At 43.8% G+C, this 72,089-nt stretch overlaps 1 protein-coding gene across 2 annotated transcripts; it reads left to right on the forward strand.

Moving 5' to 3' along the window:
- The first annotated feature begins 3,946 nt into the window (after nt 1–3,946).
- On the forward strand, nt 3,947–56,238 carry LOC120019694 (A-kinase anchor protein 7-like). Of its 2 annotated transcripts, XM_038963090.1 has the most exons (9): nt 3,947–4,201; nt 4,432–4,614; nt 5,593–5,733; nt 6,188–6,336; nt 9,089–9,225; nt 11,086–11,246; nt 11,852–11,964; nt 14,102–14,249; nt 54,475–56,238. In XM_038963090.1, exons 2-9 carry the CDS (start codon nt 4,452–4,454, stop codon nt 54,684–54,686), a joined length of 1,224 nt encoding a protein of 407 aa, XP_038819018.1. In that variant the 5' UTR covers nt 3,947–4,201; nt 4,432–4,451; the 3' UTR covers nt 54,687–56,238. The 2 variants fall into 2 exon arrangements, with proteins under 2 accessions (XP_038819018.1, XP_038819017.1); XM_038963089.1 differs by lacking the exon at nt 3,947–4,201 and having other exon boundaries at nt 4,215–4,614.
- The last annotated feature ends 15,851 nt before the right edge of the window (nt 56,239–72,089 follow it).

Below are 72,089 nucleotides of genomic sequence, written 5' to 3' on the forward strand. Positions count from 1 at the left end.
AAAAAGGCCGATTTACCGATTGTTATGAAAACTTGAAAATCAGCCCTAATTAATCGGTCGACCTCTAGTTGTAACTCATAATAGGACTGTGTTACAGAGGTCTAAAGGGTCACTCACAACACTCCTGTGATAGGGTCATGTCAAAAAGCCAACATCTGAAACATCAAACCATGATGAAACTAACATCTTATTTTCAGCCAACCAAATAACACATAAAATAGACTGAAGAATCACATTTTAAAAAGCAAATTATTTTGGTCAAAAGGTTTTGAAAGGTCAATTTCAAATAGGATTAAAGCACAAATGCAAAGAAAAATAGCCAAATATGCAGTTCTTGATACATTGCCTGTTCACCCACGACTACGTGGCCAAACACGACTCCAACACCATAATTAAGTTTGCTGACGACACAACAGTGGTAGGCCTGATCACCGACAACGATGAGACGGCCTATGGGAGGAGGTCAGAGAACTGGCAGTGTGGTGCCAGGACAACAACCTCTTCCTCAATGTGAGCACGACAAAGGAGCTGATCGTGGACTACAGGAAAAGGCGGGCCAAACAGGCCCCCATTAACATCGACGGGGCTGTAGCGGAGCGGGTCGAGAGTTTCAAGTTCCTTGGTGTCCACATCACCAACGAACTATCATGGTCCAAACATACCATGACAGTCGTGAAGAGGGCACGACAAAACCTTTTCCCCCTCTGGAGACTGAAAAGATTTGGCATGGGCCCCCAGATCCTCAAAAGGTTCTACAGCTGCACCATCAAGAGCATCCTGACCGTTTGCATCACCGCCTGGTATGGCAACTGCTTGGCATCTGACCATAAGGCGCTACAGAGGGTAGTGCGAACGGCCCAGTACATCACTGGGGCCAAGCTTCCTGCCATCTAGGACCTATATAATAAGCGGTGTCAGAGGAAAGCCCATTAAATTGTTAGAGATTCCAGCGACTGTTTTCTCTGCTACCGCACGGCAAGTGGTACCGGAGCGCCAAGTCTAGGACCAACAGGCTCCTCAACAGCTTCTAACCCCAAGCCATTAGACTGCTGAACAATTCAAAAAAATCGCCACCGCACAATTTACATTGACCCCCCCCCCCCCCCCCTCTTCTACACTGCTGCTACTTACTAGCTGTTTGTTTGTTACCTATGCATAGTCACTTCGCCCCCACCTACATGTACAGATTACCTCAACTAGCCTGTACCCCTGCATACTGACTCGGTAATGGTGCCCGGTATCGAGTCAGTGTATTACTTTTTATTTTAGCCTACTTGGTAAATATTTTCTTCTCGAGGTGCACTGTTGGTTAAGGGCTTGTAAGTAAGCATTTCACGGTAAAGTCTACACTTGTTGTATTTGGCGCATGTGGCAAATAAAGTTTGAATTGATTGAACTATCCATATTCCGTCTTTCTTCAACACATCAAAGTAAAAGTAACATCCAACTCACCAGCAGAAGATAAACATGATCCCAGATGACAGCCAGGTCCACCGATACATCCCAAGAAATACGGGTGCAAAACAAAGACAAAAGGGAGAATTATACCCATCTTGTATCAATTTAATAGTTGTACATGCTGTCAGAGGTATGAAATGTAAGACCACACCCATGTAGAATGTAAAACCAGAAGTAAAAGAGAAATCATGTACCTCAATAGTGTTGTTCCTGTTTAAACCACCGATGATCAATTACAGATTACCGACAGATAAATCCTAGTTCCAGTTGATTAGCATGATATGTGCAGTGATACTACCAGGGAATCAAACTGTCCTCTCTTAACCACTCAGTGTTGTTTTTTCTTGTCAAATCCCGGAACATGGTGGCTATGCAGATTTACCCAAAGGGATTAGTTAAAAGAATTCACAATTCACCATCTGGCCCGTACTGTAGATATTAAATGCATTAAAAAACAACTGCATTAAAATATATCCTGGCTGCTCACTTGTTGTTGGCAAAGAGGTTGCTCTAGGTTAACATCACCTGTGGTAGAAGAGCTAGGTCCAGGTTTGCCTTCAATGAAGCAAATTCCAATGGGATGAAAATAGAGTATCCGCTAGTTCTCCTTACTGCTGACCAATGAGGATGGCTAGTGTTAAAGTCAACAGTGGATTAAGAAGGAGAAAGAAGAAGTACTTGTAGCAGTGACTGTCACACTGTGTGCAAGTAAATCCTCTCGATGCTACCTTGGGGCTGAGCCTTGAACGCAGGCAGCCTGGTTCAAAATCCTCTACTTTTTTAAAGCAGCAGCTCCACTGTCATTGTTTGACTGATTATTGAGACAACAGCAACTGCTCTCTTCATAACCTTTTCATGTAATACCCTCTATGATGCAGGATGACTGCCATGTACAGGTGCATGACAGTGGAGCTGATGGAATGACAAAAAATTCATGAATTTTAATCCTCCACATTATAATCTGTTTCATGACGGCATGCATATGCCTTTAATGACTGACATTCAGTACATACCGCAATCAATTACACATCTTTGAGATTAAATTGTACATTTCAAGAATACTTCAGTGTAAAAATATGTCTTGATTTTTATAAAACACATATGGCTACAATTTACATGTTAAACATCTTAATTGTGGTTCTATGAATGGTTGCTGTTGTGTAACACTGCACCCCATGTCACATCTCCTGGAGGAAGGAACTTTAAGCAAATATAGGCATTTCAGATTCTTACTCACCTCAGAGACTGTACTACAAGTGACATGGGCACAAGGGGTAAGATGGGGAGAGACATTCCATGCGTTCACCTGTCTGCTTCTGTTTAGTTCAAGAACAAGTCGCCAAACAGGTCCTGCTATTACACCTGTTCCCTTTCTGTGATGGCAGATATCTCCCCCACAACCTGAAACCAAATCCAGTGGTTTACAGTTACAACACAAACAAAGGCGTGACAGGCAGATGGAAGCACAAATGTGAACCTTTTCCTTTCAAGGCACTGTTTGTTCTGCAAACAATACAGGTGTGACCTGAGGAGAGGATGGTGAACAAGGAAGGAGTGTGGTGTAATTCTTCTCATGGATTGTATGGAGATTTAACAGAAATTGATGTTTTTAATGTCATTTCAATACTGCATAAGCTTCAGCAGGTGAACTGGACTCAATGTTATATGATGACAAACTACTAGCTTGTTGAGAGATATGTCCTTCAGGATCACCTCAATGTATGTGACTTCTGTGTCATTTTACAAGAGGCAATACATGGCTGAAATTACAAAGCTGATAACTGTCACAACCACAAATACAAGAAGGTGTGTATTGATTTGATCAGTCTTTTCCCCTCAGTTATTATATACATGAAGAGACGAGATAAACAGTACTCAGATAGTTAAAAGAGCTCTGATCTATTTTGTGTATGTTGTTCACCACGCCACCTACACAGCATGTGTGCGTTACAAACCATGTCCTGGGATCCTCTGTGGCCTAGTCTAACTGAGGCAATAGCGCATTAACTGATACCATATCACCACCTGTTGCTGGCTATTTGGTTTTAGAAAGTAGCAGTTCTCAGGCACAGACAAGTGACGGACAACTCTCAGCATTTAGTGAGAGAAATGAGTGCTCTGAATTTAGCTGTTGAAAGAAATGTATTATTTCGTAAATACGTTACCTGTACAATATTGTAATATGACCTCACCCTATTATCACTAGCTAACGTTACTGTATCAGTTAGCAGAAAGTGAAACATTGTTTCAGTAACAGTGTCAAATACACCGTGTGTTACTAATCAATATCACTACATCTGTATTATGATATTTTTTATATTCTGAAGAGTAAACAGCTGATTTAAGTGGTTTACAAACAAACACAAAAGGTAACATTACCATGATGTTCCAAAACTGTAGCGCTGAGCACGAGAATGTCATATGACAACGGTAACTTTAGTTTTTGTCATTAGCGTATGTAATTTGATCCTTTTGAGTGTCCGTAGTCCTGTGTTTACATGTGTAGCGAACCATGTTAGCTAGCTACGATAGCCGTAAGCAACACATTACTCGTTTCGAATGAGTGAGTGACACGTTTGTCCAAGCACATGCTCCTTTAAGTCAGCCGGTCTGCTGTCGTAGGCATGCTATCGAGGTTATAGCTAGTTAGCGAGCTAACTTGAATTTGACTTATTTCAACAGATGGCAGGCGCTAGCTAAAGATAGCTAGCACGTAAGACTGAATCCCATGGCCTGATCACATGTGAGTAAGCTGTCTTGCGCACAAATGCTATAAATATGTAGCTAGCTAACTGGTGAATCTCGTTTAGGTTTTCATGCTAGGACTTCAGTTATTTAAATCATTCAGAGGGATTTGTCTGCTTCAAAGAGTGCTTGTAGCTAAAAACATCAATGTGCGAACTGCACAAGGTGCCTCGCTGAATTTGATCAAAGCTCGTCAAAACAGTTGCTACGTTTCTGTGTTACCTCAAGGTCAGGTAAACTTAATTGAAATGCAGCCGGTCACTTGGATTGATTATGCTGTTGAGCTTGAGACAAACAGCATTGAACATGGCAACGACCACCTGCTGTCACCTGCACATGATGCATCAACCGATCCAGTTGCTGCTGAGGAGAGTCACTTGCATTGCAATGTGAAGGAGCTCATTGACCCCGGTGAGAAATATTTAGCCTACCCTCTGTGGTGCTTGTTTTCATTACATGTATCATCACTGAAATCGAAAACTCACAAATGATGATTAGAGAATTGTAAGAAAGTACTCTTCTTGACAGTGCATCCCACAGTAATTTATTGGATGACATGTTGCGCAAACAGATAGAACCCCCTTTGTTTTCATCCAAGTACAGTATGTTGTTGTTATTATGTACTGTCTTAGTGGTGGCCAGTGTCATGGCCTAATATCAGAATTATAGTATCGTCACTCTCACAGTGCATCACAAGATGTCTGACCTTCTAGCATACTGTTTACATGCTTGTTGTTGTCAAAAGGCAATTCCATGGTAACAAAATTACAGAGACTCCAAACAAAAACCACTGATTTTGAAGTTTAACAAACCATTGAACTCTATGCACAATGACCACAGAACTCTATGCACAATCACTATTACACAGTAAATAAAACATGTTTTACTGGAAACTTTTTGGTAACAGAATTATGGTAAAATCTCCCTCAGTTTTATTCTGGAACCAGAACTTTGTATCTGCAGTGTTATTCCTGTAAATGTGTTTTTATAAAATTTTCTGTGGAACTTGTTAAAAATTGTGTCCTTGTGCATAAAGTTATATATTTTATCACTTTGAAATCAATAGTTTTTGTTTGGTTTACATTTTTTAAGTGAAAGGTCTGTGTCTCAGTGTAATTCTGTTTCCGTGGAATTGCCCCGACGCAGAACAGTGGATGGGGTGGAGTCACACACACACAATCTGTCTAGTCGGACCATAAATTGTACAACGATCAGTTTTTGCAGTTGCTCAACTACTTCCAAGGAATAGTTTATATTCACTAGCTACAAAGATTAATTACATTCATCCAGATACTTGGAGAGCCTTTTTCTTGAAAAGTATGTCGGAGGTATTTGAAGGATCCATCTTAGCCTTCCACATGCTGTCATCATCTCCCCCTTGTTCTTCAGAACATGAAATAGTGAAGAGGATCAAGAAGAGACCCAAAAAGCCACGTGGAAGGAAACAGAAGTCTAAGTCATCTGAATGTTCTGACAATCTTATGTCCGAACTTCCATTTGCAAGTACAGCAATATGGAAGGACCTCGGCTGTAAGTAAACCGTTTATGCCATATTATTTGTTTTGCAGTTGAATCCAGGCTAACTCAAATCAACATATCCAGACTAAAATAACACAGTTAGTTGTAACATACCTTCATTGAGAGGATGTGCTCAGTAGTTCCCATAGTGTGACCAGTTGATGGTTTCTTTCCATTTTAACTGGCTGGGCGAGTAGGAGAGCAGAAATTTGACTAGCGGCACTGACTCTGTAAGTCTATAATGACTGGTTATTTGTAGTTGCCAATTGATGCAAGGATCTTCCTTGTACCGCAGCTGCCCTTGCATTCAAATTTTCTCCAGCTGCCTACTGGCGATGAATAATGCATTGTTGACTTGACTGGCAGTTGGTTTTACAGGAGGGCAGTCAAATCTAACTACAGAATAACGGAATCACACATTTGTCTCTTGTACAACACTAATATCATTGTGTTACATTTCCCCCAGTTACCAAGCCAGAGGCCAAATTGAAAAATAAACGAAAGAGAGGTGCAAGTGGTCGGGTAGAAAGTGAAGAGGATGCAGATACAAAGAAAAAGAAGAAGGAAACACAACGCCCAAACTACTTTGTTTCAATACCCATCACAAATCCCAAGGTACAATTTAGTGATATATTTTTGTTGAAAAATGCATTTTTATTTTCTTTTATTTTGGGGTATTTCTCTATATAGTGTGTCCATATAAACACACTATATTTAGAATACATACTGCATGTGATCACAAAACAACTGCTACATAGAAAACAGTTTAACATCTGTGTTGATCAAAGGCAATAGGGTTTGGCTGAGGTAGGCCGTCATTGTAAATAAGAATTTGTTCTTAACTGACTTGCCTAGTTAAATAAAAATAATAATACTATTGCCTTCTTATCTTTGATAAACACAATGTTATATTGTTTTTGAAAATGTTGTCGTCCCGTCTCGAGACTTACGCATCTTGGTGCGTTTGTTAAAAAGCGTTTATCCTCGTATAACCTCTGTCGACTATTACATATCTTAGATGCTTCATCAGAAACAACAGCTCCTTGGGCTGTATTATCTCTCGATGCAGAAAAAGTTTTAATACTCTAGTATGGTCATATCTCTGGTCTGTCTTGGAACATATGGGAATTGGCTCCAATTTCATTAATATGTTTGAAATACTATATGCCAATCCCCCAGCCATAGTTATAACAGGCAATATCTGCTCTGCTCAATTCAGAATCACTCGAAACAGCAGACAAGGTGATCCAATTTCGCCTTTGCTATTCTTATATCCATGGAACCTCTGGCCAGGTAATTCATCAATCGAAGGAAATAACACCAATTTCCCTAAAAATCTACAGATCTCGTTATATGCTGACAATATTTTACTGTATCTAAACGTTGTTTCTCAGTCGCTCCAAAATACATTGAAGATCATAGATACATTCAGCTTCATCTCAAGCTATAAAATTAATCTAACCGAATCAGCTCTATTGCCTCTCAAGCCCCCGATGGAGTACTTTATCTCTACTTATGGAATCCTAATTGTTTCCCATTTTAAATATTTAAGAGTAGATATATTTCCTTCCTTGGATTAAACCATTGCCAGAAACTTTAACAGAACACTCAAATCAATTTACTCCGACCTCAGTATATGGAATGATATCCCAGTTACTTTAACCGGCAGAATATCTCTGTCAAAATGAATATATTGCCACGGCTGAATTTCTCTAGTTCAATGTGTCCCATGGCTCCTGCTTCTGGCTATTGGATTTAAATTCATAGTGCAGTTTCAAAAGTTTACGGTGCATTCGGAGTATTCAGACCCTTTGACTTTTTCCAAATTCTGTTACGTTACAGCCTTATTCTAAATTGGACTAAATAATTTTTCCTCGAAATTGAGCTCGGGTGCATCCTGTTTCCACTGATCATCCTTGAAATATTTTATACAACTTGATTGGTAAATTCAATTGATTGGACATGATTTGGAAAGGCACACACCTGTCTATATAAGGTCCCACAGTTGACAGTGCATGTCAGAGAAAAAACCAAGCCCTGAGGTTGAAGGAATTGTGCGTAGAGCTCCGAGACAGGATTTTCTTGAGGCACAGATCTGGGGGACGGGTACCAAAAATGTCTGCAGCATTGAAGGTCCCCAAGAACACAGTGGCCTCCATCATTCTTAAAAGGTAGAAGTTTGAAACCACCAAGACTCTTCCTGGAGCTGGCCGCCCGGCCGAACTGCGCAATCGGGGGAGAAGGGCCTTGGTCAGGGAGGTGACCAAGAACCCGATGGTCACTCTGACAGAGCTCAAGAGTTCCTCTGTGGAGATGGGAGAACCTTCCAGAATGACAACCATCTCTGCAGCACTCCACCAATCAGGACTTTATGGTAGAGTGGCCAGATGGAAGCCACTCCTCAGTAAAAGGCACATGACAGCCCGCTTGGAGTTTGCCAAAAGGCACCTAAAGACTCTCAGACCATGAGAAACAAGATTCTCTGGTCTGATGAAACCAAGATTGAACACTTTGGCCTGAATGCCAAGCATCATGTTTGGAGGAAACCTGGCACCATCCCTACGGTGAAGCATGGTGGTGGGAGCATCATGCTGTGGGGATGTTTTTCAGCGGTAGGGACTGGGAGACTAGTCAGGATCGAGGGAAAGATGAACGGAGCAAAGAACCAGAGATCCTTGATGAAAACCTGCTCCAGAGTGCTCAGGACCTCAGACTAAAATGCATTTCGAAGAGCATGAATTTAAATATTCAATGCTTTGCATCTATTATGTTACTTAACGATGATAGCCCCTTGAATCTCTCCATCAATCAGACAAGATTACTGCTGGCAGACAGCACTGCTGCGCAGACAAATGTTGGCTCTAAGATGGCAACCACCCCACTTTTTAACCATTTAGAAGTTATAACATTAGAATTATCGACAGTGAGAATGAATGGTGCTAGGCAAGGAACAATTGAGCCCTGGAAGTAAAGAACAATCTCAGCTAAAGCCCCACACATACAAACCAGTTATATATATTTATTAAGACTTTGGTACTTTCTTTGCTTTCAAGCCCACGGGGAAGGGTTGGTACAGCCAGAAGAGGACTGAACACCCCTCATAGCCTGGTTCCTCTCTAGGTTTCTTCCTAGGTTCTGGCCTTTCTAGGGAGTTTTTCCTAGCCATTGTCCTTCTACACCTGCAGTGCTTGCTGTTTGGGGTTTTAGGCTGGGTTTTTGTACAGCACTTTGTGACATCAGCTGATGTAAGAATGGCTTTATAAATACATTTGATTGGTATGTGGGGGGGGGGGGGGGGGGGGGTCTCTGGTTATTATATGTAAATGCTGGATGGCAGGAGGGTGAATGGCATGTTCTACTTGTGCAGATCAGTGAAGGTGTGGGGGTGGTGCAAGCCCTGGTGATGCAGAGAGACTCCAGACTCACACGGGCTCTGGTGCCTGTGGGCAGTCTTCACATCACGCTGCTGGTGACCCACTTGGCCAGTCAAGAGGAAGTCAACTTGTGAGTGTCTGCAGCTGATCTCAACTATTTCAACCAGATAGCCACCATGTTTGATCGGGATTGTAGTAGAATAATTCTGTCTGTTTCTATGTCCTATGCATTTTATTAACAAAACTGATAAAACGACACCTTTTGGAACAATGCGAACTGTGAGGAGACACACACACACACTCTACACACACGTATGTATGGTGGTATTATACATGTTGTATTGTAGATATGTAGTGGTGTAATGTGTTTCACCATTTTGCCTTCATTTGTTTTGACCCCAGGAAGAGCTAATGGAGATCCGTAATAAATAAAAATGTTGTAGCGACAATATTGATTAATCTATAATTTGTCAATAGGTTAAAATAATAATACAAATCTGAAAACATACAGTAAAACACAATGCAGTTAACAATGTCCTCTTTTTTAACCTCTATAACCACTGAAATATATAGGCCTAGTATCTCCCTCTGATAAACAAATGGCTATAGATCTGACTGTGTACACATCCCAGCAGTGGCGTGCCGTGGGCCTGGGGCCTGGGCCTTCAGTGAGGTACTACACAGTCTCACCCGAATTAATCCACCTCTTATTACCATCATTATGATGCCATGGCTCTAGACACTATACATTTAGACAGAAACGCAGTATAACCAGGCGTTGCGTCACCTTGAAATTGACATTTTTGGGTAAACAGTGTTTACCCAAAAACATGACACAATCAATGAGTCTTTTCAATATTTCCCTTCACCTTTTCATTGTGCAGCTCCGTTGCCCTGCGCGCTTGTTCGTTGAGCTGTAGATCCACTCTGGTGTCCCCAAAAGCACCATTGCTTGTAAGTGCCCAGCCGTACTTTGGTGTCTCGTTGCTGCCTTGGTTAGACAACTCAAGTTTGCAAAGCCAGTGTGGCTCCAAACACCAAATCGATCACTTGCAAATAATAGGCATTCCCAGCAGTACAGTTTGCAGTGCTTCCCGGAGCCTGTGAGCCATTGATAGCGCTCGTAGTTGGAACCCCTTTCCCGCCTGTGACAGGCTTTGTAGCGTCGGCGCCGGGCGACCTCTCCTTACAATGTCTAACTTTTCTTGAAAAGTTCGTCTTGAGAATGGCGTTATAATTATATCCTCGACCAAATCGATATCTTCTCCTCCTTCCGCCATTGTGGGTTGAAAAAACAGCTTAGTAGTACGCAAATTAATTTGTTTATCAAATTCAGTTTCCTAGATCTGCATAGACCTGCCCATAGGACCTGCCTCTCTATTGGTAATCCAATCAAAAGACGTGCACGCACTACGCCTGCTAGCTGGCTCCTGTGTAACACTGGAGCCAGCCAGCAGGCTTACAATAGCCAACTCTAAAGCTGATTGGTTGACACTACATTTTCATTTCCATTCACTATAAGCTACAAGCGCCCGCACTGTTGATTCTGAAGGCCTGAGGGCAGATTTTAGACCCCTGGCAACACATGATGGCTGAATATGATTGGATAAAAGATCTAACATAAAGACCAGCCCTCCAAATCTCAACCTGGGGCTGGAAGCAGTGCAACCAAGAGGAAAGCTATGAAATGAAGAGTATAACTCTTACTCTGGGGAATAATTTAATACATATTTGTGGGAAAATATATTTAAAAAATATATATATTCTGATGATGTTTAGGCCAGCAGAGAAGGCCTTGCTGGCCCTGACGGCCCACCACTGCATCCCAGGCAATTTATCTTTGCATCACTAAAAACTGCAGGGATGAATGATGTATTAGCCTGAATGGCTAGTGTGTGAGCATGGTGTGGTGGGAAGAGCAAGAGGATGGAGAGAGGATGTAGAGGGGATTAATGCCATGGGATTGATCTGGCTGTTGTGCTGACTGCAGGGCGGCGTGTGCAGTGGCCCAAATGAAGGCAGCGCTACTGGACCTGCTGCGGGGGCGGGAGCTCATCCTGCCCTTTCACGGCATCGGACACTTCAGGAATGAGGTGGCGTTCGTAGAGCTGGCTCAGGGAGAACACCTCGACACGCTGGCCCAGATCACAGGTGGGTGCTACTGCTAGTCGACAACTGCTGCCCCACCCACTCTGCCTTTTTTTCCCATCCTCCTCCTCCCCCTGCTTCTCTCCTGTGTGCGTATTCTTTTACGTCATTCACCATGCCTTGCTAGCTATATGTTAGTCGTATATAGATGTGAGCTGGGATGCCAATTCAGGATAAATCTGTTATGTATGAGGATTTCCAAGGGTCAGCCATCAGCACAGTTTTGTTTACCCATTTTTAATAAAAGAATATTAAATGTTTAGCTTTTTTTCTCTCTTTAGCAAAATCGGATATATTGGTATTATTTTTTTCTTTTTAGATATTACTTACTGTTTCCAATGAAACTCTGTTTTTTTTAGATGGAGCAAGCTTTCCTAAATACAGACACTAACGGATTATGTTATCAGCAGCTGTCCTGCCCAGTCCTGTACTTCCACTAACCGCTATACCCCCGCCCTCTCCTCTTCTCTCCTCCTATTGATTATCTCTTTATCTTACACCATCCTGGGCTAAAGTTGCTCTCTCCCTCGCTGTCCTGCATTGCAAATGGATCTGCTGTTGTTTTTCCCGTCAACCTCTCTCTCTGTCTCTGTGGTCATTCGCTCCAGGGATTGTAAGGAAAACATTTGAGGAGAAAGGCCTCTCGTCCGGCGACGGCAAAGCGTTCAAGCCCCACCTTACCTTCATGAAACTGTCCAAAGCTCCTAAGCTACGCAGTCAGGTGAGCCTCATCACTCCTCATCACTCTGGCTGGAATGGCATGCATTGAGAACAACATCGACTCAGACAGACAAACAATACTGCTGTGTGGAGGTCTAGGGCAGCTTCACTCTCCTTTCAGACTTCACTCTCCTTTCTACCTTTGAGGGATACGTTATGTGGGTGCGTAGGTAAACTATGAAATGTGTGGAGGGTAGTGACGCTGAGTCATTCACAGCGAGGTGTACATTTGTATTCTGGCTCGTATAATCTTGATTGACTTAAATCTGGCTGTCTGGAGTCTTAATGTCATTGATTATAATAATGTGTATTATCATGAAATAAGTCTCTGCATGATCATTCTAGACTTGGGAATGAAAATCATTAGTTGTGGAGCGTATGAATTATCATACCCTATTATAATACAGTGATACAAAATGAGGAAAAGTTATTCCTGTGATACTGTTGAGCTTATAAATGGCGTACAATATCTTTAGTCTACGTCACTGTCACGTGGAAGGAAGCAGGCCCGTTAAACAATTGTTAGCAATGATGTTCATTTTGAGAGAATGTATATTTGTAACAGCAAATAACAGATAGATGTAGTGGAGTTACTTTTAGTAATTTCCATATTTATTCAACATTTACCAATTATGTTTTGGGGAACATCCATATATATGTCATTTTCATTTGTTATAATATATTAACATTAAGATTCATATGTAAACCGTTGACATGTTACCATCGTGGCCAAGTGACTGATGGTTATGGTTACCATCGTGGCCAAGTGACCGATGGTTATGGTTACCATCGTGGCCAAGTGACCGATGGTTATGCTTACCATCGTGGCCAAGTGACCGATGGTTATGCTTACCATCGTGGCCAAGTGACCGATGGTTATGCTTACCATCGTGGCCAAGTGACCGATGGTTATGCTTACCATCGTGGCCAAGTGACCGATGGTTATGCTTACCATCGTGGCCAAGTGACCGATGGTTATGCTTACCATCGTGGCCAAGTGACCGATGGTTATGCTTACCATCGTGGCCAAGTAGTGACCGATGGTTATGCTTACCATCGTGGCCAAGTAGTGACCGATGGTTATGCTTACCATCGTGGCCAAGTAGTGACCGATGGTTATGCTTACCATCGTGGCCAAGTAGTGACCGATGGTTATGCTTACCATCGTGGCCAAGTAGTGACCGATGGTTATGCTTACCATCGTGGCCAAGTAGTGACCGATGGTTATGCTTGCCATCGTGGCCAAGTAGTGACCGATGGTTATGCTTGCCATCGTGGCCAAGTAGTGACCGATGGTTATGCTTGCCATCGTGGCCAAGTAGTGACCGATGGTTATGCTTGCCATCGTGGCCAAGTAGTGACCGATGGTTATGCTTGCCATCGTGGCCAAGTAGTGACCGATGGTTATGCTTGCCATCGTGGCCAAGTAGTGACCGATGGTTATGCTTGCCATCGTGGCCAAGTAGTGACCGATGGTTATGCTTGCCATCGTGGCCAAGTAGTGACCGATGGTTATGCTTGCCATCGTGGCCAAGTAGTGACCGATGGTTATGCTTGCCATCGTGGCCAAGTAGTGACCGATGGTTATGCTTGCCATCGTGGCCAAGTAGTGACCGATGGTTATGCTTGCCATCGTGGCCAAGTAGTGACCGATGGTTATGCTTGCCATCGTGGCCAAGTAGTGACCGATGGTTATGCTTGCCATCGTGGCCAAGTAGTGACCGATGGTTATGCTTGCCATCGTGGCCAAGTAGTGACCGATGGTTATGCTTGCCATCGTGGCCAAGTAGTGACCGATGGTTATGCTTGCCATCGTGGCCAAGTAGTGACCGATGGTTATGCTTGCCATCGTGGCCAAGTGACTGATGGTTATGGCAGTAGATGGATATTAGTAGATGGTCTGGTCTGGCAGGAGGGAGGGGGGAGGATTTGACCTGGGAGTTGGAGGGGAAAATGGGAGCTGCCGGCTTAATCTGTTTGTTGGTGGGGGATGACACATTTCCTGCGTGTTCCTCCTGTGCGCGTGTTCCTGTGTGGGGTCAGGGTGGATGGGTGTGTTCAAGAACATCCATATCTGGTCAGACATGACAGCGAGCACATCCCCATGTCTCTGTGTGTATGTCTGTGTTGTCTCCCAGGGTGTGAAGAAGCTGGACCCTGAGCTGTACTCTGACTACGCTCAGCATCATTTTGGAGACGAGAGAGTGATCAGGCTGGACCTCTGCTCAATGTTGAAGAAAAAGACCCCAGATGGATACTACCACCAAGAGGCCTCCGTTACATTCGGTGAGTAGACACCGTGAGGCTTAAAAAAAAATCTTATGACTGAAATTCTCATCTGCTCTCAGCATTATTGACATTGTTACACATATAGTGTGGTGGAGTTGAAGAAAGGGAGCCAAGACCTTCAAAATAAAGATAAGAAATATATTTATGTTGGTTCCTCCATCTTGTTGTTGACTCACTTGGCAAACGTCTCTCAACTGCGATTTCATAGTTAAAAGTAATAACAATACAAATATAAATTCAGAATATACACTGAACAAAAATACAAACCCCACATACAATTTCAAAGATTTTACAGAGTTACAGTTCATATAAGGAAATCCAACAATTTAAATAAATTCAATAGACCCTTATCTATGGATTTCACATGACTGGAAATACAGATATGCATCTGTTGGTCACAGATACCTTCAAAAAAAAAGGTAGGGGCGTGGATCAACAAAACCTGTCAGTATCTGGTGTGAACACCATTTGCCTCATGTAGCGCAACACATCTCCTTCACATAGAGTTGATCAGGCTGTTGATTGTGGCCTGTGGAATGTTGTCCCACTCCTCTTCAATGGCTGTGCGAAGTCGCTGGATATTGGCGGTAACTGGAACACGCTGTCATACACGTCAGTCAACAGCATCCCAAACATGCTCAATGGGTGACATGTCTAGAGAGTATGCAGGCCATGGAAGAACTGGGACATTTTCAGCTTACAGGAATTGTGTACAGATCCTTGTGACATGGGGCCGTGCATATTCCTGCAGTCAGTATGCCAATTGCATGCTCCCTCAACTTGAGACATCTGTGGCATTCTGTTGTGTGACAAAACTGCACATTTTAGAGTAGCCTTATATTGTCCCCAGCACAAAGTGCACCTGTGTAATGATAATGCTGTTTAATCAGCTTCTTGATATGCCACACCTGTCAGATGGATGGATTATCTTGGCAAAGGAAAAATGCTCACTTACTGGGTAAGCACATTTGTGCAAAACATTTGAGAGAAAAGCTTTTTGTGTATATGTAACATTTCTGGGATCAAGCTCTTGAAAGGAAGCAAAAGTAATTCCTCTACCTAAGAATAGTAAATCTCCTTTTACTGGCTCAAATTAGCCTACCAATCAGCCTGTAAGCCAACCTTAGTAACCTTGTGGGAAAAAATGGTGTTTGACCAGATACAATGCTATTTTACAGTAAACAAATTGACAACAAACTTTTCAGCATGCTTATAGGGAAGGACATTTAACAAGCACAGCACTTTTTTTCAAGTTTGTTAGAAATGTTTTGTTAGACTTCAGTGCGGCTTTTGACATCGATCATAGTCTGCTGCTGGAAAAACAACAAAAGCCAGGTAGAATCAAGAATTCCCCAGGGCAGCTGTCTATGCCCCTTACTTAAAAAAAAGTATTTACTGATGACATGCCATGCCACTTTAAGTAAAGCCAGTGTGGCTATGTATGTGGATGACTCAACACTATACATGTCAGCTACTGAAATGACTGAAACACCTAACAAAGAGCTGCAGTTAGTTTCAGAGTGGGTTGCAAGGAATAAGTTAGTTCTAAATCTTTCTAAAACTAAAAGCATTGTATTTGGTTCAAATCATTCACTAAACCCTAAACCTCAACTAAATCTTGCAATAAATAATGTGGAAATTGAGCAAGTTGAGGTGACTAAACTGCTTGGAGTGACCCTGGATTGTAAACTGTCATGGTCAAAACATATTGATACAACAGTAGCTAAGATTGGGAGAAGTCTGTCTATAATAAAGCACTGCTCTACCTTCTTAACAGCACTATTAACAAGGCAGGTTCTACGGGCCCTAGTTTTGTCGTACCTGGACTACTATTCAGTTGTGTGGTCAGGTGCCAGAAAAAGGGACTTCGGAAAATTGCAATTGGCTCAGAACAGGGCAGCACGGCTGGCCCTTGGATGTACACAGATAGCTAATATTAATAATATGAATGCCAATCTCTCCTGGCTCAAAGTGTAGAAGAGATTGACTTCATCACTACTTGTATTTATGAGAGGTATTGACATGTGGAATGCACCGAGCTGTCTGTTTGAACTACTGGCGCACAGCTCGGACAACCATGCATACCCCACAAAACATGCCACGAGGTCTCTTCACATTCATCAAGTCCAGAACAGACTATGGGAGGTGCACAGTACTACATAGAGCCATGACTACATGGAACTCTATTCCACATCAAGTAACTGATGCAAGCAGTAAAATTAGATTTTTTTAAACATATGCATACACACACACACACACGATAACATGGATTTTGTACTGTAGTGGTGGAGTAGGGGCCTGAGGGCACACCGTGTGTTGTGAGATTTGTGAATGTGATGTTTAAAAAAATATATATATATATATATACTGCCTTAATTTTGCTGGACCCCAGGAAGAGCTCATGGGGATCCATAATAAATACGAATACAAATTTAGAAGGTTAAGGTAACCATACCTCATCTCCCTTACTAAACCAATATATTTTCGGCCATCAAAATCACATTCTGTTTACATAGGCTACACACGTCAGACTCTCATGTTCCTCTTCAGTGGAGCTTAAGAGTATACTGGCAGTTCTTGTCAGAGTTCAAAGTTCATATCAAACACATACAATAACCATATTACCAGGGTCTCCAGAGTGTTGGGAGTGCTTTAGAGAATGAACGCTGGGGCATAATCTGAACGTCCACCATATTAATGTCTCTGTCAATCACTGACGGTTCACCTAAAGCACTGTATGTCAGTATTCTGGGCTGATGTCAGTCTCTTCGTGGGATGAAGATGGTAAGTCTTCAGGGCTACTAAGACTTGGCACCTGCTCACCCACTGTGTCCTTACCCTCTGGCCCCACACTCCTCACCAGATTCCTTCACACAGACCTCTCTGTGTCGGGGAGAATGTGGTGCATTGTAGGGGGAATGTGATGTGCAAGGGGACATGTGGTGTGTAGGGGGCAAGTGGGCAGTGGAACCAGTGACTTTCAGCTTCTGGATCCATAGCGGTGTTCTCCATTCCAGAGTTGGATCTGTGGCGACTGGGCAGGGCATATCTCAGTTCATAGTCATCGGAGTCACTGTCAGTGTTCTGCTCTGCCTGTTTGTTTGGGTCTATGGGAGGGGTTTTTGGGTCTTGTCTTTGATGTGTTTGTACCTGGTCATGTGGTCTCCTCGGTTTTCTCCAAAGGAAGGCGGTCACAGGGCAGGAGTTTTCTGTGGACACAGGGCAGGAGTTTTCTGTTTTCTGAAACACTATTTTTCCTCCTTGTCCATTATCTCGTTTCACCTCATACACCGGACTCTTGGGGTGTTTCCTTTTGAAGGAGGACTATATGGACTTGATCCTCCCAGTACAACCTTAGTTTGCCTGGCCCTCCTCTTTCAGACAGGTTTTTCACAAGGACTGTCTCCGGATTGTAGCTCCTGACCATGGACCTTCCTGTCGTAATTACTTTTCTCTCAGACCCTTTCGTGGCTTCTTTTTCAGTGATGTTGTATGCCTCTTTCATTCTCTCCTGCTAGTTTGTGATGTAGTCCTGGTAGACTCCTTTTCCGCCATTGAGTCCGAGGTCGAATCGCAGGTCGATGCAGAGCCTTGGGGCTCCGTATTTGTCTCTTCAGTCAGGGTTCTCAACATTCTGAGCAGCGTCTTGTTGAACCTCTCGACCTGACCGTTCCCTTCAGGGTGATAAGGGGTGGTGTGGGATCCACGTACTCCACTCAGTTCATTTAACCTTGTGAGCAGCTGGTTCTCAAATTATTTTCTGCAACCCAGCTGCGTTCAGCTTGGCTGTGGTGAGAACATAAGTGGGTTGTTGTCTGTGTAGACTATGAAGGAAGGGGCATGGTAGAAGTAGTCCCTGAAAGAGCTAAGAACTTATCTGGTGGTGTCAATGTCCGTGAGCCGTACGACATCCATCCTTTCCCCTTGTCGCTGATAGAGGACAGCTCCCAGTCCATCTTGTGAAGCAGCTGTATGAAGGGTTGTGTCATGTCTGGATAACCTAGGATAGATTGCCCCTCCGCACCACCTATCAGCTTGTTTAGGATTTCCTGATGGTCAGAGTTCCAGTTGATGGGAGTATGTGAAGGCTTTTGGATGTTGTTCTTTGTGCTCTTTCTCCTTTTCCTGAGGCTAGAATGGGTTTCTGTGGAGTGTCTGGGGTGGCTAGTAGGGCATACAGTGGCTTGGCTACTTTGGAGAAGTCTGGGATGTATGGCCTGTAGTAGCAGAGGAAGTCCAGTATTTTTCTCAATTCTCCCACTGTCTGATTTCCTCTCTTGTAGGGTTTTACTGGGGAGTTGTCTTTGGGGTCCATCGTGTATCCATCTCCACTCACCATCTTCCCCAAGAACCTGACTTTATTCCTGAAGATTTTACTCTTCCGTGGAGAACTTAACAGGTGGACCAGGTTGTCATCCAAGTAGGGCTGGCAGATGGTGTGTCTGAGGCCGGATAGACATTCTTCCATGCTTCTCTGTAACTCTGCAGGAGCTGAGCTGAGGCCAAAAGGTATCCTGACCCACTGAAGACCCCAAGGGGTGATGAAAACTGTCAGTGGATGGCTTTCAGGATCTAGGAACCCTTGATGGTAGGCCTTTCCCTGGTCGAGGACGGAGAACCATGAGCTGCCACTTAGTGAGTCGAGCATGTCTTGGATTCTGGTGATTGGGTGTTGATCAGGAACAGATTTGTTGTTGAGCTCCCTGTAGTCATAGCAGAACCTCAGGCTTCCATCCTTCTTCCTCACACACACCACTGGGGAGGAGTATGGTAACCTTGACTGGGTTACCTAACCTTTGTTTAGCAGGTCCTGGAGATACTCTTTTACCTCAGCTTGGAGATGTAAGTCTTCTGCACTGGTGTAGGGTCTTTCAGGGTGATGTGCATGTCCAGAGATGGGATAGAACCGATGTCAATATCATATGCTAAGGCTTTATGCAACATCTCTCTCGCTCTTCCTCTGTCAGGTGGTCCACATTGACTGGAGGGTTCCAATTTGGACTGTTGCTTTCCACTTTGTTGCTGTTTCTCTCTCTCTGCTGTTCTGGACTCACTGGGGCTAGGTTGACAATAAAACACTTGTCTTGGGTGTCAGCGGCGACAGGAAACACCGTTTTCACTGTCAGGAGATGGCCTAGGATTATGCACTGGTTGAGTGCGATGGGGTGGTTGTTGTTGTTCGCGATGGGAATAGTGACAAAGGCTTTCTTCCCAAGTGTTTTAGTCTTCACCAGCCCCTCAGTCACTTCCAAGCTGTGGGGAGAGGTGTAGTTCACTGGGTGTGAATAATATCTCTTGGCCTTTGAACTTGGCTCCTACATGTGCAGGTAAACGGATGGTTATGACTTTGTTGGCAGACAAGAAGATCCTCCTGCAGCCTGTTTTCACCAGGATGAGCTTCAACACCATCTGTGCAGTCTTGGCTGTGAGAGAATGCAGCACTTACTGTTTGAATGGTGTCTGTGTTGTGACCGGTGCTGCGGGCCTTCACCACCTCCTCGATAACGTTGAATCCAAAAATGGGGTTCTCTGCCCCACCTGGGTTGTCTGACATGAGGATGGGAGCTGTGATGGCTCCCATTGTCTCGCTGCTCAGTTTGAACTGTGCCTCCATCTAGGGATTTCAGTCTGATAGGCTGCTAGTCCCGTCAGTGTTCCGGGCCCCAACAGCTCTTCAGTGGGTCGGAGGGTGGTGTGGGGGAGGTGTTTCTTCCTCCAGGCTTCGTTGATGATGCTAGCTTGAGCTCTGTTGTCCCACAGGGCCTCTACTGTGATGTCATCAAGCTTGCAGCTCACTAGACATTGCCTTCCAATCAGATTGATGAGCTGTGTTTTGTGCCGTGTCACCACATAGTTCACATAGACTCGGGATTGGAGCTGTTGTTGTGGCTTTTAGTGGTGAGTGGTGTGTTTAGTCTACCTGGTTGCTGTTGTCGTTGCTGTTTTTTGTGCTGGTGCTGTGTGTATCTTGTGGTTGGGGAGTCTGGCTCTAGGTGGGACACGTGATCTGGAGCTACTGTTGATCCTTTCTCAGCATCCCATTCCTCACCGCAGCAGAAAGTGGTAGCACTGCTCACCTGTGTGTGCCTCTTGACACGCCGCACATCCCCGTGGTCTCTGGCTGGTCTGTGTGGTAGATCTTCCCCTCTGGGCTGAATGAGAGGTGTATCTTTCCCCTGGTGATGGCTGAGTAGTGCACCTTCCTCCCTGTGATGGCTGAGTGGTGGCCTCCATTGCTGCCAGGAACACCTTCCTCATCTCCCAGACGTCGGACCTCAGGTCTTCTATGAGCTGGTGGGTTTCGGATGTGGTATGTGGACCCTGGATGTAACCTCTCTATGACTGTGGTGGTGGCTCACTCATCCTTGGCATCACTTAGAAGTCCAGTTTCGATGGCACGGAGGAACTTTCGCTGGATCAGGTCGTGGCTGTAGTCCTCCTCATCCCTGTCTGTGGACTTCCACAGTAGCTTCTCCTTCAGCTCGACTCGGAAGAGGAAGGGCTGACTCTGTGACACATTCATTAGTTTGTGATATGTCAGATAAGCTCTCTTCTTTATAATTCCCCTTTAGGAAGATTTTTAGTATAAACAGCATCAACCCACTGGTGTATGACAGGTTGTCTCTCTGTCCCCCTTCTACTAAATTCCCATCTATTCTTAGAGTGACCTCAGGTACTGGGATATGATGTGGTGTTACCAGTGGTGCTGAGGTGTGGTGTGGTCTGTACTTCTCTTCCATGCCTGGGGGGTGTGGCCATCTCACGGAGGCATCTGATCTCTTCCTCCAAGGCTCTGCACTTTTCCTCCTGGACTCTCTGTAATACGACATAATGTGTCTCGAGGTCAGCGAGGCGGCTGTGATCAGGGACTATTCTACCTGTTTCTCTCTACTCCTCTCATTTCTTGCATGGATAAGAGGACGTCTCTCAGCTACTCACATTCCCTGTCCTCAATGTCATTTAATGCCTTTTCAATCACCCGGATAAGACTATCTGGTTTTATTTGACTAACCTCCTTCAGCAGGACCAACACATTTCAAATAGTTGCACACTACAATGAGTTCCAGTTGGTGTAGGAAGGCACTCACTTCATTTATGTTCTAAATTTGACCTTCTTTTGTATTGATGTTGTTCTGGCGCTTTCTCTACTGTTAAGTTGATCCTAGGTTTGTCTCTTAGGAGATGGTTCTACCTTTTACTTGCTTGTAGAATCTTCTCCTGGCTAGCTCGCAAAAATGTTACACATATAGTGTGGTGGTTGAAGAAAGGGATCCAAGACCTTCAAAATTAAGATAAGAAATGTATTTATGTTGTTGACTCACTTGGCAAACGTCTCTCAACTGCCACATAACGCGAGCCCACCATAGAAGAAGCAACCACAACATTAGAACTAGTGAGTGGCGGCCTCTAGTGGCAATACTGGTACTGCACCATACAATGCTCAATAAGTGCCAAAATTAGAAAGTAGTAATATATATTACGACATAATTTACTGTAGAATTCAAGGAGTGAAGAAAAACGTTTTTCTCTTCAGATCTACTGTACTGTAGCCTGTACAACTTCAATATCATATGAATTATGCACATCACTTGATTTACTCCAGAACTTGGGAGGAAAACTGAACCTGAGGGAAAGTTTAACAAGATACAGGATAGTCTTAACAAGTAGTGGTGGAAAAAGTACTCAATTGTCATACTTGAGTGAAAGTAAAGATACCTTAATAGAAAATGATTCAAGTAAAAGTGAATATCACCCTTAAAATACTACTTGAGTAAAAGTTTGAAGTTATTTGGTTTTAAATATAATTAAGTATCAAAAGTAAATGGAATTGCTCAAATATACTTAAGTATAAAAAGTAAACCTAAAAGTATAAATCATTTCAAATTCCTTATATTAAGCAAACCAGACGGCACAATTATTTTATTTTCTTACGGATAGCCAGGGGCACACTACAACACTCCGACATAATTTACAAACAAAGCATTTGTGTTTAATGAGTCTGCCAGATCAGAGGCAGTAGGGATGACCAGGGATGTTCTCTTGGTGTGTGTGAATTGGACCATTTTCCTGTCAAAATGAGTACTTTTGGGCGTCAGTGATAATGTATGGTGTAAATAGTACATGGTTTTATTTAGGAATGTAGTGAAGTAAAAGTTTGCTAAAATATAAATAGTAAAGTACAGATACTACTTAAATAGTACTTTAAAGTATTTTTACTGAAGTACTTTACACCGCTGTTAACAAGATAATATAATAGTTATTGTAATTGTACTGCGATTAATTAACCTATTTCTCTCAAACTCCCATAACCAGTTAATGTAATGTAGCAAGGGATATAATTGTTTATTAGCTTAGATTTTATTTGCAAACGCCTTGGATATTACTGAATGGAATTAGAGTGCGTTGCTGTGTTCATATTTTACCAGCAGAGGGAGTTAAATCTTATTTATAAGGTAATTGTCGGTGAAGGCAATGCATTTCCTCCAAGTTATCTGGTCCACTCTTTACCCAGGGACTAACACTAGGAGGTTTAAGATTCTTGTTGTTCAGATGTGCCTTGATATTCCCCAGAGGTTTGTTCTGACCATCAATAGACGCTCCTAATTGCTGTCATCTCTTTCTTCCTCTCTGAATGGCTTTTAGTGCCTGTTTTGTTTGTTCTGATTCCCAGCTTGTTTTATTTTCTGGATGAATAAATCACTTCAGGATGTGTCCTTGGCAACCGTTCACTTTCATGTTGTTCTATTCTCACAGCCTCTTAACTGAGTAAACAGCAGAACAGACCTTTTTGTAATTAGCCTAATTGTTTGAAAGTCCATGAATATGTTTACTTTTGGCCTCCATCAATTTCTGGAATTTGATTATGTTTCTACTAAAGCCAGTAATCCAGAATAGATTTACAAAATGCACTGTAACCAGCATGTGCCTGTATTATCTGGTTGTGCTGCCCAGTAGACACCTTGTGGTCGTGATGAACACTGCAGCCATAACATAAAAGGCTCATTCCATGCAATCAGGTCTGCTAATTTAATTGTATGAATCATTGGGAGAGAGGAGATAGCTCTGTCTGCTGTAGCTTAGTGATGAAGGTCTGACAAACAAGCTTGGCAAAAGTCTAATGCACCCACAGTGAGGGAGATGGGTTGTCCGCGTGAGCTCACCCGTATGCTGGGAAATGATTAGCCCACACACTGAGAGCTGAAGTGGTGAGAAGAGGGGGATAAAGAGTTGTGGGAACAGGGAACGGGGCAGCCTAATTCATGTGCACTGACCGTCTCCACAGTGCTCTCCTCTGGCTTGGTTTGTCGTGACGACGTGTGTGGTGTTTGTTTGTCTGAAAGCTTCCCTCGCATACTGAACAAACGGACATCTTGCTTCAGATTACTGTCAAACAGCCTGTGAAATTGGTGGTACTGGCAATGGACTTGTTGGTGGTGGATCATTGATGTTATGGGGCTGTTTTGCTTCCTTATTTTAGAAAGTATTTTTTGCTTATCTTTATCAAGGGATCCAATAATTCCCAACCCCACTGTATATATGGTTGACCACGAAACATGAGAAGAACGTGGTAGGGCTTTAGCCAAGATCTTTTTCATCCTCTGTAATGAGTTGGTCCACAGAGCTTTTGGTACAGGTCTAAGGCAACATGGTTCCAATAGAAATGTGATGTTAATTAGCCAGGCGCTCAGGGTTGGTCTGGAAGGACTCCAACTGGATCAGGAAAGCAGGCGACAGAGCAAGCAGGCGACAGAGTGGAAGAAGGGTGTTGATTCAGGAGGATGTGAAAGGAGTATGTGTTGGTTATACATGACAGAAATAGATCCCACCCAATGCTCGGCTCCATGGCCAATTTCTCTTTTTAAAACAATCCATAAACACACACAGACACACACAATGAAAATGATAGTGCCTCTCAGTGATATTATGATAAAGATAGAATTTGGGTTGTAGTGAACATAAACATTGGTGTGAGTTCACAAGTCCATCTATATTCTTCTCTGTCAGCTGCCACTGGGCTCATGATGAAGCTATGGCTGGGCAGCAGTGCCAGGCGAGCTGGGCAAGCTCACATTGGGAGCATCCACTAGATGTGCGTAGTTGGCATTGGGAGCATCCACTAGATGTGCGTAGTTGGCATTGGGAGCATCCACTAGATGTGCGTAGTTGGCATTGGGAGCATCCACTAGATGTGCGTAGTTGGCATTGGGAGCATCCACTAGATGTGCGTAGTTGGCATTGGGAGCATCCACTAGATGTGCGTAGTTGGCATTGGGAGCAGGCAGGCCGGGGGTCTCTCTCCAGCCCTCTGATCTCTGCTCCCATATGTAATTTAGTTTAACAAGATGCTTCTGCTCTACCTGGTACTTGTAAGTAACACATATGGCAGGATATACACTGAAGATTCATTGAAGATTCCTGTCATGTCTGACTCATATCGGTGGTTAACATTTAGACATAACAAATGTTGCATGAATTTTTAAAAACGAACACATGATAGACATGTAAGCTAAGCCTTCTAAGGTCTCACGTACGTGGGACATACACATTTCAAAGCACTTGCATACCGCTGTCTGACACTTATGCATGCAATGTGACACTTATTGATAAAATAAAGCAGTCTTCCATGAGGAAGGTGTAACGCAGGAGGAGGAGGGGGATAAAGAGGGAGGAGGAGCAGGATGGGGAAAGCAGAAGGGGGGGGGGAGGATGAGGTAGGAGGGGGACAGGAGGAAGAGTGTGTCAGGCCCTGTCCTGTGGGGACCATGAGCTACTGAGCTGGCCCTGTGATGGGATGGCTCCTGACTGGCTCTCCTCCCCTGACTGAGTCACACTGTGGTGTCACAGACGGGACACAGCACACTGAGGGGTCCCTCTCACCTCACACAAGCAGCCAGCTGTGAAGCCCATGACAAGGAGCTGACACCACCGCTCGATATCAAAAACACTGTTGCCATACCCTCTAAGGTTGGGCAAGAGGTTAACCCATGTGGCAACTCTGGGAAAGCTGGTGTGTGTGTGACTTAGATTTGATAGTGTGACTGGGTTGTGAATCTGTTTTGTGCCAACTGCCAAGGATGCTTTAGGCTGGTTCCTTTCATATTACAGATGATAGAATCACTCTGCTTTTTAATAATTTAGTTATTTCTGTCTGGGGGAGAATGTTCTGTATTTATTAGGAAATAGATTTTAGGATATCTAAATGTCATGATGTTTTTACAGAAAATAAAGTTGAATGCATGAATGATGAGTATGGATTTCTCACTTGCTCTCTTTCTCCTCCTTTACCGTCTCCCTCCCTTCCTCTATTGCTCTTTCTCTCTCTCTCTTTTGCTCTCTTTCCCCCTGCCTCTGTCTGTCTCTGTCTGGGCTCAGTGTTTGTGACCTTGTCATGTTGTCACCCTCATCGCCGATGCAGAATCATCTCAGGGGGCCTCTTGTCCTGCCTGGTGTTGCTACTGTAATGTCTGCTCCTTTTCCATGCGAGTTTGATCTAGCCCAGCAGTACATTACTTTAGGTCTACTGCATGTGTTTCTATCGGAGGTCCTCTAACAGTGGGAGTCCTGGGTTGAATATATTTTTATGCATTTTTATGCTTGACTGTCAGAGCTGTCCGACCAACCAGTCGCTGAATCTTTTATGAATTGGTTAAGTTTACCTGCTAAGTCCACCCAAATCTAAGTTTAGCCATTTCTAACATATACTGCCCTAATTTCTGTAAGAAAAGTAGAGATAAAATGAAAGATGACTCTCTTATGTGAAGTTGTATGCCTTTTATTACAAAGACATTTAATAAGACAAAAATATTTGATAAAATATGTGAAATCCACACTGGGCATAATGGGTACAGAATGTGCTCTAAATAAGCCCACATCTTAAATTATCAATTTAAATTATTTTCCAAATGTGCAAAACTTACAAACTGACATTTGTTATGTAAAATTAGCTGATATAAATCTCCCCTAAAGTTATTAAAATAAACTGATCATTACTATTTATCATGAAAGTAGCACTCATAACTGGGGGCTGTCCAATCGTATCCACAGAGATCAATGTGGACTTAGGCATTTGTTCTTGTCAACCAGTACACACTTGATTCAACTAATCATAGACTTCAATCAAGACATGATTAGTTGAATCAGGTGTGTTACTGCTTGGTTAGAACACAACCCTACACCCACACTGGCCCTCTGTGGATAAGAAGCCATGAAACAAAGACCATAACACACAACTTTCAATGAATTATCACATTTGCTGTACTGCTATTGTTGTTAATTAGTTCCACTTGTCTTTCTAAAGCCTGTCTGAAGACAGTTTCAAATCTCCCACTCTACTCTGAATTAAAAAGGTACAGGTGGTGGAACAAAAAACTGAATTGCCTATGAATGAAAGACAACAATATGACAATGCCCCCACCCAAAAGTTCATGAGTAGTCAGTCGCCCATTAGTCATCTTCTTGTCCCTCATTTGTTTGCATTTTAATCAACCACTTGTTGGTCTTCTATCTCCGATATCCCTCAACCCTGGTTTTCTTCTTTTCTCTCTGCATCGACTACTACCTGTCCACTCCAAACATCTTGGAGAGACTACAGAGGTTTCTAATTGTTCCAAATGGTTTCTAATCTGCGTAAAGGCACCATGGCTAGATGCAGAATATACATAAATGTAGTTTGTGTGTTTTTAATCAACTTAAATCTGAACAAAATAACATATATTTATGCTCATGTTCACTGAATATTAGTGATATCAACACATCCCCATGTGTTTCAATGCAAACTGGGCTTTAATAGGAGCACACTGGGCTCAATATGAGCACATTGGGCTCAATAGGAGCACATTGGGCTCAATAGGAGCACATTGGGCTCAATAGGAGCATACTGGGCTCAATAGGAGCATACTGGGCTCAATAGGAGCATACTGGGCTCAATAGGAGCATACTGGGCTCAATAGGAGCATACTGGGCTCAATAGGAGCATACTGGGCTCAATAGGCGCATACTGGACTTAATAGGAGCATACTGGACTTAATAGGAGCATACTGGACTTAATAGGAGCATACTGGACTCAATAGGAGCATACTGGGCTCAATAGGAGCATACTGGGCTCAATAGGAGCATACTGGGCTCAATAGGAGCATACTGGGCTCAATAGGAGCATACTGGGCTCAATAGGAGCATACTGGGCTCAATAGGAGCATACGGGGCTTAATAGGAGCATACTGGGCTTAATAGGAGCATACTGGGTTTAATAGGAGAATAGGAGCATACTGGGCTTAATAGGAACAACAGTGATTTATGGTGAAAAAGACAGAATAGCAGTCTACTCGTAAAATATTTGGAAACCAATGGTTTGGGGTATAAATATACACTACATTATTATGGAATGTTAGTATTGATCATATTGAAAATATTTATTTATTGTAATATCAATTCTTTATAGAGGGAGTGCTTTTTATGCTACTGTATGCTTTAACATGAGATAGATTATGTTATTGTCAATTTGACATTTATGTATAACAATGCAAGGTTATTTTAACAGTAAAATAAGACAAAATGCATTTAAAAATGTATGTTGAGAATGCCTGACATCTATCTTGTTGTAGTTCACCATGTTGCTGCTGTGTGACTGTGACATGCAGGAACAACTGCTAACATGAAAAACTGAAATATGCTGTCATGTGCATTAATATCTTTATGTAAAATGAAGTATGATCTTTTATCTGGGAAAGTACTAAAAATATCAGAAAAATGTGCATCTGGGTTGCCTCAACACCAAAAACAATTTGCAGCTTTGAAATTGGCCAGAAGTGGGAACTTAAACAACTGTCAATAATAATAAAACATCTGATTGGCTTAGAATAAAAACTGTTCTGGATTGGTTGAAACATTAAACAGCAGAAATGTTTACTTATTATAATATTTTTTACTTTGAATCCAAAGATGGAAGTGGGCTTAATAGGGACGCTTACCTGACTGTAGTTATAAAGAGGGGAAAGAACTAGGGTAGATTCTTCCTTTACAGTTATGAAATGTACTGCACTTGTAAATTCCCATGGGAATTATGCCTCTCTAGAGTCTCTGAGAAGTGTAGAGAGTCATGTTTGACTAATGCCGTTGTAAATTTATGCTGAGCAAAATGTCAGTTCAGAAATATGACGTTTGTAAATCTTCTTCAGCCCTATTAGGAACTTTCCCAGCCTGAGATGGCGGTGCCACCATGTGTTCCATGTCATCTGTGTTGCTCATCGGTCTGTGATGCCTGGGGGGCTGAGATGTCATGCACTGATTTCATTACTGTTGTATCTATGGAATGAGAGGCTGCTCCAGGGGAGTTCACTGCCAGATTAAGAAGAAAAATGTCATTTTCAGCCATGACACTATTAGTAATGCATTTGCCTTTAGATATAGGCTAGCTAGGCCTACATTATTTTCAGTGTTTCTGCTTTGGAATGATGCATCCTGGTATTGCTTTTTTATAAAAAAATATAAAAAAACGGATATTTACAGATTCCTCCTCCTATTCCTCTGTGTTCCATATCAGATTGTTTTTAAATAAATATATTTACATAATCCTCCTATTCTTCTGCATTCCATATAGGAATGTAGAATCTGTGAATTGTTTAGTAATCCACCGTGGTGCTGATCATAATTCACCAACTCCTCTGTGGCAGCTGGGAAGAGCAGGATAAGCAAGTAACGTCATGTAATCCTCACTGGATTTTCCCTTTCTCAATGCTACCCTCAGCCAAAGGTCACTCTGAAAAATGTTTGATTATTTTATTTGTTCACCAGTGTAGCAGTAGATTAATAATAATCTTGCGTGTCCTTTTTTTTTAATCAAGCTTTGGTGTCTTTAAAATGGTGACAATGCTCTCAGACAGACTAGTGTCCCTGTAACTCGCCACATCACCGTTAAAACTAGGTCACAGTCAGACTCAGAAGGCACCTATTTCTGGACCTATTTTGCTTCCCCAACTGGATAAAAAAAGTAGACATTTAATCCTGGAGGAGACTGTTTCACATTATCCTGGCTGACATCACTGTTCAAATATAAGAGTTGGGAACTTGGGATAATCCTCAAATGTTTTTTTGTTTTCCTCTATGGGTCATATTATAGATGGCCTTTGCCATAAGAATGTGCAGCAGTGTGTTTTTTTTCTTTAGATTTAATCTCAGCATGCCATGTTGGGTTGAGCTAATGGAAAATGGACATGTGGTAGCTAGCCTACTTCTCTGTTCTGTCAGCGGCGGTAGGGAGGTAGGTAAGTGTGGTTGAGCGCAGAGATAGGAGCGTTCTACTTGTGGGTTCTAAAGATGTTCTGTCTCCTCTGCCTGCAGCTGCAGAACACATTTACAAGGAACGTGTGAGCTGGACATTTCTGTAGCACATTGGTGCTGTAGAGAAACCCAGTGTTGTTGTTTTTTGTGTATGTAAGAGGATCAACAGTTGGGTTTGCACATGCTCAATTCCTTCAGGCCTCAAACGAGAGGGAAAAGCATTTGAGCTGTCCTGCTGAACTATGTCTAGGAGATACAGAATGATTTCACCACTTACCTTAGGCCTATTGGACAGTCCTCTTACTCATGAAGTTGGAGGCATCATTACATCGTATTTGTACAAATATATTGTCGTAATATGAATTGTGCTACCTAAATCCTATGCCTGGCATTTCAAACAGATTTCTTTATAGACTGTAAATTGAGGTTTATATATTCCAAAGTGTGTTGAAATGATAATGGCCTTGACTTTGAGTGGGTGTAACAGTTTGTGTGATATATCTGCTAGGCTTGGCCTGCTGATATTTTACCTTTGGATGATTACGTCTTGGGTAGCAGCTGGAAACATACATCTAGTGTAGTGAGTGATGGCAGCGGTCATATCCAGAAGGGTGATGGGAAAGGCCTTGTTATCTTTAGTGTGCAGCTGCTTATCTGTGTGCTGACCTGCCTCGTGACCACTTTTACTGCTTCACGGTGAGCAAAGCTGACCTTCATACAAATATAAAGTCATCCCCAAGTCCAAGGTATTGGGTAGGGCCCGCTGTCTGAGTCACTAGAGGCTCAGCTCAGTCTGTGTGTTCATCAAGAGTCTGAAAACCAATATTGACCTTTTGTTCATTTTTAAGTTTACTCAGATTGTGTGTTGCCGGTGTGGACCGTGGAGGCAGCGGTATCGATCGGAGGAAATCCGATATTTTTAAAATATAGGGTAGCAAAATTTCTTGAACTTTCAATCAATTCCCTGGATTTCCCGAAATCCCGGTTGGAGGATTCACGGAATCAGGAGGGAATAAGCAGGATATCTGGAATCGTCCAATCCTGGAATTTTGCAAACCCTATTTAAGACCGCTCAGCCATGTTGAGAGTTATCTTATTTTTGAGCGATGCCACTGTTCATGTCTTGCAGCTGCCTCGCTCTTAAAGACATGTTCCGGAACTTTGGCGATTACTATGTATTTTTTTTTTACCTCCCGCATGGGGCTAGACGTGTCAATGTGTAGTTCGTACATCCATAGTCTATGAGCAGAATTACTGTCTTACCTCAATTATCCACGAAATCCCAAGTTTGAAATGGTGCTGGGCAATATATCGAACTAATTTGATGTTCCAAGAATTGAGGTTTGCCTCCCGGGTGGCGCAGTGGTCTAGGGCACTGCATCGCAGCGCTAGCTGTGCCGCCAGAGACTCTGGGTTTGCGCCCAGGCTCTGTCGCAGCCGGCCGTGACCGGGAGGTTCGTGGGGCGACACACAATTGGCCTAACGTCGTACCGGTAGGGATATCCTTGTCTCATCGCGCACCAGCGACTCCTGTGGCGGGCCTCGCGCAGTGCGCGCTAACCAAGGTCGCCAGGTGCACGGTGTTTCCTCTGACACATTGGTGCGGCTAGCTTCCGGGTTGGATGCGCGCTGTGTTAAGAAGCATTGCGGCTAGGTTGTGTTTCGGAGGACGCATGGCTTTCGACCTTCGTCTCTCCCGAGCCCGTACGGGATTTGTAGCGATGAGACAAGATAGTAACTACTAACAATTGGATACCACGAAATTGGGGAGAAAAAGGGGGTAAAATTAAAATAAAAAAAGATTTGAGGTTTATTTATTTTTTGTTTTATGAGAATTCTATGTCTTTTTGGTCTCATCTCCTTTGCTCCTTCTGTACTGTGCACCTTCCCACTCACACAGACACCAAGCCCCTCCCTTGCCACTCACAACAAGGACGAAAGATAATTTACTCCTCTCTGACAACGAGCAGTTTAAACTCTCTATTTGCATTTGAGGTTTGGTCCAACATAATCTGTAATATGGACACAAACGCTTAGAGACATTATTTTACTGTAATAGACTAGAACTTAGCCTTTCTAATGATAATATTTTTAAGTCTCAACTCCCAAAAGTTTGAACAGAGCAGACCCTACTGAAACGAGAGTATCAATGAACATGATTGTTGAAAAATAATGATCAGTTTATGTCGCATGCAGCATTGCCGTACCGCTAGAAGCATTTTAGCCACAGACCGCCATGTGCTAGCTGTCTAGTCTGTGTTTTATAAATGTGCAATGAGCATAAAAATACGCATTTATGTTACGAATTGGTAACCTGTTCTCACTCTGAGATAAAGCATCATCTTATCCAGGTAGGCCACTTGGTTTCCATATCTAAACAAAGTGAATAGGCTATGTTGTTCAAACAGTTGGAGACGGATGTTTCATAACAGTTCAACGGTTCTTTCTACCTTGTTAGCAAGCAAGCAAATAGATCCAAGTTGGCTAGACTTTTAAATATAAAGGTTACCTAGCTACTCACTGACACGTGGGCTTGTGCTTGAAAGATTGTTTATAAGACCTGTGTTAATGTTCTATAATGCCAGACATGTGTTTGTTATTAGTGGATGTGCATGGTTCTGGCAAAAAAAACTCTTGGCATTCTCTCAACCAGCTTCACCTGGAATGCTTTTCCAACAGTCTTGAAGGAGTTCCCACATATGCTGAGCACTTGTTGGCTGCTTTTCCTTCACTCTGTGGTCTGACTCATCCAAAACCATCTCAATTAGGTTGAGGTCGGGTGATTGTGGAGGTCAGGTCATCTGATGCAGCACTCCATCACTCTCCTTCTTGGTCAAATAGCCCTTACACAGCCTGAAGGTGTGTTGGGTCATTGTCCTGTTGGAAAAACAAATGATAGTCCCACTAAGCGCAAACCAGATGGGATGGTGTATCGCTGCAGAATGCTGTGGTAGCCATGCTGGTTACGTGTGCCTTAAAGCAGTGTCACCAGCAGTGTCACCAGCAAAGCACCCCCACACGATAACACCTCTTTCTCCATGCTTTACAGTGGGAAATACAAATACGGTATGGGTGAACGGAGATCATCCGTTCACCCATACCGCGTCTCAGAAAGACAAGGCGGTTGGAACCAAAAATCTAAAATTTGGACTCATCAGACCAAAGGATAGATTTCCACCGGGTCTAATGTCCATTGCTCGTGTTTCTTGGCCCAAGCAAGTCTCTTTATCTTATTGCTGTCCTTGAGTAGTGTTTTTTTGCAGCAATTTGACCATGAAGGCCTGATTCACACAGTCTCCTCTGAACAGTTGATGTTGAGATGTGTCTGTTACTTGAACTCTATGAAGCATTTATTTTGGGCTGAAATTTCTGAGGCTGGTAACTCTAATGAACTTATCCTCTGCAGCAGAGGTAACTCTGGGTCTTCCTTACTTGTGGCGGTCCTCATGAGAGCCAGTTTCATCATAGCGCTTGATGGTTTTTGCGACTGCACTTGAAGAAACATTCAGAGTTCTTGAAATTTTCCGTATTGACTGACCTTCATTGCCATAATATGGACTTGGTCTTTTACCAAATAGGGCTATCTTCTGTATACACCCACTATCTTGTCACAACACAACTGATTGGCTCAAAATTGTGATGAGTTGTGGCCAATCCTTCTAAGGCTGTATGAAACCCCAGTCAGGCCATTAGGGATGTGTGATGGCATTGTAACAGGCCATTGCAGGACCACACACAGCAACATTTGTCCTAAGCTGTGTAAGCGGGCCAACAGTCTCCAGCCCCCATTAGCAGTGGTACTCACACAGCTGCTACTCTAAAAAACACACACGTGCAGGCACAGATAGGCACACACACACACACACACACACACACTTGTGGACACAGACCCCAATGTACACACTGTTAAACTGACTGCTGCTATAATCCTCCCAATCCCAATTTGTGGTGCTAGAACGTGCCAATTGCTGTGCCTCAATGGAAATTGACAAAAATTACAGGGTAAAAAAACACATGACTGGATGTTCACAATGAGCTAGGGGAGGGATAGTATTGGTACTTTCATCTTCAAAACCAGAAAGAAATATGGGGGAAAATCATACAGTAGTGTATTGCAATATAATTTTTTCCTATTTTATATCGATACTGTGACGCCAAGTACGATTTTATAAAAATTTTATTCTCCAGTACTTTTGTATCGTTTTTAGCCAGTAGTTATATAATTAGCGCTCACGAGCCAAAAGTGTTCCCTAAAAATGGTGTACTACGTCGCAGATATGTGCACCACGTCATTGCTCTCTCTATCACACTGCTGTGTGAATCTTGCTAGCTGTCAATCAAATGACGAGGTGCTGAAGCTCATTGTCTACAACGTGAATTGCTAGGGTGCTAGCGATGTGGGGGGGAAATGGCGCAGCACAGCTTCCAGAAAACGTTCCTTTCAAACTAGGGCTGGGCGATATGGCCTAAAAGTCATATCTCTATTTTTCCTAACTTATGGGCGATTCACAACATCTATCGATCAAATTTTATTTGTCACATACACATGGTTAGCAGATGTTAATGCGAGTGTAGCGAAATGCTTGTGCTTCTAGTTCCGACCATGCAGTAATATCTAACAAGTAATCTATGCGCGCGAATGCTTGCATTCTGAAAGTATTCACTTTCTTTTTCCACATATTGTTACGTTACAGCCTTATTCTAAAATGGATGAAATTGTTTTTCTTCCTCATCAATCTACACACAATAGCCCATAATGACAAAGCATAAACAGGTTTTTCGACATTTTGGAAAATGTATTAAAAAAAAAAATTAAAAAATGAAATCACATTTACATAAGTATTCAGACCCTTTACTCAGTACTTTTGTTGAAGCACCTTTGGCAGTGATTACAGCCTCGAGTCTTCTTGGGTATGACGCTACAAGCTTGGCACACCTGTATTTGGGGAGTTTCTCCCATTCTTCTCTGCAGATCCTCTCAAGTTATGTCAGGTTGGATGGGGAGTGTCGCTGAACAGCTTTTTTTTAGGTCTCTCCAGAGATGTTCGATCGGGTTCAAGTCCAGGCTCTGGCTGGGCCACTGAAGGACATTCAGAGACTTGTCTCGAAGCCACTCCTGCATTGTCTTGCCTGTGTGCTTAGGGTCATTGTCCTGTTGGAAGGTGAACCTTTGCCCCAGTCTGAGGTCCTGAGCTCTCTGGAGCAGGTTTTCATCAAGGATCTTTCTGTGCTTTGCTCCCTTAATCTTTCCCTCTATATTGACTAGTCTCCCAGTCCCTGCCGCTGAAAAACATCCCCACAGCATGATGCTGCCATCACCATGCTTCACCGTAGGGATGGTGCCAGGTTTCCTCCAGATGTGACGCTTGACATTCAGGCCAAAGAGTTCAATCTTTGTTTCATCAGACCAGAGAATCTTGTTTCTCATGGTCTGAGAGTCTTTAGGTGCCATTTGGCAAACCCCAAGTGGGCTGTCATGTGCCTTTTACTGAGGAGTGGCTTCCTTCTGCCCACTCAACCATAAAGGCCTGATTGGTGGAGGGCTGAAGAGATGGTTGTCCTTCTGGAAGGTTCTCTCATCTCCACAGAGGAATTCTGGAGTTCTGTCAGAGTGACCATCGGGTTCTTGGTCACTTCCCTGTCCAAGGCACTTCTCCCCAGATTGTATATATTTTTTATTTTATTTAACTAGGTTAGTCAGTTAAGAACAAATTCTTATTTACAATGATGGCCTACCACGGCCAAACCTGGATGACGCTGGGCCAATTGTGCGCCGCCCTGTGGAACTCCCATTCACGACCGGATGTGATGCAGCCTGGATTCGAAACAGGTACTGCAGTGACGCCTCTTGCACTGAGATGCAGTGTCTTAGAACACTGCTTCACTCGAGAGCAACAATTGCTCAGTTTGGCCTGGCGGTCAGCTCTAGGAACAGTCTTGGTGGTTCTAAACTTCTTCCATTTAAGAATGATGGAGGCTACTGTGTTCTTGGGGACCTTCAATGCTGCAGAAATGTTTTGGTACCCTTCCCCAAATCTGTTACTTGACACAAATCTGTTTCAGAGCTCTACGGACAATTCCTTCAACCACATGGCTTGGTTTTTTCTCTGACATGCACTGTCAACTGTGGGACCTTATATAGACAGGTGTATGCCTTTCCAAATCATGTCCAATCAATTGAATTTACCACATGTGGACCAATCAAGTTGTAGAAATATGGAATGCTTTTCCAACAGTCTTCAATGAGTTCCACACTTGTTGGCTGCTTTTCCTTCACTCTGCGGTCCAACTCATCCCCAACCATATCAATTGGGTTGAGGTTGGGTGATTGTGGAGGCCAGGTAATCTGATGCAGCACTACATCACTCTCCTTGGTCAAATAGCCCTTACACAGCCTGGAGGTGTGTTGGGTCATTGTCCTGTTGAAGAACAAATTATAGTCCCACTAAGCGCAAACCAGATGGGATGGGTAGAAAATAGTAAAAATAAAGAAAACACACCTACTCATTCCAGGTTAACTTTTGACTGGTACTGTATACTTTTATTTTTGATACTCAATTATATTTTAGCAATTTAATTTACTTTTGATACTTAAGTATATTTAAAACCAGATACTTTTACTGAAGTAGGATTTTACTAGGTTACTTTTTTACTTGAGTCATTTTCTATTAAGGTATCTTTACTTTTACTCAAGTATGACAATTGGGTACTTTTTCCACAACTGGTCTGGACGTGGCAGGACAGTCAATAGTAATGCTGTGATGTTGTAGTAGTAGGGGCCCGTATTGGTAAGCAGTAGGGGATGCACCGATATTACATTTTTGGCCGATACCGATAACCGATATTTAAAAATTTTGCGGCCTTTTTAAGCATTCTAGTACAGTTAAATAAACTCAGCAAAAAAAGAAACGTCCTTTTTCAGGACCCTGTCTTTCAAGAATAAGTCGTAAAAATCCAAATAGATCTTCATTGTAAAGGGTTTAAACACTTTTTCCCCATGCTTGTTCAATGAACCATAAACAATTAATGAACATGCACCTGTGGAACGGTCGTTAAGACACTAAGGTCACAGTTATGAAAACTTAGGACACTAAAGAGGCCTTTCTACGGACTCTGAAGAACACAAAAAGAAAGATGCCCAGGGTCCCTGCTCATCTGCGTGAACTTGCCTTAGGCATACTGCAAGGAGGCATGAGGACTGCAGATGTGGCTAGTGCAATAAATTGCAATGTCCGTACTATGAGACGCCTAAGACAGCGCTACAGGGAGACAGGACGGACAGCTGATTGTCCTCGCAGTGGCAGACCACGTGTAACAACACCTGCACAGGATCGGTACATCTGAACATCACACCGACGGGACAGGTACAGGATGGCAACAACAACTGCCCGAGTTATACCAGGAATGCACAATCCCTCCATTAGTTCTCAGACTGTCCGCAATAGGCTGAGAGAGGCTGGACTGAGGGCTTGTAGGCCTGTTGTAAGGCAGGTCCTCACCAGACATCACCGGCAACAACGTCGCCTATGGGCACAAACGTCGCTGGACCAGACAGGACTGGCAAAAAGTGCTATTCACTGACGAGTCGCGGTTTTGTCTCACCAGGGGTGATGGTCGGATTCGCGTTTATTGTCGAAGAAATGAGCGTTACACTAAGGCCTGTACTCTGGAGCGGGATCGATTTGGAGGTGGAGGGTCCGTCATGGTCTGGGGCGGTGTGTCACAGCATCATCGGATTGAGCTTGTCGTCATTGCAGGCAATCTCAATGCTGTGCGTTACAAGGAAGACATCCTCCCTCGTGGTACACTTCCTGCTGGCTCATCCTGACATGACCCTCCAGCATGACAATGCCACCAGCCATTCTGCTCGTTCTGTGTGTGATTTCCTGCAAGAAAGGAATGTCAGTGTTCTGCCATGGCCAGCGAAAAGCCCGGATCTCAATCCCATTTAGCACATCTGCGACCTGTTGGATCGGAGGGTGAGGGCTAGGGCCATTCCCCCCCAGAAATGTCCGGGAACTTGCAGGTGCCTTGGTGGAAGAGAACTGGCAAATCTGGTGCAGTCCATGAGGAGGAGATTCACTGCAGTACTTAATGCAGCTGGTGGCCACACCAGATACTGACTGTTACTTTTGATTTTGACCCCCCCCCCCCTTGTTCAAGGACACATTATTCCATTTCTGTTAGTCACAGACTTGTTCAGTTTGTCTCAGTTGTTGAATCTTGTTATGTTCATACAAATATTTACACATGATAAGTTTGCTGAAAATAAAGGCAGTTGACAGTTAGAGGACGTTTCTTTTTTTGCTGAGTTTAGTTGAAACGCGTACACACACACACACACTGACCAAAAAGTTATTTTGTTGGCATTTACTTATGTCCCCATTACCAGTAAAACATAATCAAAACCTTTTTCACTGACTTGCTGTGCTGTTTTGTTGTTTGTTTGTTTGAACCAGGATTTCATCATACATGTCAAGCAGGGAAGTTTCAGCTCTGTCTGTCCGTGGCCTCTCTTCCTCGGTGTGCACTGTCACTGTGTCCGTTTCCAGCTGGGTCTAACGTTTCACGTAAACCCTACCCTGTTTCTTGTCTGCGTCGAAGTAGCAGTCCTTGTACCTAGCATCGAGCATGGTGGCGACACAGTAGAGGCTCAGAGAATCGCTTGTTTACAGCCTGTAGTAGAGTACTTTTCCAAGTTAACCTGACGGTCTGTGTTGGCATTTTTGTTGAGCAGGCATTTCAATGCCTTGACAGGGTATCACGTCTGCTGCAGGCAGAGTTGAGCTTATTTCTCGAGTCAGTTGTTCGAATTGAGCGAGGAGTGTTCATTGTTCTAAGTTTCAAACATTTTCTCAAATGCCATTGAAATGGCAGTAGCGGTATGAGAACCAGCACATTCTTGAGCATGCAATTCGGCTTTCCTCAGTAGGAAATCCTCGTCGACCCACTGTGCTGTCAGACTCATAATGCTCATGGGGCTTTCATCGCTGGTCCAAATGTCAGTCTTGAAGCTAAGGGCAACATCTGAAAAATAGCGCCTACTTGGTAGTGTGTACCGGTGCTCAACCAGTCGGCGAAAGCCAACATCATCCACGACATAGAACGGTTGATTGTCAAGGGCAATGAATCCCATTATCTTGCCGTTAATGGATTTGGTCTTTGTGTTGTCTCACTGAAATTGTATTACTCTTTCAAATGACTGCTCGACTTGTTGACTGTTTGATCCACACAGCAGACATTGTGGGCTAGGTTAGGAATGCTGTGTTGCACGTTTAGCACTATATATCTTTTGTGACGTCTTTAAACATCTACCTACGTTTATATAGGTATGCACGTCAGCTTTGACATGGGTTTTGCACATCGGCGTTAAACTAGATATCGGGCCGATACCGATGTTGGGCTTTTTAGCTAATATTGTCCGATTCCAATATGCTTACCGATATATCGTGCATGCCTAGTAAGTAGTGGATGAAAGATGGGATTGCAGGCGAGTCGGATCCACGATGGTCACCATAACTTCCCCCTGCTACGGAGTGTCACTCAATAGCCTCGCCCTGCCTGCTCTCTGAGACTGTAGATAAGAAACATGCTGTTCTATTGATTTGATGCTGTTTGTTGTTGGATTATTAATTCTGTGGATGTCGCCAGCTGCTGTTCAGACACATTTAATGGCCTTGATGCTCTTCTCACACACAAGGAGGGAATCTAGTAAACCAGGCTGTAGTCATTTGCTCTTGCTTTTTAATCTGATGGTGATGGGCTATCGTCTTGGATATAACACACAGTTAGTGTTTAGATAACGATCCAATAGAGTGCTCTTCAGTGGCTAAGCTAAAGGCTTCATTGAGGCTGAAGGGTTCGAGAGGGTTTAATGGTAATGGGATTCATTCTGTTTTAGGCTAAATCGATATGAAATATGTAGCTAATGTAATATAATTAATTGTTATTTAATGCAGGCAGACACATTTCTGATCTAAGTCTCAGTAGTCTGCACAGTCGGAATTAATAAATGTATTTGTTTCTTGCGCAACAAGTCTCTCTTTATGAATTTAGTATCTGTCATATTCAAACTGTCTAAAATCAAAAGTAATGCCCGCCCTGGTGCGTTTGGATTTCAAGACACGCCAATAGATACGCTACATGACCAAAAGTATGTGGACACCTGCTCATCGAACATCTCATTCCAAAATCATAGGCATTAATATTGAGTTGGTCCCCTCTTTGCTGCTAAAACAGAATCTACTCTTCTGGGAAGGCTTTAGATGTTGGAACATTGCTGCGGGGACTTGCTTCCATTCAGCCACGAGCAATAGTGAGGTCGAGCACTGATGTTGGCCAATTAGGCCTGGCTCGCAGTTTGCGTTCCAAATCATCCCAAGGTTTTCAATGGGGTTGAGGTCAGGACTCTGTGCAGGCCAGTCAAGTTCTTCCACACCAATCTCGACAAAACATTTCTGTATGGACATCGCTTTGTGCACAGGGGCATTGTCATGCTAAAACAGGAAAGGGCCTTCCCCAAACTGTTGCCACACAGTTGGAAGCAGAGAATCATCTAGAATGTCATTGTATGCTGTAACGTTAAGATTTCCCTTCACTGGAACTGAGGCCTAGCCCGAACCATGAAAAACAGCCCCAGACCATTATTACTCATCCACCAAACTTTACAGTTGGCACTATGAATTGGGGCAGGTAGGGTTCTCCTGGCACATGCCAAACCCAGATTTGAGTGTCGAACTACCAGATGGTGAAGCGTGATTCATCACTTCAGAGAATGCGTCTCCAATGCTCCAGAGTCCAATGGCAGCAAGTTTTACACCACTTCACCGGCACTTGGCATTGCGCATGGTGATCTTAGGCTTGTGTGTGGCTGCTCGGCCATGGAAACAGCAGCTCTAGCAGGACAGAAATTTGACAAACTGACTTGTTGGAAAGGTGGCATCCTATGACGGTGCCACGTTGAAAGTCACTGAGCCCTCCAGTAAGGGTATTCTACTGTTAATGTTTGTCTATGGAGATTGCATGGTGGTGCTCGATTTCATACACCTGTCAGCAACGGATGTGAAGGGGTGTCCACGTACTTTTGTATACAGTACCTTCGGAATGTATTCAGACCCCTTAACTTTTTCTACATTTTGTTACGTTACAGCCTTATTCAGCAATCTACACACAATACCACTTAATGACAAAGCAAAACATTTTTTTTTTTTTTTTGCACATTTATTACAAATAAAAAACTACACGATTCCATATGTGTTATTTCATAGTTTCATACTTATAAAATAGTAAAAATAAAGAAATAACACCTACTCATTGAAGGGTTTAAAACTTTTCACCGGTAGTGGGAATATAGATAGATATAATATACTGTATAGAGAGAGAGAGATACAGTTGAAGTCGGAAGTTTACATACACCTTAGCCAAATAAATTTAAACTCAGTTTTTCACAATTCCTGACATTTAATGCTAATAAGAATTCCCTGTCTTAGGTCAGTTAGGATCACCACTTTATTTTAAGAATGTGGAATGTCAGAATAATAGTAGAGAGAATGATTTAATTCAGCTTTTATTTCTTTCATCACATACACTCAATTAGTATTTGGTAGCATTGCCTTTTAAATTGTTTAACTTTAGTCAAACGTTTCGGGTAGCCTTCCACAAGCTTCCCACGATAAATCGGGTGAATTTTGGCCCATTCTTCCTGACAGAGATGATGTAACTGAGTCAGGTTTGTAGGCCTCCTCGCTCACACACGCTTTTTCAGTTCTGCCCACAAATAGGATTGAGGTCAGGGTTTTGTGATGGCCACTCCAATACCTTGACTTTGTTGTCCTTAAGCCATTTTCTCACAACTTTGGAAGTATGCTTGGGGTCATTGTCCATTTGGAAGACCCATTTGTGACCAAGCTTTAACTTCCTGACTGATGTCTTGAGATGTTGCTTCAATATATCCACCTAATTTTCCTTTCTCATGATGCCATCTATTTTGTGAAGTGCACCAGTCCCTCCTGCAGCAAAGCAACCCCACAACATGATGCTGCCACCCCCGTGCTTCACGGTTAGGATGGTGTTCTTTGGCTTGCAAGCCTCCCCCTTTTTCCTCCAAACATAACGATGGTCATTATGGCCAAACGGTTCTATTTTTGTTTCATCAGACCAGAGGACATTTCTCCAAAAAGTACAATCTTTGTCCCCATGTGCAATTGCAAACCGTAGTCTGGCTTTTTTATGGCAGTTTTGGAGCAGTGGCTTCTTCCTTGCTGAGCGGCTTTTCAGGTTATGTTGACATAGGACTCGTTTTACTGTGGATATTGATACTTTTGTACCTGTTTCCTTCAGCATCTTCACAAGGTCCTTTGCTGTTGTTCTGGGATTGATTTGCTGTTGTTCTGGGATTGATTTGCGCTTTTCGCTCCAAAGTACGTTCATCTCTAGTAGACAGAACGCGTCTCCTTCCTGAGCGGTATGACGGCTGCGTGGTCCCATGGTGTTGCGTACTATTGTTTGTACAGATGAACGTGGTACCTTCAGGCGTTTGGAAATTGCCCCCAAGGATGAACCAGACTTGTGGAGGTCTACAAAAAAAAAAATTCTGAGGTCTTAGCTAATTTCTTTAGATTTTCCCATGTTGTCAAGCAGAGGCACTGAGTTTGAAGGTAGACCTTGAGATACATCCACAGGTACACCTCCAATTGACTCAAATTATGTCAGTTAGCCTATGACGCATCATTTTCTGGAATTTTCAAGCTGTTTAATGGCACAGTCAACTTGGTGTATGTAAACTTCCTTACCCACTGGAATTGTGATACAGTGAAATAATCTGTCGGTAAACAATTGTTGGAAAAATTACTTGTCATGCACAAAGTAGATGTCCTAACCGACTTGCCAAAACTATAGTTTGTTAACAAGAAATTTGTAGAGTCATTGAAAAACGAGTTTAATGACTCCAACCTAAGTGTATGTAAACTTCCGACTTCAACTGTATATACATACAGTGCATTCGGAAAGTATACAGACCCCTTCCTTTTTTCCACATTTTGTTACATTACAGCCTTATTTTAAAATGTGTTAAATAAAATAAAAACATAATGACAAAGTGAAAACAGGTTTTTCGAAATTGTATCATATTTATTAAAAATAAAAAACACTTAAGTATTCAGACCCTTTGCTGTGAGACCTGGAATTGAGACTTGGATGCATCCTGTTTCCAATGATCATCCTTGATGTTTCTACAACTTGATTGGAGTCCACCTGTGGTAAATGCAATTGATTGGACATGATTCAGAAAGGCACACACCTGTCTATATAAGGTCCCACAGTTGACAGTGCATGTCAGAGCAAAAACTATGAGGTTAAAGGAATTGTCTGTAGAGCTTCGAGACAGGATTGTGTTTAGGCACAGATCTGGGGAAGGGTACCAAAAAATGTCTACAGCATTGAAGGTCCCAAGAACACAGTGGCCTCCATCATTCTTAAATGGAAGATTTGTGGAATCACCAAGGCTCTTCCTAGAGCTGACCGCCCAGCCAAACTGAGCAGTCAGGGGAGATGGGCCTTGGTCAGGGAGGTGACCAAGAACCCGATGGTCACGCTGACAGGGCTCTAAAATAGCTCTGATGTTATCAGTGTTTATTCCCTGAAGACAATAACAGAGCTGCGTCTGATATCAGCACAGTCATCTAGACAAGGTCCATAGACAGACAGACAGACAACATTATGTCGGTCTGTCTTTCTGACATCTAACAGTGCTGACGTCCAGAGAGCAGTTCTATGTCAGTGAGCTCTAAGCAGGCGTCACGCTGTCACGGCCAAGGCTGGGAGAGCAACAGGAATGTTGCCTGGTACCTCTAATTCATAGTCTTTCTGCACACCGAGATGTGTGCATGCCTACGTTCATGCTCTACCAATTCATCCAGTCTGGCCAAAGTCTGCCACAGCAGCTTTGAATACCAACAGCCCAGAGTTAGCTGCTAATTGAATCTCGTATTTCGAGGGTTAAGTAGAGGAGAGGACAGTAGTCACCCTGGCATAGTATTTCACAAACTCTGGTGTGCCTTGGATGGTGGGTGAGAGCTGGTGATGGGCCAGTGGGGTCAGAGCAGAGCAGTGTGTGCCAACTGGGTCATAACATAAACATGCTCTGTCTAGCCTCACTTCATCATCTGAATGCTCCTGGCTGTCTTTCCACTCTACTGCTTTAACATGGAGATGTAGTCAGTTCTCTGGCAGTTTGGCTACATATTTCACTTCTTTGTTGACCATTCAATGTTGTCGTCACATTTTTTGCGTAGCAGCCAAACTAATAATGAAGTGGTCATCATTGACGAGATTGTTTACAAAATGTAGTCATGCTATTACTTCTACTGTAGCTAACCCAGGGGATTTCAACCAGTGGTCCACGGAGGTACTGCAGGGGTCTGTGAAAATATGTATATATACAGTGCATTCGGAAAGTATTAATACCCCTTGACTTTTTCCACATTTTTACGTTACAGCGATATTCTAAAGTTAATTTAATAAATTTTTTCCCTCATCGATCTACAGACAACACCTCATAATGACAAAGCAAAAACAGTAAAATAAATAAATAAACTGATCACATTTACATAAGTATTCAGACCCTTTAGTCAATACTTTGTGGAAGCACCTTTGGCAACGATTACAGCCTCGAGTCTACGTGGGTATGACGTTACAAGCTTGGCACACCTGTATTTGGGTGAGTTTCTCCCATTCTTCTCTGCAGATCCTCTCAAGCTCTGTCAGGTTGGATGGGGAGTGTAGCTTCACAGCTATTTTCAGGTCCTTCCAGAGATGTTTGATCAGATTCAAGTCCGGGCTCTGGCTGGGCCACTCAAGAACATTCAGAGACTTGTCCAGAAAGCCACTCCTGCGTTTTCTTGGCTGTGTGCATTGGGTCGTTGTCCTGTTGGATGGTGAACCTTCGCCCTAGTCTGCGGTCCTGAGCGCTCTGGAGCAGGTGTTCCTCAAGGATCTCTCTGTACTTTGCTGCGTTCATCTTTCCCCCGATCCTGACTAGTCTCCCAGTCCCTGCCGCTGAAAAACATCCCCACAGCATGATGTTGCCACCACCATGCTTCACCGTAGGGATGGTGCCATGTTTCCTCCAGACGTGACGCTTGGCATTCAGGCCAAAGAGTTCAATCATTGTTTCATCAGACCATACTATCTTGTTTATCATGGTCTGAGAGTCCTTTAAGTGCCTTTTGGCAAACTCCAAGCGGGCTGTCATGTGCCTTTTACTGAGGAGTTGCTTCCGTCTGGCCACTCTACCATAAAGGGCTGATTGGTGGAGTGCTGAAGAGATGGTTGGCCTTCTGGAAGGTTCTCCCTTCTCCACAGAGGAGCTCTGTCAGAGTGACCATTGGATTCTTGGTTACCTCCCTGACCAAGAGTCTTGGTGGTTCCAAACATCTTACATTTAAGAATGATGGAGGCCACTGTGTCTTGGGGAACTTCAATGCTGCAGACATTTTTTGGTACCCTTCCCCAGATCTGTGCCTCGACACAATCCTGTTTCAGAGCTCTACGGACAATTCCTTCGACCTCATGGCTTGGTTTTTGCTCTGACATGCACTGTCAACTGATAGTACAGGCTCGGGAGAGACGAAGGTCGAAAGCCACGCGTCCTCCGAAGCACAACCCAACCAAGCCGCACTGCTTCTTAACACAGCCCGCCTCCAACCCGGAAGCCAGCCGCACCAATGTGTCGGAGGAAACACCGTGCACCTGGCCCCCTTGGTTAGCGCGTACTGCGCCCGGCCCGCCACAGGAGTCGCTGGAGCGCGATGAGACAAGGATATCCCTACCGGCCAAACCCTCCCTAACCCGGACGACGCTAGCCCAATTGTGCGTCGCCCCACGGACCTCCCGGTCGCGGCCGGCTGCGACAGAGCCTGGGCGCGAACCCAGAGACTCTGGTGGCGCAGCTAGCACTGCGATGCAGTGCCCTAGACCACTGCGCCACCCGGGAGGCCCCCTCACTCTGTGTATCTTGATTTATATAGCTTTGCACACCTGGATTGTACAATATTTTTATAATTTTTTTAATTCTTCAAGTTCTGTGAAGTTTGTTGTTGATCATTGCTAGAAGGCCATTTTCAGGTTTTGCCATAGATTTTAAGCCTGTTGAAATAAATAAATTAGTCCCTAATCTATGGATTTCACATGACTCGGCAAGGGTGATCCATCCTCATTTTTCTCCTATCACAACCGTTAAACTCTGTAACTGTCTTGGCCTCATGATGAAATCCCTGAGCAGTTTCCTTCCTCTCTGGCAACTGCGTTAGGAAGGACGTCAATAGCTCTTTAGTGACTGGCACCATCCAAAGCCTAATTAATAACTTCACCATGCTCAAAGGGATATTCAGCGTATGCTTTTTAAATACCAATCAGTGCCCTTTGGGGCTCCCGAGTGGCGCAGTGGTCTAAGGCACTGCATCTCAGTGCTAGAGGCATCACTACAGACACCCTGGTTTGAGTCCAGGCTGTATCACAACCAGCCGTGATTGGGAGTCCCATAGGGCGGCGTACAATTAGCCCTAGCGTCGTTCGGGTTTGGCCGGTGTAGGCCATCATTGTAAATAAGAATTTGTTCTTAACTGACTTGCCTAGTTAAATGTATCATTTAAAAACATTTGTGAGGCATTGAAAAACCTCCCTGGTCTTTGTGGTTGAATCTGTGCTTGATATTCACTACTCGATTGAGGGACCTTACGTGGGGTACAGAGATGGGGTGATCATAAAAAAATGTTAACCACTATTGAACACAGAATGAATCATTGAATACTTATTGACTAACTGTTAATAGGGATGTGAATATTGTATTTGTAAATTCATCACTGTGTAAATAAATTGAACCACCATTTACAGCTCGACCTGCCTGCCTCCTGCTGAATCTTTGTCCTTACGAGTGGACTGCTACAAAGGCCCTAATTTAGATAGGTTTCTGCCTAGAATATCCAACATTTTGGTCAGCTATTTGTTAGTCAACTTGTCTAGAATTAGATACATTCAGCTTCTCTTTTGTCATTAGCAGACTAAATAAAACCCTTTCTCACTAGAATGTCATAAATCGATAGAATGAATGCTTCAATCTACTGTCGGTACATTTTTCTCTGTCGTGTTTCTTTCGCGACTAAAGACATTTAGGTACCATTAAGAAAATGTAATAAAAAAAACAGGAAATATTTTCTGTAAAAATGTTTTAAATGACATCAGTTTGACCAGTTGTAAGAAAATAGAAAGCTGTAAAAACGACCCAAAGTGTTAAGATTTCAGTTTGGCTTGAATGCATATTTTATGTGCTTGAAATAAAATCAGCTTTTATGATGCTGATAAACATAGCGCCTTTACAGACGGTCCCTAATTGCACATTCTCTCAAGATCCTCACAAAGAAAGAAAGAAAAACTCTATGCAAACTCACACATACTACACTGGCACTCCCACACACACACTCCTACATACACGCTCACACACATGCATATTGATGCCACACAGACACTCTTTCACACTGTTTAGTATACAGTATATCCTGATTGCCTAGTCACTTCTAACCCGACCTACATGTACATACTGCATTACCTCACCTCGTACCCCTGCACATTGACTCGTTACTAGTTCTCCTTGTATATAGCCTCATTATTGTTATTTTATTGTGTTACTATTTCCTTTTTTATTTAGCAAATATTGTTCTTACTTTTTAACTCTGCATTGTTGGGAATGGGCTCGTAAGTAAGCATTTCACGGTGAAGTCTACAACAGTTGTATTCGGCGCATGTGACCAATAACAAATTATTTTATTTAAAATCATATTTCTCCACCCCTGTTCCCTGGTCAAAATGTATATTTGGTGTATCATTTTACTGCAAGAAATGATTCATTCTGCAGGAGTTAAGGCTACTTGAGAGGTTATAGACCTACAGTCAGTGTCCAGAGTTTCCATTTAACCCATCTGAACAGTAGGCTACAGCCTATTTGACGTCCCCTCCCCGTCTTGTGACTGTTGAATTTCTCTAGTGCCTCACAATCATCGCACATAACTACGCAGGCACTGCTATCATTCTCTTCTACCACTTCACCAAATCTTTCCCAAACATGGCTTTTCTGGCTCTTCCCTTTATTTTCAACTCTCCTTTTCGCAGCTTTTCTCTTATTGAATTAAACTCCGACGTTGTCCATAAAAGCATTTGGCGATTGGCATGTCAGCTATTTGGCGCACGTACAGTTATGCCCTAAAGCTTAGGCTTTTACGCACTCATGGCAGATAGCCTAAAAATAATGAAAGAAAAATCTCAATGTTGCCTATAGATATAAATTGCACAATAATTATACATTTATGGATTTTTTAAGGTATTGTTCTCTCTTTATTCAACCCACCCTTCATCCACACAATGTTTCATGGCCCTAAACCCGCCCGCCCCGCAGATATAACCGTGGGGGCTGTGGGTTATAAGTCAACCCGCGCATCGCTAGTAGTCAGAGTTTCTCTGGCAGTTCGGCTTTTAGACTGCGTTGACTCACTCTACACATTTTTCCACTACCTAATAGTGAAGTGGTCATCGGAGATGAGATGGTGTTTATTCATATCATTAACTCTAGCTAGGCCTATACAGTGCTGTAGCAAGTCTACACCCCCTTGAACTGTTTTCACATCTTGTTGCGTTACAAAATGGGATTGAAATCGATTTAATTCATTACATTTTTTGATCTACACAAAATATTCCTGAATGTGAAAAGAAAATTCTACAAATGTTTACAAATTAATTAACATTTAATATCTAAAATATAGTAAGTATTCACCCCATTTGTTTAGGCAAGCCTAAATTAGTTCAGAAGTAAAACTTGGTTTAACTAATCACAAGTTTTATTGACTCACTCTGTGTGAAATTATAGGGGTTGACATGATTTTTGAATGACTACCCCTTCCTCTGTCCCCCATACATACAACATCTGTAAGGTCCCTCAGTCAAATATTGAATTTCAAGAATAGATTAAACTTCAAAGACCTGGGAGCTTTTTTGAAAGACTCTACAATAATGACCAAATTGTGAGAAGAAGAAGAATACAAATATACAGAATATTACATAACATGCATATGTATGCAACAAGGCACTAAAGTAATACTGAAGAAAAAAAACATGGCAAAGGAAGACACTTTTTGGCCTAAATGCAATGCCTTATGTTTGGTACAAATCCAAACACAACACATCACTGAAATAACTGCCTCCTTATTTTCAGGCATGGTGGTGGCTGCATCATGGTATGGGTATGCTTGACATTGGCAAAGACTGGGGAGTTGTTCAGGATGAGAAGAAAGGGGATGGAGCTAAGCACAGGCAAAATCCTAGAGGAAAACCTGCTTCAGTCTGCTTTACACCGGACTCTGGAAGAGGAATCACATTTTCAGCAGGACAATAACCTAAAACACGAAGCCAAATCTACACTGGAGTTTCTTAGCAAGAAGACAGTGAATGTTCCTGAGTGGCCGAGTTACAGTTGTGACTGAAATCTGCTTGAAAATCTATGGCAAGACTTGAAAATTGCTGTCTAGCTATGATCCCCACACCTTTACAGAGCTTGGAGAATTTTGAAAAGAATAATGGCAAAATATTGCCCAATACAGGTGTGCAACGCTCTTATGAGACTTACCCAAAAAGACTCATAATTGTAATCGCTGCCAAAGATGTTTCTAACATATATTAACTCAGGGAGGTGAATACTTATCTAAAGTGTTTTATTTTTCATTTATCTTTTCAAAAATATATAACTTTTCTTCCACTTTGACATGACATGTTATTTTGTGTGGTTCGTTGACAAAAAATGACAAATCCTTTTTAATGTCACTTTGTAATACAATAAAATGTGAAGAAATCCAAGGGGGGTGTAGACTTTCTATAGGCCCTGTATGCCCTGGCTCTCTGCCTGGTGTCATTTTTCTATTCTTAGTAGAAAGCTACTCTCTAAAAGCAATTACCATTGTTCAAATATTGAATTGTAAAAAAGGATGATTGGATTTTCACTTACTGCATTCTGTTGCACGTTGACATTTTGATCTCAGATCTGATAGATTTTTATTGTATCTTTTTGACCTGTAGGTTAACTCATTAAATGGAAACAGAAGTTGCCAGCTGTGAGTGAAAGTCATAGTGCTTGCACAGCTTTGTATTATTAGCCTCTCATTTAGTTCCTAATGGTTGCTCGTCTTTGTGTGGAATGTCGAGTAGCTGGCAAGGTGAATAACCATGGTCTTGTAGAAAACCCTCTCTCTGGTCCTGGGAGTTAGACACAAACTTTCGGACACCTCTGGTCCTGGCTCAGGGGGTTGCCATGGGTCCTTCCAGAACACTCTTCCCTGGCTAGAATCATGTGACCTGGTCATCCCAATCACAGGCTGTACTTGGTGAGGATCTCAAACCCCCAACACAATGGGTGCTTTAGTTGAACAAGGAGATGCAGAGAGACAACCGGTCAGAAGAACTTTGCAACACAACTCACCACTGGAGCCTTCCTACAAGGACAATCCTCCAACCTGGACTTCCCAACTGTGTAATAGCGCATCGCTGACGATACAACCACTTCCACCATTACTTCCTGTTTCAATGCCGTCTGTCTTGAGCGTGGTACTAAAATGAAAATCTCTGTCTCCCACTGGTCATCCTACGTTGTCTAACCGGGGAGCTGGGACAGTTGTACCTATAATCAAAACTGGCACCTCTTTCAGAGACCACGCACATATACATACACACACACACACACACACACACACACACACACACACGCATAAACACACACACAGCAGAGCACACAATTGTGGCAGTCAGCTGCCGGCCATTCCAAAGCAGTTATCCAAGGCAGCGAAAGGGTGGAGCTTGAGTAACCCCCTCCCTTTCCACACACTCACACACCCCTCCCCTCTTTGTCACCGAGTGAACGCAGCCTTCAGCCTCTCAGTTGACTCCCTCATTCACTCACTCCATCTCAGGCAGTGTGGAAGCCGTGCTGGATTTTACTACTCATCTGTTTGTAGCGGGGTAGAGCAGAGAGTGATAGAGAGAGGATAAAGACAGAGAGAGACAGGGGGCAGAGGAGCGGTGCGGCTATGGGGCAGTTGTGTTGCTTTCCCTTCTCCCGAGCAGAGGAGAAGATCCGTAAGTCCTTGGGTGTGGGTGGTCTTTCTGTCTTCTGGTTTTCTTATGGCTGGGACTCAGATCTATGGGAGAAAGAAAGGGGCTCATCATTTTACTGTATGTCTCTGTGAGAATGTGTGTTTGTATCCAAGTGTCCATTATTGTGTTTGTATCGTGTGTAGGTAAGTATGTGCTTTTGTGTGTGTACTTGTATTTGCACCTTAGGTCTTATCTTGGCATTGCGGAAGAGTTTATAGTCCACTATAAACGACATGCACATGCCATAAACGTGTGTGCTCCTGTCTCTGTCACCAGTGTACTGATATCTGAACTTGGGGCTGTCTGTCAAAGTGCCCGTGTCTTTTTCTGGAGCTGCTATGTGCCAACAGCCTCTCCAACAATTGGCAATGCAGCACACTCAGCACTGGAAGCTCCCATGCTGCCAAACAATTCATTTTTCATTTCTCTATTATAAATCCCTCCAAAGCTCTTGCCAGTCTGGCAAAGCTAGTCTTTTTTAATTTGGCAGGATTTTCTCTCTGCATTGTTTCTCTGTCTCCAACTCGATGGGGGCCTTTCTCTGTTGAAACACTGCAATCAGAGAGCTGCCTTTTTCTGAGAGCATGTTTGCCCTACTTTTAATTCTAGCTAGGTGGAGGGACCGAGAGAGAGAGAGAGAGAGTAGGAGTAAAAGGGAAACTAGAGGGATGGGGAGGAGGGAGGGAGGGGAAGAAAGAGAGAAGGGTGAAGAGGTTTGTCATGAGAGGTCAGATGCTCGTTGGGTGATGTGATTGTGTTGTCACCACGCCTCGTGAGCACAGCTGGGTGCGAGGAGCGTGACCTTGTTTGGCCGCTGGCTGGCCGTGTGAATACTGTGAAAGGGTGTCTGTGTTTTCCACGGAAAAGGGAGACAGTCTGTTCTTCCACGGGCACAAACTGTGAGCCCTGAGCATCTGACAACCCCAACAGCGCTAAATAATAGCTTTGGGATTTTAAAAGGCAGCATGGTAGAGTGGAGGGGGGAGGGGAGGGGAGGGCGGGTAGTTGTAACCAGCTAAAGCTGATCTGTCTGCCTGGTATTCCCAGTGTAGTTAGAAAAGACAGGAGAGGGCCTCAGAACACACTCAGACACATACAGTGCTAGTTAGTTTTAGTGACTCAAGCAGAGGCTTCATTGTGATCTGTATCCACATTGAAAGAGAACACTTGATTGTTCTCTTGCTATAGCATCATGTCAGCCTGAGGTGTGTAGCACATTCCTGCTTGTGTGTCTGATGAGTAAGATACATGACTGGCAGAGCGTGCTGTGTTGTTGCTGCCTGTCTGCACTCCTGTCGGTCTGCTTTTATGCAGCCACATGTGCATGCACACAGACACACACACACGAAGTGCACAGTCATGGAAAAACACATACACACGGCCTATTCTAACCCCGTCCAAGGACAGATTGGAGCTGGGACCCAATGGCAACCTTGTCAGGCCACCAGCACTAGGTCCCTCTGGTGACAGAGACACACGCCCTGTGATGTATGACTGACTGCAGAAGGTCCAGAAGCGCTAGGCTCAGCATGCAAGGACTTTCACACACACACACACACTGTATGGGCTCATTTGATGCATCACTTTATCTTGTTGGAGGATATCCTAGTTGCTGTGTTGTGAATAGTCATTTTTATTTTGGAATGTGGCTTATCCATGAGAGATTCAATCTAGTGTGCTGGTTGATGAGGTGCAGTGCAGCGGTTGAGTCCCAGTGTGCGTGTGTGTGTACAGCAGAGAGCGAGCAGCACTAAAAAGATCCTTCCTCGCCTCATTTCCCTCAGATGACCTGGTGGTTTAGGAGGAGCTCTCTCAGGATCTCCCTAATGGAGCTGCCGTTTCCTCAGGAAATACCTCCAAGCAGACTCCACCGCACCACTCCCCCTTCCAGGGATGGAGGAAAACCACACACATTTACATTTTAGTCACTTAGCAGACACTCTTATCGAGAGCGACTTACAGGAGCAATTACGGTTAAGTGCCTTGCTCAAGGGCACATCGACAGATTTTTTTTACCCCTAGTCGCCTCGGGGATTAGAACCAGCTACCTGCCACCCCGTTTGATAACACGTCTGATGAAATGTCTGGCCACAAGAGTGGAGTAGACACGGAGAGAGAGACTGCTGTTCGATACTTGCATAGTTTAATACTCTCAATCATTCGAATGCCATCGCCATGACTACTACCCATGCTAGTCTGTGTTTTAGCTTCCCTTTTCTCAGTCCAATACAAAAGGTGAACCACTTCGCCTGGTCTCTCAGATGCACCCTGCTGGCCAACTCTTTATCTGTCAGCCTGATCTCTCCTGCATTATTATCGGTGTGGATGTAGCGCTTAGTGCTCTCAGAGAGTTCTCTCTGAGCCACAGCACTAACTAATGGAATAGAGTTTACCTTCACGCTGCTCACTGTTCTCGTTAGAGTGGGAGAGAGAGAGTCTCTAGTCTACGATGTTCAGGTTTGGCGTCTGTCAACCCATAAGGGTTTCCCCCCTCTTCACGTGGCAAATGCAGACATAGAAATAGAATTGCTAGTATCTAGTTCCGTGGATGTATGCACGCCCTTCTATGTACTGCACACTCTCTCACATTGTGTTCTGTGTCCTTCCACGGTACAAAGTGCACTCCTGCCTTGATTGAGTTGATATAATTTTCGTCACACTTTTGATAACCAACTTCTCCATGTGTCACTCGTATAGCAGCACACGCTTTATTCTAATCTACATACTGTAAGGTAGAATAAAGGTCATTACTTTGCCGTGTGAAGAAAGCTATTTATTTCTCCCCCTCTGCTGTAAGTATTCATTAAATGTCTTTGGAGAGAGACTCATCCCTGAGAGAAATACACTTAACACTTATGAACCTTTCTTAATCGGATTACTTGATTCTGTAACACGGTGGTCCTCTGAGTACAAGACCATAAAACACCACAGAAATCAAATGTGTGAGATTCCTAAATCACTGAGTGTTGAAATTCACCAAACCTATCATTCAGTACTGCAATCAAGATATGCTCTCAGTCAATCAAAATGTGTATGGCCAATCAAAATAAAGAATAGGCGAATCGCCACACAACCTCCCCTGATTGTGGGAAATGGAGTCTGATTTGTGTTGAAGTACTGTTCTGTTGTTAAACGGCTATGGTTTGTCTTGCAGATCTTTTTCAGAGTGGGCCTCGGGCTGCTCGGACAAGTACGTGTGTCTCAAAGCACCATTTCATTTAAAGCACTGTACTCTCCCGGACTTCCTCCTTTGACATGTTCTTGTGTAACTAACAGACTGTTTGACTCTAAACCATACTGGAGCGAGAGCGTGAAAGGATGACGCCAGTGTTTGTCCTGTATTTAGCCTCCGCTTCTCAGTGTTCTCACTGTCAATGCCAAATCCCCTGTCACTCTAATGCACCCTCCAACTCAAACATACTTTAATACTGGCAGACTGTCACTGATACAGTAGCTAACAAGAGAACTGTACTGCAGGCACAAGATATTTCTCCTAAAACTATAGCCACGGTAAATTCATAGCTTACCTTAATCACTTAATTGTACTCCTCTGGGAATGTGCTTGATTGACACTGTATGAGCTTACCATCACTGAACTTTGACCCTTGAAGAGCCTTTAACCAAGGGGCTCTTGTTGTGTTGACAGAACTTGACACTGAGCTGGAATAGGGTAAAGGTCATAATAGATCAGGCTGCATGGTGTGAGTAGTGACCGGGTGTAGTAGTGACGCTAGTTGTTGTGGTTTCGTTGGTTGTGTAGGTGTGAAGAGGGGTCCGGAGCCTGACGATGAGGAGCTGGTGAGCCTGAGTAAGAGGCTGGTGGAGGACGCCGTGCTGCGGGCCGTGCAGCAGTACATGGATGAGACTCAGCACAACGGGGCCGCGTCATCTGACCTGGCGCGGCCCTCAGACAACCTCAACAGTAACACTGTCAACACTACCACCACCGACACCAGCGCCAGCAGCAAATGACCACAGACAATTCCCCCAGGCAGCACTGGACACTAACCAGCCCAGGCAGGAACTCAGGCAGTCAGCCAGCCCAGGAGCCAATGGGCAGTTGAGGGGTTTTACTAGACAAGGAAGGAGGGTTTTTTGGGGCAGGACACTGAATTGATTGTGGAATCCCTATGCAGCTTTTTGTGTATCTTTAACTCTGTCACCCACTACTCTCAGCAGTCTCCCTCCACACAAGCCTCTGTCGTGTCTGTCTGTCTAACTGTCTGACTAGTTTGGACCTTCATTCTTTCCTCCTATAAAGAGTTTCCCTTTTGAAGGAAATTGCTGTTCTGATTTATTGGCTGCCAAAGGTCGCCCCAACATTCAGAGTGGAACTGACGTGTCACGACACACACTACAGACTGATCTGGGACCTGAGGTTAGGTTGGGCTAAACCTCGGCCCTCCACAAGGTGCGGTCACTGCAAAGACAATCACCGTCTTTCTACTAAAGCTAAAACAAAACATCACTACAAAATGAACTGCAACTTAAAAACTTGAGACCAAGGGAATTGAGCTGGACTATGCAGTTAGAAAATATGCTGTGAACTATGTTTACGTGATCCTGTCTCATCTGTGCTGTATGTGGTTAAGACGTGAAGGGTAAATGAAGAGTGGGTCCCATGTCCTACCTGTGGTAAAAATCTGCTTTTTAAAATCTAATGAATATACACAGCCAAAAAGGTTGACCTACCGGCGATGAGGATCACATTGGGTGTCTGTTAGTTTGTTTGTGTGTGTGTTTTGTTTGTCCCCTGTAGAAGAGGCTGGTTGATGCAGCAGGCCTGGTTGGGAAGCCCCTTCACACTCAGAACCAGTGTCCGTCTCAGAAACTACAGGACATAAAGGAGCTTTTATCCCAGCCAGCTGTCCAGGCTAGCATCCGCCGGAAGATCTCTGGAGGACAGAGTCCATCTGCATCTGACTGACTGAACACTCCCAGTGCCCGCCTCCAGGACGGAGACAGCACCAAGGAACTTCACATACTGTAAGAGTAGGTTACTGTACTACACAGGAGAGAGACACCACAGTACAAACACAACAAAGTACATCCAGTTGTCATAGTGGAAGGTTTTCTGTATGATAATATTATTTACATTTTTTTTTTTTTAAGATGTTTGTAATTTTGAAATGAGTAGAAAAAAAATAGTTGGCTGAAAAAAGGACAACTGATGAATTTCAGTTTTTATTTTACATGCTGTTAGTGAAGAAGATGCTTAAATTACCATATCCGAACTGGCCTTAATAATGACTGAATTGAAGTAGACCTTGATTTATTATTACCTTGCTCTTGGAGGCTTGTGTTTTGTTTATGTCTATGTTCAGCTTTTGCATAAATTCACCAGAACCTTAACATATACTTTGTGTCACAGATGTGTCATGGGATGCTACAGCGTTGTCTGCTGCCTTGCTTATGGTCTCCACAGTCTAAAGGTTGTTCTATGTACCAGGTCTGCTAGATGTCAACGACAGTTTTGTGTGTCATGTCTAGCCACAATGAACAATAAAATTTTAAGAAATCAGGATATGAAAATCAATCGAACAGACTGTTTCCTGTCAGGTTGACTGATGCCTTGAGGGTGTTTTGGATGATCTATGGTGTCTATCTTGGGGGATGGTTCAAGGCAAATATCTAGAGCCTTTTGTGATGCACCCTCATTGGAATTTCCTCACAACAGATGGGTCAGTGGGTAGTTCCTGTATTTTAAAAGCATCTGCCTCAAGCAGTTGTTTTACTCATGTACTTTTACATGTTTTCTCTTCTATTTTTGGATCTTGGCCCTCAAAGCTCCCGTTCGCCTGAGCCCTGGCACCATCTGCCCAAGCAGAGGGGGGGGGGAAACAAAGAGAAAGGGGGAGTGGACGCTGCCCAGAGATCGAAGCAGGATTGGAGGTCGTGGGCTGAAACTATACTTATCACGGAGCTGCCTGCTCCAATCGATACACGCTCCCTACCAGAGCCACTAGTCTTCTCTTCACACCAGTCTGTAACATAATCTGCTATAGTATAGACAGAATAATAACTCCCATCTACTCAATAGCTCTCAGTATATGACCACTGCATTGAAGCCACCATCTGTCATAGTGAAGGCATAACAGTCACACAAAGGTTAAATGTGTCATATCAGTCCCAGAGCAATCTCTTTCAGTATATTTGTAATCCATGTTTGACTGATGTCAGAGTTGAGTATTTCATCGTTCATCATCTGGTGACTAAATTCCACTGTCTGCTGGGAGAAGTCGATACTGGGGTGATATAAATTATATAGCAGACCTTTTCTCTCGACCTCTCTTCTCCATGATTGTTGTATGATGCACTAGCTGGCTTCTTTCTAGCCCTGTGTGGAAGAGACCATGTACAGCTACACCTGTGCGCCATGTAAACTGTCAATCATGTGTCCAAAAACGAATTTCCATGCTTGGAAAATCACCTCTATCATATCTCTATAGTTATCAGACTCTGAAACTACTGATGAAAGTCAATGTGGTTTGCAGGAAATGAATGTGTAATGTCAAATGCAGATGTGAGTGACAACATATTTAAATGATATATAGGTAACTGTCCTAATAAAGGAAACACCAGTGTAAAGTGTCTTAATAGAGCATTAGGCCACCAGAACAGCTTCAATGCGCCTTGGCATAGATTCTACAAGTTTCTGGAACTCTATTGGAGGGATGCGACACGATTCTTCTACGAGAAGTTCCATCGTTTGGTGTTTTGTTGATGGTGGTGTAAAACGCTGCGCGGCTCTAGAATCTCCCATAAGTGTTCAATTGGGTTGAGATCTGGTGACTGAGACACACACACACTCCCTTTAAACCCCCTATGCTCCTTTGAGACCCCTCTTTCAAAGTTACTGAGATCTCTTCTTCTAACCATGGTAGCCAAAATAATGTGCAACTGGGCATTTTTAAACATGACCCTAAGCATGATGGGATGTTAATTGCTTAATTAACTCTGGATCCACACCTGTGTGGAATCACCTGTTTTCACTATACGGTACTTTGTATCCCATATTTACTTGTGTTTCCATGACCATGTCACCACAAATCCCTTGAATGATTTGAATTGTTCATGACAAATCCTGACAAGTATTCATAGACAATCACAGCATGCAGGTTCACTCTCCTAGCAGAAAGCAGCTTTAATATTTGACTATTGTTTTCACTGGGAGGTAGGTGAGGTAGTGCAATGTGAATATGGTCTGCTATTTGGAGCATTATTGAACTTTGGCTCATAGATCACCAATGTCTGTATTCCATTCATAACATATTCATAAACAGTTAATTATTAAACCAAGGAATGACGTCAAATCTCTTCTGGACTAATGGACCTAAATGAAGGAAGAGATTAGAGTTGTTAGAGCTTTTGGTTTTTCTGTGATGGTCAACCGATAGCCCCAGAATCATCATGCCTCATTAGGTGTGCATAAAGTAATGTAGCATTTGTCTTTCCATGGCATGGATAAGGCAGCCATAGTGGCACTGGGAAATCCTCCCGTAGATAATGAAGGCATTTCCACTTCCCAGCTGTACATATTTTTTTAATACGGCTGTTTTCACAACAAAGATCTATAAATTGATTGTGCGGAGTTCATTTTCTCTCAAGAAAACAGAACATAAATATTGACATTGAATAATAACCCTGCATGAGGCTGTTTGAGTTGTATTTAATGAGGGCAGAGCTGTTCTTTTTCTACCTCCATCAATTTCCTATTGCTACTAATGATTTTGCCAATACATGAAGTACAATTATCACATTTTCTATCAATATGTTTTCAACTTTTTCCTCTCTTTCATTAGAAAGATAAAAACTTGTGGTCTCTTGTTAGCATTGTGTTTGTTTATTTTTCCCTGTTCCAGTCATATACCCACCAGGCTGTGCATACATCTGCCTCATAATGCCATGTCAACCTCAGGACTCGAGAAACACACACACACAGCACACCACGCACACCACACACACACACACCACCCAATCCTCAGAAATAAATCATGAACAGCAAGTTTTCTGCCTTTCTTTTTATTCCCCACATTCCTCACATTTTTGTCCGTCCTTTTGTTGATGCTTTCTGACCACAGAGAGAAGGATTATTGTCAGTTAGTTGCAGCTTGCACACATCAGGCTGAATAATGGCTCAAACTATGCTGTGTTGAAGTGCCTAGATCCATGAAATAGCGTTCTGTATGATGGCCTTGAAATACCATGCCTGATGGTAGCGAAATTATTACAAATTATGTTTACTTTCATGTATGTGCGAATTCTTCCCCTTCAACAGTTGAAGAGGTCTGATATATGCTACATTACTCTTGCAGGCATTGTAGTACACCCTCTCCCTCTCTCTCACAAAGCTCTCTAGATCATGGGAACCCCAAAATTAGGCTAATACACAATGAAAGCCCCCGGCAAGTAGCCAAGCGATGAAAGTGTTGGGCCAATAACCGACTAGGTGAAAAATCTGTTGATCTACCCTTAAGCAAGGCACCAAATTACTCCAGGGTAGCCATCAATAATGGCTGATCCCTGGCTGTGACTCCACTCTCTGAGGGTGTCTCAGGGGGAGTGAGATATGCAAAATACCCATTTCCATTTCACACCACACACTTATAGTGTGAAACAGGAGAAATATATGCACCCCCTATTTGATCCTGACCTCTCACATCTCTGGGAACACTTCAGTGCTCCACCCATCCATTCTGACCTGTGGCATATGTCCTTGGACTATAGTGGTGGATGAGAAGAAAAGAAAAGCCACTGTTTTCCCATGTTACCACTGCTCCAACATGGCCATTAGCCTTGTGTCACCAGCCACTGCCTCCACAGCCTGATGACCCTGAGAAGATAGAGCAACACTGAACCCTCCCGCTCCCTCTTATCTCTACCCAGTCCAGTAATGAGGAGGGATAGAGGCAGCAGCCATGCCACAGCAGACTGACATATCCCTGTGATCTAAGCTAGCAGTTGGTATGGCTCCTGTTTCCACGGCAACCCGATAACATGATTAAGAGAGTGCCTCATCTGAATTAATTTATTCAAACATCACCTTATGCATCTGTTTACCTCCGGCGGGGACAGGACATGTGCCCATTCCCACTGAGAGGTCTGAACAGACATGATGGAGACACACAGGAGATAGGGAAAGGGGATACCTAGTCAGTCGCAATTGAATGCCCAGGCCTTCAGCCTTGCTCTGGGACACGAGGTCACCCCCCCACCCCCCCCACCCCAGTGTAGCGCCGTGCCTGTATTAGCGGCTTGGGTATTTTTTTTATATTGAGAAATATTTCACTTTCTCTGTTCATAGGAGTAACAATATGAATTTGTGCATGAGGCAAAAATAATGCATTGTGACTCAAGTTTCCCCATCAGCTGGAAGACTGTGTCCCTTTTTGGTCAGTGTCAGCGGAGGAAAAGGAGAGTGGAGGGATGTTGATAGGCGGACCCTCACACTGCTTCTCTCTCCCTCCGCTAAGACAGACATCAGATGCAGGCACCATCAGCCCAGTAAAATAAAAAGCAAATTATTTAAATGTATACTCACTCAGCTGTGCCTCACAAGTAATACAATGAATCTATTACCAGTGTGATCATGTAGCCTACCTCAAATTATTTTATATAATTGCAAAAAAATGGCCCAAACAACAATGCATTGGCAGGGGAATTCAAGCAAAGCCAATATGCTGTGATAATTTATTGGGCCTGTAGCTTACTGCACAAATCTCATTGCTACAGTACTGTTTTTAATTGGTTAATGTTGCATAAGCTTACGTTTTTTAAGTCATGTTTAAAAAAAACTGAGCGGCGTGCATTTTGACTCAGAAAGTGATCTTGACTCAGAAAAGGTTGGTGACCACTGTTCTAGAGTTTTCACTGTTAACACTATCAACGTTTCCGTTTACTGTGGCAATTTTGATCGAATCAATGCAATATTAGCCACTTTCAATGCAACATACCGAAACAAAAAAACTATGCAAGAGATTTTGTTGTAGGCACAATGCATCAGAATAGGATTCTATTATATTGACACACACACTACTCAGCCCGTTCTCTACACAGACCAGTGCGTCATAACCAATCAGTGCTGCAGTAGGCCTATATGCAAATAGACAATTGCCATATATGGATCTGTGCCATTTACTTTGAACTGGACTGTGTTTACAACATGAGCGGTCATGAGTAGATTCTCTTGTTTTGAGATTAAAGCTAGAGATGCATGTAGCCACATGTGCACATTTTGTTCATATCCTTTGCTAGTTAGTGAGTAATTATCCCAGTTATAAATAATTTGTAGTTAGCAATAGGGGAGTGATTGCTTCCAACAAGAGCTCAAAACGTGTACATTTCTAGGGATCTTTTGAAAAGTGTGTCAGGTAAAAAGCTTTTCTTTGTCTTAAATGGGCAGTGTTGTATTTTTGACATGCTTGAATAAGCTAAGTAGCCAATATGCAGAAGATAGCATAATTTGTCTGATTCTCTGTAATAATGGTATGGGAATAATAATGCATTTTGTTTTATAAAGTGGTTTCTTGCATCAAACACCACAACAACATTTTCCGTCACTTCCTTGTCTGAAGGACAAGTGCATAAACAGGTTAATGTCAAGCCCTGCATGTTTTTTTCAAAAGTATCATGAAATGTAGGCCTACATTGAACACCACACATTGGCTGCTACTGTTGTCTGAATGATAGAACAGCTATTTCCATGTTAAAATATTATGGGATGCATTTTTTCCATTGGTAAGCTTAAATTATGATCAAATATCCATAGTAGCCTACATGGCCACTGTCGGTGGGCTCCCGAGTGGCAAAGCGGTCTAAGGCACCTCATCTCAGTGCTAGAGGCATCACTACAGACCCTGGTTTGATTCCAGGCTGTATCACAACCGGCAGTGATTGGGAGTCCCATAGAGCGGTGCTATCATAACTCAAGGCGAGACCTAGATGCAGACACAGGAAGCAAGGTTGGAGTCTTAAATGTTTAATAATCCAAAAAGAAGTAGGCAAGAGAATGGTCGTGGACAGGCAAAAGGTCAAAACCAGATCAGGGTACAGTGGCATACAGGCTCGAGGTCAAGGCAGGCAGAATGGTCAGGCAGGCGGGTACAGAGTCGAGAAACAGGCAAGGGTCAAAACTGGGAGGACTAGAAAAAGGAGAAATAGCAAAGCAGAAGAACGGGAAAAAACGCTGGTTGACTTGGACATACAAGACAAACTGGCACAGAGAGACGACACGACACCTGGAGGGGGTGGAGACAATAACAAGGACAGGTGAAACAGATCAGGGTGTGACAGGCGCACAATTGGCCCAGCATCGTCCGGGTTAGGGTTTGGCTGGGATAGGCCGTCATTGTAAATAAGAATTTGTTCTTAACTGACTTGCCTAGTTATATAAAGGTTAAATTTTAAAAAATAAAAATTGTAACTTAAAGCGGGTACAGCCTCAGTGTTCACAGTAAATGAGCGCTGGAAGTTGCACAGAATTTTCACAATGTTCAAGTTTGCACTTAGTGGACCTAAAATTTGCTCAGCGCGAAAACATTTTAGGGAACATTGACCCCTAGTCAGTGTCAGAGTTATGATAGTGTCACACCCTGATCTGTTTCACCTGTCTTTGTGATTTTCTCCACCCCCCTCCAGGTGTTGCCCATCTTCCCCATCATCCCCTGTGTATTTATACCTGTGTTCTCTGTTTGTCTGTTGACAGTTTGTCTTGTTTGTTCAAGTTAACCAGCGTTTTGTGTCTCAGCTCCTGCTTTTTCCAGTCTGTCTTTTCTCTCCCTCCTGGTTTTGACCTTTGCCTGTCCTGACTCCGAGCCCGCCTGCCTGACCACTCTGCCTGTCCCTGATCCTGAGCCTGCCTGCCTACCTGCACCTTTGCCCCACCTCTGGTTTACTGACCCCTGCCTGCTTTGACCTGTCTATTGCCTGTCTTTGTTGGAATATTAAACTATTGTTTATTTGACATGGTCTGCATCTGGGTCTTACCTTCATACCTGATAGTACGAACTGGCCATGAATGACCCAGCAGACCCGGACCAGCTGCGCAACGCCAACTCCTCCCAAGGAGCCTCCATTGGAAGGCACGAGGAATTGCTTCGTGGGTTGATGGAGGGGGTCCAAACATTGGCTGAGCACCATGACCGGGCGTTGGTCATGCTGCTGGAGCAATTCCGCAGGTTGTCTGAGGGGCAGCCTGCCATGGTGGTAACCCCACCGCTCCTCAGCAACTTGGCGGTTAGCAGCGTCGCTCACCTGCCACTCCACCTTCCCGGAGCCCCAGTTACCTCCTCCGGAACGCTTTAATGGAGAGCCGAGCACCTATTGTCACGATCGTCGTACAGAGCGGACCAAGGCGCAGCGTGATTTGAGTTCCACATATTTTTAATCCAAAGTGAAACTACAACAAACAATAAACAAACACCGACCGTGAACAAACAGAGCGCACATCAGCACTAAACAAAACAATATCCCACAAAGCAGGGGGGAGAAAGTGCTTCCTAAATATAATCCCCAATTAAAGGCAACAATTACCAGCTGCCTCTAATTGGGAACCATACAACTCACCAACATAGAAATATAATGACTAGAACACCCCCCTAGTCACGCTCTGACCTCAACACCATAGAGAACCAAGGGCTCTCTATGGTCAGGGTGTGACACCTATCAAATGTATCCAGCTCAGTGTGCCCTCATTTTCGAGCTTCAGCCCTCCTCCTTCCCCTCGGATTACTCCAAAATAGCCCACCTCATCAGCTGATGTCTGGAAGGGCTCTCACCTGGGCTAACGCCGTATGGGAACAGCAGCCGGCCATATGCGCGAGCCTGGAGGGGTTCGTGGGAGAGGTGAGGAAGGTCTTTGATACCCCGTTCTCCGGGAGAGAAGCTGCCCGGAAGCTAATCTATGCCCGCACTGTGGCCGACTATGCAGTGGATTTCCGTACGTTGGCAGCGGAGAGTGCTTGGAAACCTGAAGCACTGTTCGACATGTTCCTGTACGCCATCTCGGAGGAGGTTAAGGACGAGCTTTCGGCTCGGGAATTACCCACAGATGTTGACTCCCTCATCGCTTTGGCCATCCGCATCGATGGGCGATTGCGGGAACGATGGATGGAGAGGAAATTCAATTTCACTCGCACGTCCAGGGATTCCATATCGCTTCCGAGTCGTCCCCGACAGTCCCGTGGCCAAGAGCACCCGAGATTTCCCGACCTTCCTCGAGAGTCACCGATGAGGGCCTGAGGGCACTGTTTCCCGAGCCCATGCAACTAGGCAGGGCTGGGCTGTCGCCAGTGGGCCGGCAATACCGGATCAGCACAAGGAGCTGTCTGTATTGCGGGTCTTTTGGTCATTTTGTGTCCTCATGCCCAGTAAAAGACCAGGCTCACCGGTAGGAGCAAGTACTGCTTTTCTGCTTCCCTTACTCGCACCCCTTTTCATGTCATTCTGCTGTGGGGAAACCAGTCCAAATCTCTCCGGGTCCTCATTGACTCTGGGGCTGATGAGAGCTTTTTGGATGCCACACTGGCTTCCGAGCTGAACATCCCCACTCAGCCCCTCTCCATTCCCGTGGATGTTAGAGCGTTGGACGGGAGCTCTATAGGTCGGGTCACCCATTACACCCCTCCAATCAACCTACGTGTGTCAGGGAATCACAGCGAGACCATTCAGTTCTTGCTCATCAAGTCCCCCCAGATCCCCGTGGTTTTGGGATTCTCCTGGCTCCAGCGACACAACCCACTCATCAACTGGTTAGGGTGCCACCATGGGCTGGAGTCATTCTGCCACGTCCATTGTCTGAAGTCGGCGCAATCTGCCCTGGGACGTCTTCCTGGGTACTCTGAGGTTGTTCCGGATCTCTCCGCCATTCCCGTGGAGTACCAGAATCTTCAGGAGGTGTTCAGCAAGTCCCGGGCCACTTCCCTTCTGCCTCACTGCCCCTATGACCTTCTCCCAAGTACAACGCCGCCCCGGGTGCGTTTGTACTCGCTGTTGGGACCTGAAACCAAGGCTATGGAGGACTACATTGGGGACTCCCTAGCTACTGAATTTATCCGTCCCTCTTCGTCTCCCCTGGCCCGTGCATTGACTACCGGGGACTCAATGACATCACTGTAAAGAGCCGTTATCCGCTACCACTCATTTCCTCAGCCTTCGAGCCGCTCCAGGGGGTCACTGTGTTCTCCAAGCTGGATCTATGTAACGCCTACCACCTGGTGCGGATACGAGAGGGGGACGAGTGGAAGACCGCCTTCAACACGGCCAGCGGCCACTACGAATATCTGGTCATGCCCTTTGGTCTCCTCCAACCTCTGCCCGTCCCTCATCGCCCCTGGTCTCACATCTCCCTGGACTTTGTCATGGGTCTGATGGCAACACCACCATCCTGACCATGGTGGATCGCTTTTCCAAGGCCGCCCACTTCATTCTTCTCCCCAAGTTACCCTCTGCCAAGGAGACGGCCCAGCTCATGGTGCAACACGTCTTCCGGATCCATGGACTGCCCGTGGACATGGTCTCCGACCGCGACCCTCAGTTCTCGTTCCGGTTCTGGAAGGGATTCTTCACCCTCATTGGGTCGTCGGCCAGCCTGTCCTCCGGTTTCCACCCCCAGTCTAACGGCCAGTCGGAGCGAGCCAACCAGGACCTCGAGCCCGGTCGGCCCTCCTCAAGACCATCTCCAGGTATCGACGACAAGCGGATCGCCATCGGGCCCCAGCTCCCTGGTATCGTCTTGGGCAGAAGGTATGGCTATCCACCCAGGATCTGCCCATCCGGGTCTGCCCCTCCGCAAACTCTCCCCCTGGTTTATCGTCCCGTTCCCCATCTCCAAGATCATTAACCCCTCTGCTCTTCATCTTCTGTTGCCCCGCACCCTTCGTATACATCCCACCTTTCATGTGTCCAGAGTCAAACCCATGTCTCACAGCCCTTTGTCTCCCATTAACAATAAACGTTCCCACAACTTTAGGGAACGTTTCCTGAAGAGTCTTATTAGGTCCTTACCTAAAGTTTTCATAGGAATGCCCCAGTGACGTTCAATGACTGTTTCCTAGAGACCATTCCCTTAATGTCAGAACTTACCCAGAACATGGTTACTATGTTCTCAGAATATTGAATATTACTGTTCTAGACACGTTTCATGGGAACATTGCAAGAACATTCCCGTGTCCAGTTTTCTAAGGGTTAGGGCAATATTCCATCCAGGTCACACCAAACAAATACAGAACATAGTTGCCATGTTCTCAGAATATGATATTAATGTTCTAGACAAGTTTCATGGGAACGTTGCAAGAACATTGATGTGCCCAGTTTTCTGAGGGTTAGGAGAATATTCCATCAACGTCTGTAATGTCGACGCCGGGAGTCAGGAAGCAGGTGCAGTTAGTGAGTTTAACTTCTCTGCGCTACGGATCCCTTTTACGGGATCATTTTCCTAAACAACCGTTGAATTGCAGGGCGCCAAATATTACAAAAAATATTTATAATCATGCAATCACAAGTGAAATATACCAAAACACAGCTTAGTTTGTTGTTAATCCACCTATCATGTCAGATTTTGAAAATATGCTTTACAGCGAAAGAAATCCAAGCTTTTGTGAGTGTATCAATCAATGCTAGAACAGCTAGCCCCAAATTAGCATGGTCACGAAAGTCAGAAAAGCAATAAAATGAATCGCTTACCTTTGATAATCTTCGGATGTTTGCACTCACGAGACTCCCAGTTACACAATAAATGTTATTTTTGTTCGATAAATATTACTTATATAACAAAAAAACGCCATTTGGGTTGCGCGTTATGTTCAGAAAACTACAGCCTCGTTCCGGTCCTGAAAGGCAGAAGAAAATTCCCAAACGTATCAGATTAAAAAATATTACTAAAAATATTTATAATCCTGCAATCACAAGTGAAATATACCAAAACACAGTTTAGCTTGTTGTTAATCCACCTATCGTGTCAGATGTTGAAAATATGCTTTGCTGCGAAAGCAATCTAAGCTTTTGTGAGTGTATCAATCAATGCTAGAACAGTTAGCCTTATATTAGCTTGGTTAGCTTGGTCACGAAAGTCAGAAAAGCAATAAAATTAATCGCTTACCTTTGATAATCTTCGGATGTTTGCACTCAAGAGACTCCCAGTTACACAACAAATGTTATTTTTGTTCGATAAATATTACTTTTATAACAAAAAACGCCATTTGGGTTGCGCGTTATGTTCAGAAAACCAAAGCCTCGTTCCGTTCTACGAAAATTCCAAAAAGTATCCGTAATGGTCGTAGAAACATGTCAGGAGGACGGCCCCGAGGGTGAGGAGCGGGTCGGTCCGGACGGCAAATGGGAATTCTTGGATGATGTTGGGATCTAGAGTGTCGTCCAACGGAACCCAGCACCGCTCCTCTGGACCGTACCCCTCCCAGTCCAACAGGTACTGGAGTTGACCCCCACAACGTCGGGAGTCCAGGAGAGATCTAACGGCATAGGCGAGGCTCCCCTCAATGCCCAAGGGAGGCGGAGGGGTGTCGTGTGGGACTGCATCAGCCAGGGGACCAGGAACCACCGGCCTGAGGAGGGAAACATGAAGGATGGTGAGATCCGGTAGTTAGTGGGGAATTGTCGTTGACCCTCCGGAGGACCTTGAACGGCCCCACAAACCGGGGACTCTTCTTACAGGGCAAGCGGAGCAGAGGTTCCTGGTGGAGAGATAGATGCAATCACCAGTATAGAACATGGGAGCCTCACTGCGGTGGTGATCCGCCTGCTCTTTCTGACGGTGGATGCCTGAGTCACTCATCCACCACAGGGCAGGGCCAGTATAGTTAGGCCCTGTCCAGAAGCAAACCCTAACCTCTTCCCCTTATGCACTTGTGTAAAACTGAACCAACTGTATAGGTGTAAGCAATAGGGTGAATGCACTTCGAAGTAAATCTTAGCTCTGTTAAAAGTACAATCAAGAAAAACTATTTTATATCGTGATATCGAGTAATATTAAAACAGGGTAAAATGCCCCACCAACATTAGATCACTATACAGAAAGCCATAAAATTGCTAAAATGAGTAAATCAAATCAATGATGAGAGAAAAGTCTGATTAATTGATGACTGACACAGACATGGTGGTGTAGCAGTAAGATCGGAATGCCATGAACCAAGAGGTTGTGAGTTCAAATTCCAGGTGAGGACATGATGAAAAATAATTACTGTATAATTGAACATGCACAACATAATCATGTCAAAGTGTGTCAAATATGTAAATTGAAAACACTATGTTAAATGTACTGTGTGTGTGTCCCTAACCTTGCCAACAGACAAAGAGCTGTGAATGGATTAGTGGTTCACCAATCAGGGCCTTGATGGGCTCAGTAATAAGGTGTGATGTGTAAGGGGAAATATTTATGGGGGAGGGGGGAATGTTTCTTTGGGACCATCAGGTGACGTCCTGACAACTGATATACAGAAATGTTCCTGCAACGTTCCCATGAAAAGTGTCTAGAACATTAATATCTTATATTCTTTTTTTTTTTTCTTAAATTTTTATCCCATTTTCTCCCCAATTTTCGTGGTATCCAATCGCTAGTAATTACTATCTTGTCTCATCGCTACAACTCCCGTACGGGCTCGGGAGAGACGAAGGTCAAAAGCCATGCGTCCTCCGAAGCACAACCCAACCAAGCCGCACTGCTTCTTAACACAGCGCGCCTCCAACCCGGAAGCCAGCCGCACCAATGTGTCGGAGGAAACACCGTGTACCTGGCCCCCTTGGTTAGCGCGCACTGCGCCCGGCCCGCCACAGGAGTCTCTGGAGCGCGATGAGACAAGGATATCCCTACCGGCCAAACCCTCCCTAACCCGGACGACGCTATGCCAATTGTGCGTCGCCCCACGGACCTCCCGGTCGCGGCCGGCTGCGACAGAGCCTGGGCGCGAACCCAGAGACTCTGGTGGCGCAGTTAGCACTGCGATGCAGTGCCCTAGACCACTGCGCCACCCGGGAGGCCCCAATATCTTATATTCTGAGAACATGTTAACCATGTTCTGTGTGTGTGTGTTTGGTGGGACATTGATGGAATATTCTCCTAACCTTCAGAAAACTGGGCACAGGAATGTTCTTGCAACATTCCCATGAAGCGTGTCTCAAACATTAATGTTAGATATTATGAGAACATGGCAACCATGTTCTGGATAAGTTCTGTTTGACATTTAGGGAATGTTCCCCTAACTCTAATGACAAAACATGCTTAATAGGTTCTCAGGAGGTTTTTGCTAACATACATAGAAAGTTCCCCAAACTAACGGAAAACTGAACACTCAAACATCTGGGGAACATTACGGATAACATTACAAAAACTTTCTCTCTCCCTAGAATTGTTAGCTGGGAGTCCAGCCGTCCACATTATAATGAAAGGAGGGATGTTGTGAGAGAGGGAGGAGGGAGACTGTTCTATTTCTCATTCGAATAATGATGTTGAGGAGAGCATTTGAGGCCCACACGACTCTAGCAAGCTTGCCTCCCTCCACTGTGTTGCTCTGACACACCGCAGGCTCAAGTAATACATGCACTAGTCTCATATGCCTTGTCAAACCGCCTAGAGATGTGTCTCTTATCATCCTACAGCATAACTAATCCACAGCATAGCATCGCTCCAACAGGGTGACACAACACAGGCAGCCAGATATCACCCAGGCATGGTGTGCTGCAGATGAGCGTAGTGTGGTGTTTCACTGTGTGTGTAGGTGTGAAGGTGGGAGCGGTATCTATTCAGTAGCTCAGTGCATCCTATAACCTCTGCCATTATAATTTGAGTCAGTGCTGTTCCTGTGGGATTGTGCTACTCCTGCAGGAGCTGTGATATCCACGTGACTCACAAATTACAGTTCAGACACTTATCCTTAAAGCTGTGAGGAGACACAAAACCATCATGATGACACATACAGTGCCTTGCAAAAGTATTCACCCCCCTTGGCATTTTTCCTATTTTGTTGCATTACAACCTGTAATTTAAATAGATTTTTATTGGATTTCATGTAATGGACCTACACAAAATAGTCCAAATTGGTGAAGTGAAACGGCAAAAAAATTACTTCTTTAAAAAATAAATAAATAAACGGAAAAGTGGTGCGTGCATATGTATTCACCCCCTTTGCTATGAAGCCCCTAAATAAGATCTGGTGCAACCAATTACCTTCAGAAGTTAGATAATTAGTTAAATGAAGTACACCTGTGTGCAATCTAAGTGTCACATGATCTGTCACATGATCTCAGTATATATACACCTGTTCTGAAAGGCCTCAGAGTCTGCAACACCACTAAGCAATGGGCACATTAATCAGAAAGGCAACAAAGAGACCAAAGATAACCCTGAAGGAGCTGCAAAGCTTCACAGCGGAGATTAGAGTATCTGTCCATAGGACCACTTTAAGCCGTACACTCCACAGAGCTGGGCTTTACGGAAGAGTGGCCAGAAAAAAGCCATTGCTAAAAGAAAAAAATAAGCAAACACGTTTGGTGTTCGCCAAAAGGTATGTGAGAGACTCCCCAAAGATATGGAAGAAGGTACTCTGGTTAGATGAGACTAAAATTGAGGCCATCAAGGAAAGCACTATGTCTGGTGCAAACCCAACACCTCGCATCACCCCGAGAATACCATCCCCACAGTGAAGCATGGTGGTGGCAGCATCACGCTGTGGGTATGTTTTTCATCGGCAGGAACTGGGAAACTGGTCAGAATTGAAGGAATGATGGATGGCGCTAAATACAGGGAAATTCTTGAGGGAAACCTGTTTCAGTCTTCAAGATATTTGAGACTGGGACGGAGGTCCACCTTCCAGCAGGACAATGACCCTAAGCATACTCTACAAAGTATTGACTTTGGGGAGAGTGAATAGTTATGCACACTCAAGTTTTCATTTTTTTTGTCTTATTTGTTGTTTGTTTCACAATAAAAAATATTTTGCATTTTCAAAGTGGTAGGCATGTTGTGTAAATCAAATGATACAAACCCCCAAAAAATCTATTTTAATTCCAGGTTGTAAGGCAACAAAATAGGAAAAATGCCAAGGGGGGTGAATACTTTCGCAAGACACTGTAGGTTTACAAAAAAAATTAACTTTTTGTTCATGATTAATCAAGCTCATGAAAATATAATTTATCGTTAGACTTTATTGATATAAAGATGGGGTTACTTGTCTAATAAATAATTACATAAAGCATTGTTGTAGTACTCGAGTCCGGTCTCGACCACATATTGTCTTGGACTTCTCTCTGTGTCGGATACATTTGTACTCGGTCTTGACTCGGTCTCGGACAGTGAGGACTCATCATTTCTTCCCAAGACCAGCAGAGTAAAACAACTCATTGTCAGCTTCTATTCAGCCAGCGTATAAAAACGCCTCGCCAGGCCAAATATCTACACTCCTTTCATGACACATAAATATTTATTGCCTATTGAGAGTGGTGCAGCAGTCTAAGGCACTGCATCTCAGTGCTAGAGGCGTCACTACAGACCCTGGTTCGATTCCAGGCTGTATCACAACCGGCCGTGATTGGTAGTCCCATAGGGCAGCGCACAATTGGCCAGCGTCGTCCTGGTTAGGGTTTGGCCGGGGTAGGCCATCATTGTACATAAGAATTTGTTCTTAACTGACTTGTCTAGTTAAATAAAGGTTAAATAAATAAATAAAATAAATATTTTACTTGGGCTTCCTACTTTAATCGTAACATCAACAAAATTGAGCTTATGGCCGCCAACAGGCTAGGGTTGGCTCTGTTAAGGATGTGGGTAAGCAGACCCGCGAGCCACTGTGGCCCCCCATGATGAGTTCAGATGTTGCCCATCTCTGATCTAAACAATCCATATATTCTTCTGAAATATGAACACAGAAATACACAACATTTTGAACTCTCATTATGGTGGCGATTTGACACAATTACAATCATGGTCTTGAAGTGGACTCACATTTTTCTGGTCTCGGTCTTGGACCCCACGCCCCCCTCGCAGTCTCGGTCTTGACTTGATCTCGATTTGCTCTGGCCTCCAAGTAGCAGAGTTGACTTTCTCCCCAACAACCAGGATGGCAGAACAAAATGTCTTCATCTGCAGAGAATGTCTTGACTTGGTTACTGTGGGAGACAGGGCCATGTTTTCAGCTTCCCCCCGAGGCAATGCCAAACCCAATCTGAGGGATTGCAATGAACAGAAAGCTTAGAGCCATATACTGTTGCACGGATTTATATTCATCTGGAAAAGCATCACTTTCAATGTAAAAAAAAGAAACCTTCAGTTGTAGTTGGAATCAAGCACACGGATCCCGGATCCACCTATTTGGCCAGGACTGTTCTGTTTTGTCAATGAGAGGTGCAAGTGCCTTTCCAACAGCCTTG

Source organism: Salvelinus namaycush, chromosome 24 (genome assembly GCF_016432855.1).
Source record: "Salvelinus namaycush isolate Seneca chromosome 24, SaNama_1.0, whole genome shotgun sequence".
Taxonomy (NCBI): Eukaryota; Metazoa; Chordata; class Actinopteri; order Salmoniformes; family Salmonidae; genus Salvelinus; species Salvelinus namaycush.

What these genes read in the sequence shown, in the direction of transcription:
- LOC120019694 (XM_038963089.1), top strand. Translation starts at nt 4,275, where the DNA reads ATGCTAGGACTTCAGTTATTTAAATCATTCAGAGGGATTTGTCTGCTT. An exon ending in GAAGGAGCTCATTGACCCCG is followed by an intron (nt 4,615 to 5,592) that starts GTGAGAAATATT and finishes CTTGTTCTTCAG; the next exon opens with AACATGAAATAGTGAAGAGG. An exon ending in CACGCTGGCCCAGATCACAG is followed by an intron (nt 11,247 to 11,851) that starts GTGGGTGCTACT and finishes CATTCGCTCCAG; the next exon opens with GGATTGTAAGGAAAACATTT.